Below are 72,089 nucleotides of genomic sequence, written 5' to 3'. Positions count from 1 at the left end.
CATGGTATACTCATCAGAATGCTGAACATGAAATCAAGAAGACTGGTTCAAATGAACGTTTTTTCAAAGCAGTCAGGGTGAAGTGATTTGCCCAGAGTCACACCGTAAATATCAGGTGTCTGAGGCTGAATTTGAACTCGAGTCCTCTTATCTCCAGGACAGGTACTCATTTCATTTCAACAACCTAGCTACCTCCCAGATATTGTTTTTGATACACTAGTTGTGTTATTATGAATGAGTGTTTAACTATTCGGTGGCAGGGCTAGCTCCCTAGAGTCATTGATTATAGACGAGGTGTCATCTATATCAGACAGAAGGAATTCTCACAGAGATGGGGTCATAACTATTTGAAAATAATCATACCTTCACATTTTGTTGTTCTATGCCCTCCTCCCCACCGAGTCTCTCAAACAGCTCCCTTCACAAAAGATAACACAATAGTACATTTCTGATTCCTAATGACAGCTTTTCAGAGCACACTTTTGCCATTTTTACATACTTTTAAACCCTTAAATGACCCAGGAGAGAGAATCAACTTTTACTTTATAAAGCTATGGGAAAAGTTCTCAAAGAAAGGGATGACAATGGGCTTTCCCCAAATTTTCTTTCTTGTAGTTGGAACAGACATTTTTGTAGAGAAGAAAAATGAGCTTTCCCCCATTTTATTTCTTCCTTTAGTTAGAAGAGATACTTTGGCGGAGTGGAAAAGAAAATTGGATTTGTAGTCAGAGCCCTCAGTTAGAAACCCAACTCTCCCACTTATTGCCTATGTGACCTTAGACAAATTTTGTAGTGTCTCTGGGCTAAATTTCCTAAAAATGTAAGAATGAGGATGTTAATTGTTAGACCAAAATAAGCACAACTCCAGGAAATATGCCAGGAACAGAACATTTGTAGATATGACCAAGACCTTTCATTCCATCAATCCATTGTGAGAGCTCAGGAAAAATCATGACAAAATTTTGTTCTCTGAGAAGTTCATCAGTATTATATGTCAATTCCATGACAGCATGCTTGCCCAGGTTCTGGAGAGTGGACGATGCCCTCCAGATTTCCCAGGCACCAATGGAATCAAACAAGGATGTGTCCTTACTCCCATGCTTTTTAGCATGATGTTTTCAGCAATGTTATCAAATGCCTTCACTGAGGATGACCATGACCTGATAGCAAAGTGTTCGACTTGAAAAAGTGTCAAGCCAAGACCAAAGGGAGTATTAGTGGAGGAGCTTCTGTTTGCAGATGATTGCACATCAGTGCAGCCTCTGAAGCTGAGATGCAACAAAGGATGGATCGATTTTCTACTGCTTGTATTCCTTTTAATCTAACAATAAACAACAAGAAAACACAGGTGTTCCATCAGCAAACTTCCCATATGTGGAACCATCGATTACAACAAATGAAGATATCACTGCGGACAAGTTCACTTACTTTGGCAGTGTCCTTTCCAAAAAGGCGCACATTGACAATTGTGCACTGCAAGAGCTCCTTCAGTATTTGGAAATCTCCCAAAAAAAAGTATGGGGGAAAAGACGTATTAGACTGACTACCAAACTGGAGGTCTACAGAACCGTTGTGTTGGCCCATTGCTATATACCTATGAAACTGGACAGTCTACCAGCATCATGCCAGGAAACTGAATCGCTTCCATTTAAATTGTCTTAGAAGACTCTGAAGATCACCTGGCAGGAGAAGATACCAGACTCAGCTCCTTTCTTGAGCTAAACTGCCAAGCATTCCAACATTACTGCAGAAAGTGCAACTACAATGGACTGGACAGGTTAGAATGCCAGACTTATGCTTGCCAAAAAAATAAAACAAAACTATTTTATAGAGAACTCACATAGGGCAAGTGCTCATAAGGGGGGTCAGAAGACACCCTAAATGTCTCATTGAAGAACTTTAGAAATGATTGCACAGAATGGGAGACATTGGCACAGGACCACCAGCATGGTATGCTCTCTTCAGTGAGGGGGCTGCACTCTATTAGGAAGGCAGAATTGAAGCAGCTCAAAGGAAAAAGGAAATTCCTAAGTGTAGAGTCGCCATTCTGGGTGTTCACATGGACTATTTATATCCATTCTGTGGTAGAGCATTCTGAGCTCATATGGGTCTGATCAGCTATAATTGGACACACTGAATTTTGTCTTAAATTTGGGATGTCATTTTGGTTTTCTTCAATGAGATGGACAAGAATCAAATGCTTAATGAAATGATATCAGAAGAGCTAGAAAATTCTCACTTTCCAATTCCAGTCTATCTAACATATCTCACACTTTTCTTGTAAAATTATGTGTGACATCTCCATCAACAAAGAGAAAAGCAGTTAGCATTATTTTGGAATATGTGAAAAAATTATTAATGATTTGTTAGCTATTTTAAAATACTGACATATTAACAAAAACTTGGAACACTCATTGTTAGAATAGGCAGTGACTTTATTATTGCCATATACTGATTTGAATCCACCTTTCATCACCTTTTTATTCTTTTTTTCAGCTTGACAAGTTTTCTTTTCTTTCCCCTCCTCCTGCTGTTTACTTGACAAATATATATGTCTCCTAGAGATATTAGCATGTGTATTGCTAAAAGATGAATTGTCCCAGTTATCAATTATTCTGAAGTTGGAAAAGGTTTGCAAATACCTTGTCAGTGTATGTCATAACCTCCTTATAAAGACAGATCTAAGATCTAGTCTTTATAGCCTATAAAAAATAAAATAGTCTTATGGATTCTGCATAGTTTAAATAATGATAAGTAGTAGCAGTAGTAGCAGTAGCAGCAGCAGCAGCAGTAGTAGCAATAGTAGGAGCAGGAGTAGTTGTAGTAATGATAGTAGTAGTAGTAGTAGTAGTAGTAGTAGTAGTAGTAGAAGCAATAGTAATAGTAATAATAAATGTATTTGTGTGTATATATGTTTATACATACATGTATTTGTGAATGTTTATATCTGTATCATCAGGCATATATCTGAATGATCAGAAGAAGCTGGACTGGATCTTGTCTAAGATGTGTTCTTAGATGTGAAAAAAATATGAATTTTCATATTATTGCTACTGGATCATTTCATTATTGAGTCCATCTCTCTGGTTTCAAAATACCGTATAAGGATATGAGTCTCTGGGTTCAAAAACAGTCTAGGGGATAAGTTAATGAATAGATCAAGTGTTTATTAAATATGATGGGAAAAATACTGCAGATACAAATTTAAAAAGTGAAGCATTCCCTGCTTGTGATTAACTTCCCTTATAATCAAAGAGACTATAAATAAAGAAGTTTGCAGCTGTAAATCAAATAGAATAAAAAAAAAACATGTAGTCCTCGGGGTGCAGTGGCAAAGCAGAAGGTAATGCATCGTCTTTAACTTCATACCCACTAATAAACAATCATATCATTTTCTAATTTTGAAGCATATGACAATGTCAAGGAACTGGGTAGCAAGAAATTTTCACGTAAGTGCTTCAGAGTCCGTGATTGCTGCACTCGGCAAGTTGCAATAATGCCAGACTTCATCTCCACAAGGGCTGCTTCTCATTAGGATGGTTGTGGACACTAGACTAGGTTTACTTTCCCTTAGAATCAGGGTCCAGGGCTGTCTTTATCACATACAAGTTGGTCAAGGTGATAATGGTTATGGTTGGACTTGACTGACATAATCTACCTTGCATTTTTCCCTCAGGATGCCTCATACTTTCAGCTCTCCTTGTTTGTCTGCCTTGTGTGTGGCTGTTGAGTAGCAATTCAGGGGGATGAATGATGGTCCCATCTTCACAAAATTCACTTCTCAGATTATATTTGTAAGGGCTGGACTGAAAGTAAGACTAGTGATCTTAAGGTTTCCCACATCCATATACTTGCACGCATATACATATATATTTATATAAACATAAATACCCACTAAAATATAAATACACATATACCTGTAAACACACACACATACAAATGTATGTATATGCAAATATAATTATAGATGGATGTACAGCCTCAGAAATTTCCAGTTCTAAGCATGTGATTAAGTGATCTTATGTGAGTGTGTGTATGTTTGTCATAGCAACTTCTTAATTTTCTTTATTCATTTCCCCAGGATCCTACAATATCACTTTCAAAATCTAAATGTGATTATGGTCTTGTTCAGAATATGAATTTTATATGTCAGTAGACATATAGTTCTTTTAACATCCATAGATTCCAACCTATGAATAGATTCCAACAGAGAATTTTTGAGTACTCTTTAGCATCCTTAGCAATAGTAGCAACTTAATGTAATTCTCTGGGTCAGTATTTGAACTATGTTAAAGTTTATAAATTGCTTTTACACACACACACACACACACACACACACACACACACACACACAGAGAGAGAGAGAGAGAGAGAGAGAGAGAGAGAGAGAGAGAGAGAGGAGTCAGTTTTATTTGAGGCTCTCAGAAATCAAAAATGGGGGAGTTAGGTCATTTTCCCCTCTTTTACATATAAGGGAATTGAGATTCAGAGAAGTTTATTAAATGACTTGTCAAATGTTACAGAGTCAGAAATCAGGTTTGAATTAAAGTCCAGACACTATCAACTCTGTCATGTTGTCTGTCTAGACTAGCTGACTGATTTATTCTCTTTAATTTGGGGTACCATGTTTTGAAAATTACATTATTGATGCTGGAGAATGTCCAGAATAGGAAAACTCCTACTTCCTGAGTAGCCTTCCCAATCAGATGGAGAATAAAATGAATTAACCTTGGGGGTAGTAACCTCAGCTCTGCATCATTTCAAGTTTACTGGTCCTTGAAGATCTGTAACTTGGGAGCAGCAGAGATTTTCATAACACATACTAAAATATAGTGATTGAAGGCCTAATTTTGCCTGGTCTGATAAAAGTCAGTACTATTGGACTGGTATTAGCTTATATGGATCACTGTGGTGAAACCAAAGTGATGAAAGAGTTTCATGAATGATTAAGGAGCATGAAGACCATTACTACTTAAAGGGTCTGTGAATAGGTTTCAAGAATTCCTTGTTCATGGATGATTAGAAAAAAAATATATTTTTATTTCATTATAATCTCCCCTGTAATCATAAGTCATATTGTTATATGCATTTAAGAAAATTATTGTGGGAAAATGTTCACAGGCTTTGCCAGATTGTCAAAAGACTTTATTTAACAAGCAGAAAAAAAATTAGGCAAGGCTTAGGGCAAAGAACGAGAAGACATTAGCAGTATATACTGTCTCTTCAAACATTTAAAGGAAAATCCCAGGGAAAAGGAATTTTATTCAGTTTGTTCCCCCAAGGGAAAGACTGAATGTTCTATGTGTGCAGTTCAGAGAGGCACATTTACTCTGAATATCAGGAAAAACTTCCTATCAGTTAAAACTGCTCAGAAGTAGTAAAAGTTTTCTTAGGAGATAGGAGATTTGATTTCACTTGTTGTCTATAAGTAAAGGTTGTCTAGTCACATGTCATATATGTCATAAAGAAATTTTTTCTTAAAAAAGACTAAAAAAGCCCCCCCAAACAACTAGATACTCTCTGACATGCCTTCAAGTTCTACCATTCCAAATACTTTTCTGATCCATTTGTTTATTCATCCATCCATCCATCCATCCATCCATCCATCCATCCATCCATCCATCCATTTACTCTTTTAGTCAAAAAAATTATGGGGTTCTGATAAAATTAGAAATAAGTGTAAGATAGAATTTGTTTGAACTTCAGGTTCAGATCTCTTCAATTTGAACAGTCAAGTTATCTATAGCAAGCTTTAATTAGGCAATGACTGTGTGCCAACTTTGGAAGGACTCAAAGAATCTAAGAGATAAAAGTGAGGAGGTAATTCATTTAGAAATGAGGGTCACTTAAGTACAAAGGAGCAACAAGCAGGGCACTTTGGATGAAATATAGCATGTGTGTAGGGCAAAAATGCCCAAGGAGTCTGGAAAAGTCACCTGATAAGCTTAATTTTCAGTTTCTACTTTTGTACAATAAGAGGGTTATACTAAATAATCTAATTTCCCATTTTGTACTGTGGTTCTGTGACTTTTCTGTTACTCTGACAACATCCATAATAGTTCCAAGGAGTATGCTTAGGAAATAAATTGCTTATTTGATTTAATATGTGTGTGTGTGTGTGGTGAGTCTGTGTGTGCATGTTTGTTTTTGTGTGTGTGTGTGTGTGTGTGTGTGTGTGTGTGTGTATGTGTACAATATGGAGTGCCATTTCTATCTCCATTTCCCCCCACACACAAATTCAAATGTCACGATCATTTACCTTGTCTTGGTTTTTGTTCTTCCTAGGGTTCAGTCAGTATGAGATATTGTTACTTTTCACTTAAAAATGTACTTTTTTCTTTTAAAAAAAATTGAGGGTTAACAGAGAAAATATAAAATTGCAGAATTGTAGTCCAACCAAAATGGTTTGTTTCTAATGACACTATTTTATATTGAAAAATAGTGAGGTTCTAATTCTGGTCATGTCTTATTGTTAACTAATGTGTCTTGTTTAAGGGCAAGTTGAAGTGAATGAGCCAGATTGTAGGATGAGGAGAGCGCTGGTGTGGCTTACACAATGGATGGCTTGACAAAGAATAATGAATATGATTGTTAAGAGAGTCTTTTGTAATAATATTCCACCTTTGTTGACTAATGTGAGAAAAAGGAAAGACATAAGTGGGAGAAACCAGGCAGGAAAGTGAAAAGACCAACCACAGGGAAGAATAGTAGACAAACGTCACAGGACTCAAGGCGAGAATAAAATGCAATATCATGTCTACTTTTCAGTAGGAAAAATGAGAAGTGGAATAATTGTGTCCTTCTGCAATTTGATGTTCTTTGTCCTTTGTCTTCAAAGAGGACCGGTGACAGCACAGGGTGATGATTTGTGAGTGAATTGAATCTAAGGGAGGCATATTTGAAAGCTCTAGGACCTATCATAGGACTGCTTTGGACCCTACCAAGAAGAAAAAAAGAGCATTGAAAACCTCCATCTACCTCCGAATTTCCAATCCTGCTGAAATATCGGAACACCTAAAGCCAAGCAATCTAGTCTTATGAGAATAGGGGTGATCTCAAACCCCAAATCAGTTTGTTTTATCTCTATAGCATTGACACATCTTGTGTACTCCCAATACTTAATAGTTTTTGAGACATAAGACTTTTAATAAATACATATTAAGTGATTGATTGAAGATGGTAAACACTTAAAAAAGTCTCACTGAATAGAGTCAGATTGAATTGAGTTGATTCCTTCTTTCCACCAAGTGTGATTACATGGCTATTTTTGCTTGACTCTCATTGTGTTATTTATGCAGTGGGTGGAGGGGAGGGAGCATGGGAGAGTTTCTTATTTTTGTCTCTTATTTTCAATTAATTCTAGGCTTCTAATGGGAAAGGACTATTTTCTTTTTCTGTTTATTGACTCTTCAGTGTCAATGTCTTGTGAGCACTCAAAGATGAACAGATGTTGACAAACTTTCTGAATTAAAATACGCTCGTGCATGCATATGTTTACACTTATAAAACTTTGTAGTCAAGAATCTGTTTTGATTACTCCCATGCTAATTAAAAATTAATATGCCACTTCATTATACAATCTTCTGTTAGTTTTTCAGCTATTTTTCTATTTACATTTATAATTCTATCCTTTGATGGCTCCATGACTCTACCAATTTAGGAATTCCCTCTTGCGTAGAGATTATAGCCTTCTCAACCTACATCATTCTTTTTATGTGTGTGTATCTTTTGATAAAACCTCTGTAGACTAACATCAACATTTAAATTATTGTATGGAAGGAGTCTAAGTATTGTATGATTCTCAGAACCCTCCTCTCCTTTCTTTACTATTTTACCATTCAAAAAAACTCAAATTGACTTCAAAGGACAAAGAGAAAATTTATGTTTTTTGTCAGTTTTATGGATTACTGTGGTCAAAAAAAGAAACAAAAAATCATCACCCAATGGCCAATCTCTTGGTTATTGACAAAAACTGCATGTCCTTTATAGAAAGCCTTAGGCACTTCAGAAAACCCCTTATTGGTGCTGACGCTCCCTGAGATCGATATGCCTCTTTATTGCCAATGTAGTTCTTTTTTTATAGCTAAGCAGGAGAGATGCAGAAAGATTTTTCAATCACTAAAATGGCAGCATTGAAAGAACCCTAAAGAATACTATTTAGGGAAGATGTTTTCTTCCTTTTATTCCATTATATTTTCCCCTCCATCCCATCCTCCTGTCACTTAAAGTAATTCATATATCAACAAAGATTTAATCTTGACTGGGATTCTCTAAGCAGATGGTAAGATGAATGGAAGACATTTAGTGCAGTTCAGCCAGGAGCTTGAGAATTATTTCAAAGCAGCATTATTCTGTTGGTGCTTCCATTATATTTTAAATGATCAGCTGTGATCCCAAAGAGAAGCAGAATGGCTCAATGAACCAGCACCTATGGGATTTGTAGTCAAGAACTGGGTTCAAACCTCAGGTCAGTAATTCTGCATCTCTATAGACAAGTTACTTCCATTCTCTGAGATTATTATTATTACCTTACTTGTAAAACGAAGAAGGTTCTCGAAGTTCCCCTACAGCTCTAAGTCTATGGTGATAGATCCCCTTATCCTTCTGGATCTGTTTTTGCCCCTGTCAAAATAAAGGAATCTTTTAAAGTTCTTCTAGTTCTAGAACAATGATCTCATGCTTCTAAGGCAATACAGTTGTTGCTTTCTAGAAACATCCTGAGAATGGCTTTTGAGTTCGTATTCTAGGCAAGTTTAACAGCATTAGTTGTTCTTATCAACTGACCAAAAGATTTGAGAATTGCTTTAAGACTTATTAACATCTCTTCTATACAGCACAGATGCCATGGTTAGGTGGAAAGAATTTGGGGATGACAGTCAGGAGATCTGAATTCTGAAATCATCTCAGATCCAGTGGCAAAGTGAAAAATTTGCTGATGGTGAAAGCAGGAAAACAACATTCAAAATTATGTCACTTTCTCTGGATCTCCATTTTCTCACCAACAAAATGTGAGGATTTGAATTATGACCTTGGATGTCCTTTCCAGTTCTGAATCTAGGGATCTTCTAAGATCTATGTAATACTATGACCTTGAGCATGCAATTGCATTATTTCCTTTCCTGTAAGGAGGCAATCTAGGACTAAGAGATATCTCAGATCCTTTCAGTTTTATTATTCTTTGACTCAACATTTCAATTTGGTTCCATATAATGCCTTGAAATTAATAAATATATTTTAAAAATGTGATGCCTCAGCATAATTTTAGGAATTAGGAATACATATAAAATAAACAAAGTATCTTCTTTTAATGCAGTTATCAATCTGGAACTACTGCTCAATCAATTGATGTATATTAATTAAGCCCTTACTGAAATCTAATTCACTGTTATGTCATGGCATCACCTTCTTGATGTCATGATCTTCTTTGAGTATGAAGAACACAAAAAACCAACAACTCTGGACTGGACATTGTATTAAGGGCTAGAGATACAAGAAAACACAAAAAGAGTCTCTGACCTTGAGGAAATTATACACACAGGATGGGAATCATAAACATACAAATAGGACCATAGAAAGGAAGTTTCTAGTAACTATGAGAAACTAATCAAGGTCTCCTGTATAAGGTGATTTTGCATGAAACTAAAGCCTTGAGAATTGTCTTGGACATTGGAAGGTTCATTATCCTACCCAGGATCACAAAAACCAACATGTCTCTCACTTATTTCTTACTGATTTCTCACTTAGTTCTTTTACTTCTTAAATCAGCTTCTGTCTATTGTACTACAGCTAATTTCTTATGTAACATATTGGACCAATTGAAACAGAGGTATTGAAAGCCATTGAGAAGTCAAGGTAGAATAGGGAATATATGTGATGTTGACACAATCTTATCATTTATTGCTTTCCACATGAATGGCATCAGCAGACAGAGCAGTGGTATGGGAGAAATGGGATGGTATTTTACATTAGAAATTTGAGTATCAGAGTTGGTTTGTTTGCATGTGATCAGTCTTGCCCCAATACAGTAATGCATTCACTATCTGAGTCAAATTTAAATAGTAACCAAAAACAAACGGGTATTTATACAGACCAGCAATATAAATCAGAATACTTGTATCTTCTAAACTTCTTCCAGGTAACAGGAGAATTAAAAGAATTAATGGAATTCATATTATCCCAGAACTGAAATACTAGGACCTAGAGAGGCATATGATGTTCCCAAGATCATATAGCTTAAAGTTAGTGGTTGAGAGGAATGGGGGAACATAGGTTTCCTAATCAATCAATTACTCTATCAGAAAACCTTTGCTAGTCTCCCATTATGTGCTTGAATCTCTGCTATGCAATACAGAGAAAAAACATAATGCAAAAACAAAACTGTCTCTTCCCTCAGAGTTTATAGATTTTTAGGGGAAACAAGATGGATATAACTCTTGCACTAATGCACTCTTCTGTCAGGTCATCCTGAGGGGAAAAAATCACAAGAAAGACCATTGAACAGAACCTTTAATTCTATAATCTCATCTCATCCAATGAAGTTATAAGAAACATTTTGTGTCTTTAGTCCCTTGAGCTATTTTTTATTGCTATTTTTTTATTGCTATTTTGTATATTAGAGAGACAGAAGGTAGAGATTAGGTTGCTTGTTAAGGATTACAAAACTTATAAGAGTCTGAGGACAGTTTTGAACTTGAGGTTTCTTAACAGGTCCAGTCTGATATCTACCTGAATAACAACTTTTCTGTATAAAACTTTATGTCTCGTTCAGCACCTTGCATGGAGTATGCCGGTCCTGGGAACTTAAACATATATATTTCACTGAATTTACAAAACAAGAGGGTTAAACTACATTCGTTCATTCATTAGTAAAATCTTATGATTCTTATAAAAAGTATAATGCTTGTATTTCTAAATAAAACTATATATACATATATATATATATATATAATACCATCTGTTATAACTTAAGTAAATATAGCTTTCTTCTTACGTTTTAGACTTTAAAAGTTGCCTTTCTTTGACTAGGAATTACATTTTTCCCAAATTCCATAGCAAGTGCAAAAATTGATATTATTTTTCTTACTTTGTCTGCAGAATTTGCATCGTAGGATTGTTTTAGGTGAACCAATTTTGTGAGCAAATTGTTACGTATTACTAATAGTAAACCTTGTTTTTTAGGGTCAAAAATTAACTACTTGAAATGAAATTCTTTAGCAATGAAAGAAATCCCATATAGGGAAGATTCTAATGTAAGTCTAAGGTCATGAGAATTTTGATAATAAATTGGAAAATGGAAAGAAATATTATTATATGATGTTTCCTGAAATGATAAAAATATGAAGGCAGTGGTAGAACTGAAAGACACTTGACTGAATCAAAGTGCCTGAGTAAGAGACTTAGATCTTCTCTTCTCCTTGCTTTGCATATGACCTGACACAAGTCACTTTCTTTGACAAAACTTTATCATCTCTAAATGATGGTTTAGACCTCAATGACCCCAGAAAGTCACTTATCTTGTACTTTTATTCAGAGAATAACTCAAATGGAGTGAAATGGGTTATTTTTAAAAAACAATTTGTAGATTCATTTATGAGTGATTTTTCTTAGCTTTTTCTAGATATAGAGCCATGTCTTTTCTCCTATTCAAATTCTTTCTATCTTTGTAGAACCTATCAGAGGTTGGACACTAGTGTCATAGTCTTTACTTCTATTCTATATAATAAATATTTATTAACCAATATGCACTATATCCAACATCCACTCAAATTTAACTCAGTTTTTCATGAAATCTTGGCAGTGACCTTGAGTTTTTCACCTTGCAAATGCTACTTAGTCTGGTTTCAATTGCATGGATCAAGATACCTTTCCTAAGTCAAGCCCCATCATTTCTAAACTCACTGACATCTTGCTAACTCAAGGCTTGATTGACTCTATCTCCCATAACTTTCTATCCCCTTGACTGGGGGGAGGGGTGAAATATCAAATTCCACCCTATGGCTTCCTTTAGAGAGGACAGAAACTGGACTCAGCTCACTCAACTTTCCATATGCTGTTCTGTTTGGTTTCAGCTTCATGGAACCAAATATCCAGTACCAAGTACCCTTGGTGACTTAGTTCCCATCTTCCATACCTGACTTTCCTGTGTTCTTTCTTGTGATGTCTCTACATTTAGATTGTGAGGTCCCTGATGGCAGGAGTAGTCTTTATTCATTAATTGTATCCCCAGTGCTTAGCATAGGGCCTGCATATAGTAGGTTAATAAATATTTATTATATTGAATTGATGTAAATGCTATGACACTAATGTTCAAACTCTGGTAGGTTCTACTAAGATAGAAAGAATTTGAATTGGAGAAAATAGATATGGATGTATATCTATCACCTGAAACTAAATTCAAGAATCATTCTTTGAGGCCACGTAATAATCTGAAGAATTGCATTTGGCCTGAATAGAGGATCTACTTCCAAGAAACAAAAATCTTGGAGCTTTTGAAGTATTAAAGGTTAGGATCATAGAATGCTAGACTTATAGCTGAAAGGCATCATAGAGATCACTGACCTGTACCTTACTTATTTACTGAAAAGGAAACTGAAGACAAGTTGGCAAGTGGCAAAGCTGGGATTTGAACTCAGATCTTGGGACTCCTAGTTCAAATTACTTTCATTATACCATAAGAGGGCCAGAGAAGTGATTAACTTGAGTCACACAATATCTTCTGACTCTGAAGTCTATCTTTTTCACTTATTCAGTAATATCCAACTCTTCATGACCCCATTTTTTTGGGGGGGGTGTAGAAATTCTGTAGTTATTTGTCATTTCCTTCTTCAGCTCATTTTAGAGAAGAGGAAACTGAGACAAACAGGTAAAGTGACTTGTTCAGGAGTCACATGACTAGGAAGTGTCTGAGGTTGGATTTGAATTCAGGAAGATGAGTTTTCTTGACTCTGGACCTTCCTCTCTATGCACTATGACATCATCAAGCTGTACCCTTTCCACTATATCCAGGTATCAGAAGAATACATGATATTTTTTGTGCTTTATAACCCTGAATAAGAAAAAAAATTTAAATATATTTATGTTTGGATTAAAAATATAATCTGTATGTAACATTAAATTCATTTTCTATAATTTATTAAAAATGTACACAGGTGTGCATATATGTATAAATTCTATACAAGTATATGCTTATATATATATGTATTTATAATATAGATATACCATCATTTATTCTTCTATTCATCTATCATCTGTCTAATTTTTTAAATCTAACTTCTTATCTATGTTTCCCTATTCCTTGATGGTGGGTAATAGAATTAAATAGAAAGAAAACTGAGTAACTTCTACCCTATTGGGGTTCTCATGATTTAATTCAGGATTATTACTTGGTCTGCAAGACAAGCACAAACAGAATGGCTTTAGGGGTGACTCATTATGTGTGTTAGAGGCTGGCTTCATGCCGGCCTGCTGCCCTCCCTGCAGATTTATTCCAGAATATTAGAGGACTGATATCATTACACTGGCTCTGCTACCTGCATGATCAAGAGTAAGTCAATTTAACTTATTAGAACGTCAATTACTTCATCTGTAAAATGAGGGGATTAGGCTGGATGACCTACCAGATAAAAGTACTACAAATGGAATCAGGAAGGCCTGGATTAATATCTTATTTTGGACATTTAATAGTCTTGTGATTGTTGGGCAAGTCACTTTAAACCTAAATACACGTCAGTTTATTTTATCTGTATAATTTAGAAGTTCTTAACTTGGGGTCTGAACTTATTAATTTCTTTACTTTTTTCATACGTAAATGTGTTTCCTTTGTATATAATTGCAAAAACTATATCTATAGGTAGATATATATATATATATATATACATATATATGTGTGCATATATGTATATGTATATACCTATATATTTCAAAGGATTATTCTGAGAACAAATCCATAGATTTCATGAGTCTGCCAAAGGATCAATAATGTTAAAATGTTCAGTACCCCAAGGAGAGGGTTGGGCTAGACATTCCTTCCAGCTCAAAAATGTAGCATGTTATGATCCTAAGTTTCCTAAGATTGAGAATTTTCACTGAATAGCGAAATCAAAGGTCTGCCTCCATTTACACTATCTATGCAACCATAGAGAAGTCCCCTTTGCAGAACAAGCCCTTCTGAGATTTATCTTCTTCACTGAATATGTGTCTTAGAGGCTGGAGAAATGCAAATTAAAATAATTCTGAAGTACCACCAAGGATTTTTGCAAATTCAGACCTTTTAAAATTGTAACAAGCTATAGGAATGAGCTATTGTTATTTTTATAAGTATTTTAATATGTGTTTAAAGTGTTCATTTCATTATTTACATTAATTCTGCTACATTAATTTTGATCTCCACTCCCCCTTCTCCTAGGTAGGCTATCAAAAAGGAAAAAGATACAAAAACTGAAGCCAATATGGATAAAAAGAAAGGAAATAATATGATGCTGAAGTAAAAGCATTTGCCAGGAATTGGGCAAGTGTGTACAGACATTTTACTCTTTCCTTATTGTACCATATGAGACTAATTTGGATCTAAAATGTCATTGGACAATATTATTAACCCACAATTGAGATATGAGAGAATAATCAAAATATGTCATTTGACCAAATCCAGGTTGACTAAGACTGGCAAAAAATACAGGCTCATAATGGTAATTCTTTGAACTCACTGGGGACAATTGGACATGTTTAGTGATTATTTTATACTATTATTTTCATAGGATTTCACACACAATGTAATCTATCATTGTCACTGAGACATCAGAATCAACTTTAGTTTGTCATAGAGGCAATGAGTGAATTACCTTTAGAATCAGCTGTTAGTAAGGCTACAATTGAGGTGAGGTGACTGTCACCTTCTTTGTGGAAAATTTGGAGGGGTGCCAACTATTACTTCTGGAAACAGAATTCCTATTTTCCCTAGGTCTAATCCCAACCCATCTGTATCTTTCCTAGAGGATATTCCTCCACCTAAATTACACTGAATAACGTACAGTCTGAGGTTTCAACCAAGATCACCATAAATTGACGTGCATGTGGTTCTACAAATGATGCTAGATAATAATAAAAGTGGACATGTTTATACATTGATTTAAATTATATAATTAGAGATATTTTCTCATTTTATCAACACATCTACCCTAGGAGATAGGTATGACTATTATGCCCTTTTTATTTCAATATTAGACATATCAGGAAGGATGTAGCAGAACAAAAGCAGGGGAAAATCATGTGAGGGAAAGTAAAAACAATTTTAAATAATTGAGAATAGTATGCTTTGGTCTGTATTCATACTCCATAGTTATTTCTCTGGATAAGGATGGTATTTTCCATCACAAATCTTTTAGAATTTCTTTTGCATTTTACTGCTGAGTAGAGCTAAGTTTATCATAGTTGATCATCACCCAATGTTGCTGTTAATGTGTACAATGTTTTTCAGGTCCTTCTCGCTTCACTCATCATTGATTCAAGCTTTCAGGCTTTTCATGACTTCTTGCAGAAAAATTGTACTCCATTATATTCATTTACCACAATGTGTGTGGCCATTCCTCATTTGATGGACATCCCTTCAATTTCTAATTCTTTTGTCACTAAAAAGAAAGAGCTACTATAAATATTTTTGAATATGTGAGTCATTTCCCCTTTTAATGATCTCTTTGTGATTCAGACCTAGTAATGGTCTTGCTGGATCGAAAGGCATGCATAGTTCTATTGCCCTTTGAGCATAGTTACAAATTGCTCTCTAGAATGGTTGGATCAGTTCACAACTCCACCATCAGTGCATTAGTGTCCCCATTTTCCTACCTTCCCCTCCTACCTTAATCATTTTCCTTTTTTTTCATATTGAACCACCTGATAAGTGTGAGGTGGTATCTCGGAATTATTTTAATTGTAATTAATTTAATTGTATTTCTCTAATATATAATGATTTTGAGCATTTTTTCATATGATTGCAGATAGCTTTAATTTCTTCATAGGAAAATGGTTCATATTCTTTGACTATTTCTCAGCTGGGAAATGACTTGTGTTCTCATAATTTTGGCTCAGTTCTATTTTAGAAATGAGTCTCCTTTATCAGAAACAATAACTATTAAAATTGCTTCTCAGAATTCTAATCTTGTTTGCACTAGTTTTATTTGTATAAATCTTTTTAATTTAATGTAATCAAAATTATTCCTTTTGCATTTTATAATATTCTCTATCTTTTGTTTGGTCATTTCCATTGATCTGATAAATTATTCCTTGTTTTCCTAATTGGCTTTTACAATCACCTTTTATATCTCAATCCTATACCCATTTTAAGCTTATTTTTATAAGCTATGAGATGTTGGTCCCTGCCTAGTTTCTGCTATGCTATTTCCAGTTTTTCTGACAGTTTTTGTCAAATAGTAAGTTCTTATCCCAGAACCAGATTCTTTGGGCTTATCAAACTTTACTGCTGTTTCTTTTGTGCCTAGTCTATTCCACTGTTCCCCTTCTGTTTCTGAGCCTGTATCAGTTCATTTTGGTGACTGTCGTTTTATTGTATAGTTTTAGATATGCTACAATTAGAACACCTTCTTTGGTAATTTTTTTCATGAATTTGTTTGATATTCTTAACCTTTTGTCCCTTTGATGAATTTTATTACTATTTTGTCTAGGTCTAAAAACATATTAGCTCAGAGCAATTAACATTTTCCCAATTATTTACATTTGATTTTATTCTGTGAAAAATGTTTGCAATTGTGGTCATCTAGTTGATAGCATTGTCTTAGTAATTAGACCCGCAAGTATTTCACATTGTCTATAGTTACTTGAAGTGGAATTTCTCTTTCTACCTCTGAGTGCTGGGTTTTGTTGTTGCGATATGGAAATGCTGATGCTTTATGGGTTTCATTTTATATCCTGAAATTTTGCTAAAGTTGTTAATTTTTTGAAGCAGTTTTTTAGATGATCTTCAAGGATGAGAGTTTTGTTTCCTCACTCACTAATTCTTTTCATTACTAAACATAATATTTCTAAAACAATATTGAATAATAGTGCAGATAAAGCGCATCCGTGTTTCATCTCTAATCTTATTGAGAATGGTTCTAGCTTATCCCCATTACCTATAATGCTTGCTTATGGTTTTTGATAGATATGGCTTGTTATTTTAAGGAAACCTCCATTTATTTCTATGTTAAATAATGTTTTGTTATTTAGATTTTATTGAATTAAACAATAAGTCTAAGTGTATTTGGCCCTAATTTACATAGCTAATAAGTGTCTGATGTATGACTTGAATCTAGGTCCTTCTGACTCTGTGGGTGGACTCCTCTAATATATGAGCTAAACAAACAGTAGTAAAGCACATTTTATTTGTTGATAAGTCAGATACCCAGTATAAAGAACTAAGTAATTATGAATCTTTATTATTCTTTTTTTTTTTAGGTTTTTGCAAGGCAAATGGGGTTAAGCGGCTTGCCCAAGGCCACACAGCTAGGTGATTATTAAGTGTCTGAGACCGGATTTGAACCCAGGTATTCCTGACTCCAAGGCTGGTGCTTTATCCACTATACCATCTAGCCGCCTCAGAATCTTTTTTATTCTTAACTGAAAAACCTTTTAGAAGTAAGTGGCATATACATTATAGGCAGTTTGGATAAGTGGTGACTAGTTGATGAGAATGGGAGGATGAGGTTACAATGGGTAAGGTAAAGTTGCCTCTTGGGTTTTGGAGATGGGACAGAGAGAGACCAGAATTGGTAGGATAATGTCTGCCAAGGTCTACTGTAATTCATGTCCTGCAAGTGAATGGTTCAAGGACCATAGGGGCAAAAATGCCCCAACATAACCCCAATTGGTTCAGAGGTGTGTTTTTGTGTGTACATGTGTATGTTTGTGTGTATAGGTGTGTTTGTGTGTTTCTGTGCAAGTATGTATGTGTATGTGTTTGTATGAGGGTGATGGAAAGTGTTGTTCTGTGCAAAAAGCATGTTCTTTGATTAAAACAGCTGAAAGAGCTAGCCCATGACCCCTCCTTAAAGCGACATTCATTTCCTGATATTCCTTTCTTTTCATGATCTCAATAACTTCTTTCCCATGCATCTTTGCCCACCCAAGCCTGACATAGACTGGTCCCATGGAAGGACTGGGATGAATTAAGGACCAGAGTTAGCTGAGAAGGAATGAGGTTTCCTCCCCTCCCACTCCCCACTCCCTAGTCCATGACTATCAACTAATTATCTTTAGGTTAAAAATAGCAAGAACAACTACTGCAGATGGTCCTGTATGCCTAAGAAAGGGCACATCTCAACCACCTGGAGGAGAGTGCCAGAACAGGAATCAGGGAACTCTGGTTTCAGTCTATTTATCATTGCACTAACCTGGGGTCTTGTTCAAGGTGATCTCTTAGGGCCCTTTCAAGCTCTAATTGCATGAGTCTCATGGATTTGGTCTTCATCTCAGTCTCAGTATTAGTGAGAGATGAAAGACCTCTAATAACCCTGGGACCTCACTTTTCTTCTCTGCAAAACTAAAAGAACTGTTTAGAATAATCAATCCATAAATATTTATTAAGCATCTATTAGGATTAGACACTGTGCTAAGTGTGAATTCAGAGAGGCAAAAGATAGTCCCTGCCCTCAAGGAGTGTATAATGTATTGGGAGAGACAATATGAAAGCAAATATGTACCAAATAAAGGCCATAAAAGATTAATAGGCAATATTAACAGAGTGAACTATATAGAATTCAGAGAAGTCCAGGAAGGCTTCCTTTAGGTATGGGTTTAAGGGAAGGCCAGAGTTCCCCTAACTACTTTGGATTAGCACTATGACGTTGCACTAGGAATATCAATTAACATATGATTTCATTGGTATAACTTTAAGAAGATTTTCCTTTCTCAATGAAGACTGAAATCTTTTTCTGCAATTAAGCCTTACAGAGTTGCCCAGACCATTGTTCCAAAGACAGTATGTGGCAACGTTGAGCTCTTCTTCATGTGAAAACCACCTTGCTATTCACACTTATTACTTTTTCAAAACAATTAGATATATCCATTATTCTTAATACTTTGTACTCTTTGTCAGATGAATTTTATCGTATGTTTCAGATCCAGATTAGAGTCTCTCAGAAATGATTCATCAAAGGGATTGTGAATCGTTAGTAGCCCGATGACTTGTATTAATAGGAATTGGGGGAAGATTCTGAACCTCCAATTGTTATTGCATTCCCTCTAATGATTGTACACTGTAATGACTTTGATTATTTTATGTCTGAAAATATTACTTCTGATAGAACTTAGGCTCCTTGAGGACAAGAACTGTTTATTTTTATCTTTGTAGCTCAGTACATAGTATATCCTGGTAAGATATAGGTACAATACTTAAGTCATTAACTTATTCATCTCTGCTAATAGACTAACACAATTGGAATGCTCAAAATGTCAGATTAGTCATTTATCCCCTTTGGTTTAGGACTCTGTTCTAGGTGAAAATCTAAATAGAGCTAGAGATATGAATGGAGCTATCATTAATCATTTAGACTCCAGTTCATTGAAATTTAGAAACCAGACTTTTGTTTTAGTAAAGGGGGTTTGAGGGAATGGAATAGAGAGGAGACAATTAAAGAAAGGAAGATGTTCTAATAGGTAAGTAAATAAAGGGCATAGAACAGAAAGAATGAGTAAAGAGGACATATTTTAGGGGTATAGAATTTCACCTAGAACCCTCTCTGGACTGAACAGACAATAGAAAACCACTTTATTTGGTACAGTGCTGACTTTATTGATGGTAAAGAATGCAGGACTCAATGTTTTTCCCCTCCATTAGTGGGAGGGATTACCTTGGAGTGAGAACTATAGTTGGATGGAAGTACATTTAGCAAGGGAATGCCTAGATTACAAGAACACTTGGGTCTTATCTTGAAGATACACAGCTTCCTTCCATTAATCCCTGGAGGACATATAGACAATGAGATCCAACATTCGGTTACTATAACCAAATTCATTATCATAGCAGGCAATGAGTTTGACAAAATACTCATTAAGGGCAATGCCGGGGGTTTGGGGGAATGGAATAGAGAGGAGACAATTAAAGAAAGGAAGATGTTCTAATAGGTAAGTAAATAAAGGGCATAGAACAGAAAGAATGAGTAAAGAGGACATATTTTAGGGGTATAGAATTTCACCTAGAACCCTCTCTGGACTGAACAGACAATAGAAAACCACTTTATTTGGTACAGTGCTGACTTTATTGATGGTAAAGAATACAGGACTCAATGTTTTTCCCCTCCATTAGTGGGAGGGATTACCTTGGAGTGAGAACTATAGTTGGATGGAAGTACATTTAGCAAGGGAATGCCTAGATTACAAGAACACTTGGGTCTTATCTTGAAGATACACAGCTTCCTTCCATTAATCCCTGGAGGACATATAGACAATGAGATCCAACATTCGGTTACTATAACCAAATTCATTATCATACCAGGCAATGAGTTTGACAAAATACTCATTAAGGGCAATGCCAGCTTCAGCATCAAAAGTGCTGGAGTTTATGTCACCAATGAAATCAGAGGATACAACTTGGTCCTCTGTGTAACCGATGATATTCCTCATCTTGCCCTCAGATGCCTGTTTGATGATCCTCTTGATATCGTCATACCGGGCAGGTTTCTCCAGTCGGCAGGTCAGATCCACAACTGAAACATTGGGAACAGGGACTCGGAAAGCAATTCCAGTGAGTTTGCCGTTAAGTTCGGGGATGACTTTGCCCACTGCCTTGGCAGCCCCCGTGGAAGCAGGAATGATGTTCTGTCCACATCCTCGGCCATCACGCCACACTTTTTTACTAGGGCTGTCTACAGTCTTTTGGGAGGCAGTAGTAGCATGGATTGTAGTCATGAGTCCTTCTACAATGCCAAAGTTGTCATTGATGACCTTGGCTAGAGGGGCCAAACAGTTGGTAGTACAAGAGGCATTACTAACTATAGTTTGGGAAGGATCATAGGTGTCATGGTTTACTCCCATGACAAACATGGGAGCATCATCTGAAGGAGCAGAGATGACGACTCGTTTGCAGCCGCCCTTCAAGTGTCCCCCAGCTTTTTCCAAGGTGGTGAAGACACCAGTAGATTCTATGACATATTCAACATCAGAATTTGACCATTTGATATTAGCAGGTTCCTTTTCCTGGGAGACATTAATAGGCCGTCCATTTATCACCAGCCTGTCATAGTCAGCTCTGACAGAACCCTGAAACTTTCCATGAGTAGAATCATACTTAAACAGATAAACCATGTAGTTTACATCAACAAAAGGATCATTAATGGCCACAATATCTACTTTGCCAGTTTGAAATGCAGCCCTGGTTACAAGACGTCCAATACGGCCAAACCCATTGATTCCAACCCTCACCATTCTGCTTTGGAAATGCTTTTACTGACAGTGAGCTAAGGAGAGAAACAGAGAGATAACAATTTATTTATAAGCAATCTTTAAACATAAAACTGATCCAAGTTTTAAAATAGTAATTAAAATACAACCTATGATATTGCTATGAATTTTATGACCTCGAAAGGAATTCAAAGATTATCTGGTTAGATTATAAAGTCATAGAATGTGATGTGGACAGGAATTTTGATGTCATTTAATCCAACCTCCTATTTTAGAGCCCCCCAAATCAGTAAATATTCCTCTAGGTAAGATTGTCTCCACATTCCAAGGTGATATCTTATAGATAACAAATCCAAAGCCCAATTACCAAAAATTGTTCAGTATTTTAGTGGCAGGGTGAAGTCAGGACTCAGGGCTCTTGATGCTCAGAACAGGGGACTTCTATACTATGCAGCCATTCATTAAATAGTATAGAATGATGATATATTCAATTAAACTCTTTGAAGTCCTTAATGAGTATATACTGTTGTTCTACTCCACTCACATCTTCTCCTAATGCCTCTTGATGTGAATTTAACCCTTGATTTTCCAAAGCATTGATAGATCTTACAAAATTGCAATTGTGAGTTCTGGGCTAAAGATTTTGTGATAGATGGTATATTTCTTATCTGAAGACCATTCTCATCACCAGCAAGAATGATAAAAGTGGTGACATTTATTTATTTTCATTGATTACATATGCTCAAGCCATAATATGGCTAAGAGCTAACTAGGCTAAGAAGAGTACCTACACCAATGAAAGCCTATATTTTTTATTTTTTAATTGATATTTTACTTTTGCAAATACATGTAATGAAAGATTTTTTCCAACATTCATCCATATGTATATGTATATTTTTAAGTTACAGAATTTCCTTCCACCTTCCCTACCCAACCCCCTCCACTCAGTGGCAAACAGTATATATATATATATATATATATATATATATATATATATATATATATATATATGATAAATATATTTACAGATTAGTCATTTTCAGCATGAATAATTAGGATTAAGGGAAAAAGATTTACATAAGAGATACTGTCTATAAAGTGTTCATCAGATTCTGAAGGGATGTTTTGTTGTTTTTGCTTTGTTTTGTTTTTCTTCCTCTGGATGTGAGTAAAATTGTCCATAGCTGATCTAATAGGTTTGTTCTCCCTCTCTGAACTGCTGAGAGGAGTTGTATCCATCAAGGTTGATCAGCTTGCAATATTGTTGTTGATGGGTACATTGTTCCCTTGGTTCTGCTCCCTTCCCTCAGCATTAGATCCTGCAAGTCATTCCATGCTTTTCTACAGTCTGACCATTTATAGTTTCTTATAGTACAATAATATTCCATAGTATTTATGTACCATAACTTATTCAACCACTCCACAGTTGATGGGTATCCTCTCCATTTCCATTTTTTTTGGCACTACATAAAAAGGTTGCTATGAATATTTTGGAACACATTGAACTTTTCCCATTTTTAATGATTTCTTCTGAATATAGGCCTAGAATTGGAATTGCTGGGTCAATAGGAATTGAACTGTTTTGATGCTCTTTGATCATATTTCCATATGACTTTCCAGGAAGGTTGGATCTGTTCACAACTCCACCAGCAATGCGTTGATGTCTCAAGGCTAGGTTTTTGAAACACGATAATATTGGAGAAGTCTGTATGCAAAGCAAATATTTGATAGTCATCAAATGTGGATCTGGACTCTTGCTATTTCCTGTTTCTTACCCCAAGTCTTAAAGGAAGATATTGCCTAGTAGGTATTAAGTATCTTCTGAAACTTCTTTGGGAGAGGGTGAATTATGGCTCTTATCCCTCTGGATCATACCAAGTTTACAGATGACCATTAATAGAACACCTATACTAGAAAGTTGATTAAAGGAAAAAGCTAATATTGGGGTCAAAATACAGGGATGAAAGAGATGAGTGAAACTTTTCTTGATCAATCTGCTTTTGCTCTGAATAAAAATAAATTTTTAGAGAGGAAGAGGGGGGAAATGGTAATATTTTCATGGAGAAGAGGAGGAAATGAATAATTTCCTACATGTTTAAAGGAAGGTCTATAAAAGATTGATTAGTCTTATTCTATTTGGTCTCAGAGAAGAGAATTTGGATTAATGGATTAAAGTTTCATGGAGTCATATTTTAGCTCAATACAATAAAATCTTTCTAACAATTAATGATAGAGGTAGCCAGGTGATGCTGTAGATAAGAGTGTTTGTCCCTGAGTCAGGAAGACTTGAGTTCAAATTTGACCTCAGAAACTTACTAGTTGTGTTGCCATGAGATTTTCCCCCAAGTATCGATTAGAATAGACAGTCAAGGAAGTCTTTTCCAGCTCTGAAATTTTTAATTCTAAAGCTGAAGAAAATTCTTTGATAAAAATTTCTATATTCTAAGATGAGGAGAAATGTATCTGGGCAACTGACATAAAAGACCCCCCAAATATACTGAATGTTTGGTTAGACTACATGTGGCTTAGGATATCTTGGCTCGTTGAGGAAAATAGTATATGGAAGGAACTGGGTGACTCTGTTAAGCCAAGAAAGGACAAGGAAAAAGTGTTCCATGCAGAAAAGAAAATTTAGGTAGTTCTGCTAGCTTTTGGTAAGGTGAACCCTATTGCTCTTAGTAGTTTCCGGACTAATAAAGGACAGTCTAATCTATCAGCATCCTTTAAATTTAATTGTCTTTGAGCAGAGTCCTGGGGCTACCCTGTTCAAGTCTCTCTACTCCCCTTTCTATCCCTTAACTATAGTACTACCTTGACTGAGTTTTGAACATTTTTTTCCACACAAGAAAGGAGAAAATAATAATAATATCATAAATTCATTAACTAATGGGGGATATTAGAGATGATATAAATGTTCCCCAATTTATATACTAAACAATCAATAAACCTTGCTATATTCCAAATCCTTCATTGACCTTAAAGAAGTTTCTACTGTGCCATCCATGTGAAGAAACCAAAGTCCAAAGAGGTTGACTTTCTTAAGTCAACTGGAATTTGTGAAAATGGACCTTAACTCACCCTACTTTGCAAATGTTGCCCTTCCTGATTCCACTTCCAGGGAACAAGATGACCCTCTAAGGAGAAGCTCATCTTTCCATACTAGCCACCATACTGCTAACACTATAGATTGATTGATAACATCTCCCTCAGCTTTCTCATCCCTGTGACTGGAAGATTGGAGGGAAGAGTACCGCACCTTTATACAAGTTAGAAAGTAGACTCAATTCATACCACTTTGTAACTGTTGCTCTGCCTAGTTTCATCTCCATGGAACAAGATACCCCTAGGTCAGGTCACCACCCCCCATTTTCTCCTTTCTTATGTGAGTTATCTGCTCTTCTTGGATTATAAGCTCCTTGAGGATTGTCTTTCTTTGTATTAATTGTATCCCCAACCCACGGAGGAGCCAGGTGGCACTGGGAATCAGGATGATTCATTTTTCTGACTTCAAATCTGGCCTCAGACACTTACTAGTTTTGTGTGACTCTGGTTTTTAAGCCCTTTTCCCTCAGTTTCCTCATCTGTAAAATGAACTGAAGAAGAAAATGGCAAACCATTCCAGTATCTTTATCAAGAAAACCCCAAATGGGATCAAGAAATGTTGGACATTTTTCAGTCTTTAGTGTAGTAAGCAGATAAAGAGCACTTTTTATAAAAGTGTTATTGGATGTAAGAAGTAGAATTTTGAAAGATGGGTTTTGAACTCAGGTAACCTGAGGATTAAGTATATTCCTATTCTTCCTTTTCCCATATCTTGCTTAAAGAAAAACCTAGGTGTGGCCTATGATTAGCATTTTATTTTTCTGTTTACTGACAAATAGGTAGCTAGTTTCTATAGGCCTTGATAAAAATAACTTTTTGTTGCCAGAGATGTGTTATATTTAATCATTAGGAAGCAGAAAGACTCTAAAGTGCAGGGGTGGTGGTGGCAAAGAGAGTGAATTGGAGGCTAGATTGTAGAGTTTGCTGACGCTGATCCTCTCTGAAATCAGAAATGTCTTTGGATCAGCGATTAGAGACAGAAGGGACATAGATGTTACCTTGCTCAGTGGTTCCCAATGTTCTTTGTTCAATCAACCACTTTCATCAACAAATCAATGACAATAATAATGCTAGTTTTTAGCTCAAACTCTTAGGATTATTGTCATGAATCACCAAGGGGTTTGTGAACCAAATAACCTATCAATAATCATTTATTAACCTTCTAATATGTGGGAAGCACCATGGGAAGTTCTTAGCATACAACAAAACACAAAAGACTTTTGGACCTCAAGGAACTTTCTGTCTAATAGGAGAGACAACATGTAGACAAATATATTTAATGCTCTCTATCTACATACATACATACACACATATATGTGCATGTATGAGTATGTGTGTGTTTGTATGTGTGTGTGTATAAGAGCTATTGGAGAAGGTTAGGGTTGTGGCAGTATTGCTCAGTCTAGAATCAAGATTTATTTTCTGAGTTCAAATTGAGTTCAGACACTTTTTAGTTGTGTGAGCTTGGGCAAGTCTACTAATCTTGTTTGCCTCAGTTACTTATCTTTCAAATGAGCAAGAGAAGGAAATAGCTAAACCATCCCAGCGTCTTGGCCAAGAAAACCCCAAATGAGGTCACAAGAGTTGAACATGACTGAAATGAATTGAACAGCAACAGGGAACAGCTTCTAGAAAGATAGAATTTTATTAGTGTCTTCAAAGCAGGGAGATTGGGCATCAGAACTGAGAAGGGAGTGCTTCCTTGGCCATGGAGAGGCACAGCCAGAGACAAAGCCCAGAGCCAAGTGATGGAGTGCTTTGTATGTGGAACAGCAAAAAAAGGTCAATGTCACTGGAGCAAAGAATGTTTCAGGCACTAAGGTGTAGGAAGACAGGAAAGGTGAGGGGGGCATAGATGATGAAGGGTTTTTACCTGTAAATCAGATTATTTTGTATTTGAATCTGGAGACAGTAAGGAGGCACTGGAGTTTATTGAGCAAAGGTGCATAGGTATGAGGCATGATCTGATCTGCATTTGGGGGAAATTACTTTAGTGAATGGAGAATGGGTTACAGAGGAAAGAGCCTTGAGGCCAACAACAATTATTGAACTATTATAGGTGTGAGGTACTAAGGACCTTTGCAGGGTAAGGACAGTGTAAGTGGACATTAGGGGTCTATTTGAGAGATGTTCACAGGTGAATAGACAGGATTCAGAATTTGCTTGGGTATGGAAATTTAAAGATAGTGAGGAGTCCAGGATGACTCCTGGTTGTGACCCTGAAGCATTGGGAGGATGAACTTGGCCTCTATAGTAATAGGAAGGAAGAAAAGGGAGGATATGCAATAAAGATAATGAGATACTCTGAACATATTGAGGATAACATTCTAAAAGGCAATTGGCCAAGTACCACTAAATGACACCCCCTAAATTAATTTTAAAGTTGATGAAACCAAGTCCCAAATTGGTTTAAAGTGACTAAGTATCAGATGTAGAGCAGGAAATCATCCTACCTTGTCCACCTCTTTTTGTTAGGAATGGGAATCTGAGGCCCAGAGATTTTAAGTGAATCAATGAATGTCACATAAAATGGCAATAAGGATTTGAAGCCAGGTTCTTGGACTCCCCCTTTAGGACTTAGTAAGCCAAACTTACTACTTCCAAGAAATATTCTTCTTCTTTTTCCTTTGTTGTTCTTCTTCTGATTCTTTTCTGCCTCTTCTTCCTTTTCCTTTTCTTCTTTATTTGTTAATGAATACTGTTGGTGGGTCTTTATGGACATTTGTTTTCCTCATTTCTTTATATCAAATTTTAGGTTAGGAAGTTTATGGTACAGAATTAGTTCAAACCAATGACAATCCAAGACTTTTAAAAAATAAAAAAGATAAAAGTTTAAGATAATAAATAGTGTTGTCACTATAACAATATTTTCAGGAATGGCTGGGTTAGTGGTGATTGACAGTGAATCTGGGGAAAATGACATTGGGATCAAGAGGGAGAAAGCCCTTAGAGATTTCTATGCTATGGAACATGTGACTCTCTGAGAGAAGTATGACTTCTTTTTAAGGAAGAATTGGGTAAGATAAGAAACGGAAGAATTTGGGGGAAACAAGAAGTAAACATGATGGCACTTCCAGGGGTAAATAGCACAGCGAAAAATGAGACCACATTAGAATAGTTTGCTGTTTTTGTTTCTCTGTATTGGGTGTTTATGGCAAGGGAGGAAGTGTGAGGCAAAGTGGTGCTAAACCAGAGCCCTCAAAATTTTCTGCCCTAGGGCAGAGCCCTATTTTCCCTAATCTAGTTAGGAATTTAGGGAGGAAAATTTAAATTAATAACATAGAGTATGCAGATAAAATAATTTCTCTGTTTCCAACTCTGGCAGTTTGTCCCATTTATCTGAGTCTAGCATTTCAACATCACAACTTTCCCTACCTCCTTTTCTCATAGAAAGCAAAGAACTAACTAGCAAAATCACCTGATAGCTTCAGGCATAAGTGAATGCATTTTAAAACTGCGATTAAACCTCTGTGACAAGTGGTAAGTGCAGAGAAGACACTGCCAGGGAATCCAGATGGGAAAATTAAATGTTTTGAGTAACCAACTCTTAGTCACCTCTTTGCTTTGGTTGATAGAAATAATTCATTCTCCCTGCAAATGGGCTGTGCTTTGGAATCATTGTGGAAGGTATACAAATCCATATTCTGGCTATTATAACTGAGTGGTCAGAGGGAAATGTAAAATGTGCCTTTATAGTACTTGGAAATACCATAGTTGAAAGGTTGTCTATAGTGGGCTGATGTGGAGTCATGGTGGGCAAATGCAAATTCATCCAAAATACATAGGCTATGAAACAACCAAACTGGGTGGGACAAAAATAAAGCATATGTGTTGTTGGAGTCCCTGTTTTTATTTTTTGTTTTTGTTTTTTAGCTGTTCTCATGTCCCCTTGTGACAATATTATTAGTTTTTAAACCTTGGTTCCTTTTCTTTCCTTCTTTTGATTCTCAGGCTTATACCTTAGTTCAGGTGTTCATCATTTGCACCCACTTGTGGCCAAAGCTTCTTCATAGTTTAGTCTCTCACAATTACAATCCATTCTCCATGAAGCTATCAGTGATTATGGTTCTGATCAGATCACTCCTATCCTCAATAAACTTCAGTGGTTTCCAATTGCCACTAGGCAAAACAAACCACACCAACCCTGGTCAAAAACCAACAAATTCCTCTATTAAGCTACTTAAATCTCTTCACAGTCTATGTCCAATCTACTTTTCCAGACTCATTACGTTTCACACATGCACACACTCCTCTCTAGTCAATTTATCTTTTTTACTGTTCCTCAAACATGGTGCTATATCCTCCAACTGACACTGATTCTCTATTCTTGAGATACTCTTCCCTATATCCTGAATTCCACTCTTATCCTTTCTCATCTGAGAATATTTTTTACATTATCTATAAATCCTCCAAAGAGAATCCCAGTGCATTTCTTTGAAAAACAGAAGCCATACTATAATATTAAGAAAAAAAGGTGATTTGCAGAGAACAAGAACATAAAAAGCAAGTTCAGTTAGGAAAGACTTCATAACAAGAGTAAGTCTCAAGGCTGAGCCTTGAAAGAAGATAATAACCTTATAGGAAAAAAATGACTTTTATGGATGAGGTTTTTCTTGTTCTGATATTTTTCAGTTTGTCTTACTCTTCATAGTGATGTCAATCCCTTTCCCTCCTTTCCTAGGGAGTATATACCCATCACCTATTTTCAACAGCAACTAAAATTGCAAAAAGGACCATGACAACCAGGAAGTATTTTTATGCACTTCCCAACCTTGTGACCTTCTAAACACTTTCATTGATTTTACTTTGTCTATAATTTTTCTTCTTTTGAATGGGCACATGTATCTTCTTGTAGAATGTAAGCTCATTGAAGCAAATTTCAATTCATCTAAGTTTTCATTTTCATGTATTGTAATATAAAAGTCCATATCCAATGCTTACTCATTACTTGGTTATGTATTCATATGGTATTAGTACAACATTTTGTAAGAAACTGAGGCTCCTGTAACAAATTCTCAAATATCAATTGATGTTCTTGGGGAGGTGGGGAGGGAAGTGTCTCCTAAACTGAACCTAATTTGGATCTTAACAGGCAATGCCTGAATTGAATCTCATATATACCCTTAAACAGTGTATATATATATACACACACACACACACACACACACACACAAATGAATATAGGCTTATAATTCTGTCCCTTTCCTCCTCACAAGATCATCAGTCTAAATCTTATAGAGATCAATTATGACATGAACGTTTTTGCCTGTACTAGTGCAAAGAATGAAGAATTTACATTGACCATTGTATTTGGGAAATATTCCTCTCTTTTAAGAAGCTTGGAAACAATGAATTTTGAAATGTCATTTTGATATCTCTCATTAAAGCAATATTCTGGCAGATTAGGATTATTTTAAATGTGAGAAAACATTCATCGGGCAGCTACATGCCCCAGTCAAGAGTCAAAAGATTCATCTTCCTGAATTCAAATTTAACCTGAGACACTTACTAGCTATGTGACGCTGAGCCAAATCACTTAAGTACATTTATTTTTCTCTGTTATCTCATCTGTCAAATGAGTTGCAATAGGAAATGGCAAACTACTTCAGAATCTTTGCCAAGAAATCCTAAATGGAGGGGTCACTTCTGCCTGAATCAATGGAACAGAAATAACAGTAAAAAGGCCTCAGCAAGTATTGAGATTTTGCATTAGGAGGCAACTGTTTATTTAGTGGATAGAATACTAATCCGAGAATCAAGAAGCCCTTAGTTCAAATCTAGCCTCAGATGCTTATTAGCTCTGTGACTGAGGAAGTCATCTAACCTGATTTGCTTCAGTTTCTTCATTTTTAAACTGAGTTGGAGAAGGAAACAGCAAACCACTCTGGTTTTCTTTGCCAATAAATCTTTAAATGGGTCATGAAAAGTCAGATATGAGTAAAATGACTGTACAACACCAAATGTGCACTGATTTCTGAGAGTTTCATCAAGATAGCATTCAGAGTATTGTCTTTATTTCTCAATCCCATAGTTTAGGAAAAGAATTCTATTTCTTTGAACAATATTGTCAGGGGACAGTATATCAATATTCCACATATGTTATCTCTTACCTCTACAAAAAAAGGAAAAAAATCAAGGCCACACATAACAAAGGGCACTGATAAACCAAATGTCCATATCTGGGAGAGGATGACTAAGAATAATATAGAGTCTGGAACTGAGATTTCATTGGCAGAAAGAATTCCTGTTTAAAAGAAAAACTCTATCAATGAGATTGGTAACATTTCTTCAAATTAGTATTAGAGGGTTGCCTTAGAAACATCACATACTTTTCATAATGGGAAGGAACCTTGAAGCCACCTTTTCGTGTCTCTTCACAAGGTCAAAAAACATCCCTTTACAATCTGCCTACAGAATTTGTTTCATGTCCTCAAGAGAGGAGGAACTCATTGTATACAGAGACAACCTACTTTACTTATGGAAAGCTCGAATTGTTAGTAAGTTTTCTCTTTCCTAAAGGCCTAAGTTTACCTCTTCACAACTTATATTAGATTTTTCTCCCTTGGAAGATCAAACTAAACGAAGATAGTTTCCTCTTTTCTTATGAGAGTACTTCAAACATTGGAACATGCGTACATTGTCTCATCTAAGACTTTTCTTCTCCAGGTTAAATGTTCCCAATTCCTTCAAGTGATCTTATATGGCAGGGGCAGGGAAAGTCTGGCCCAAGGGCCATGAAATCCTTTGGGCTGGAGCTGCTACAGCAGCCACATGCAGTACTCAAATTTCAATAAATCTAGAAACTTTTTAGGGTTGAATTAATTAAATGTCTGACCAAATATAACAGGCTAGTTTTTAAGCTGTTAATTTTGTATGGTGCACGAATGATGTTCTAAATAGCCAAATAAACCTTAGCATAAAAAAGTCGTCCACCCTTTCTATATGGTCCACTATCTTGAGATGTTCTTTAAACTCAAGATATGACTACTTTTGTCATTCATCACTGAATAATTTTTGGTTTACCAATGTCTTTCCTATGATACACAGAACTCAACACAATACTTCAAATATGGACTGGTAAGGGATAAACCCCAGTGGTATACATTATTCTTTAATCTTTTATATTTACTCTCAATGAATCCTAAATTTACAACAACATTTTTGATTGTCATAAAATGTTGTTGTGTCTGACTCTTCATGATTCTATTTGGGGTTATTTTGGCAGAGACAGTGGAGTAGTTTGCTGTTTATTTCTCCACATCACTTTGCAGATAAGAAAACTTAAAATGACTTGTCCAGATTTAGATATCTAGTAATTGTTTGAGGACAGATTTGAACTTCTGTCTTTTCTGATTATGGGTCTCACCTTCTATCCACTGGGCAATCCAGCTATCTACTATATATTATATAATGTCATGTATTTTAATAGGAGTCTGCTAAAAATTAAAAAAGTAGTTTTTTTTCCTTGTACAACTATTGCTTAGTTATATACTCCCCATCTTGTGCTTGTAATCAGTTTTATATTGATTCCCATTGAATTTAATATAATTTGATTTAGCCCAAAGTTCGTGCTTGACCAGCATTCTTCCAGATCCTGCCATTCATCATCATGTAAGCTGCCATTTCCTTACATCTGTAAATTTCATAACCATTTAATCTAAGATTATAAAAATTTATAGATTTTTTTAAATCCCTCCCAAAAATCTAATTATTTATTTCTTCCAATTAAATCCTGGTTTTCACAATTTAGCTTTTTTCCACTAGCTTGTATTCAATTGAATGTCTTTTTCCTATTTTCTCTTAATTTTTCTATCCTTTTCCAATTGCTTTTCCTCTTATTGATCCCATTTCCATTATTAATAAGTTTCTATTCTGTTCTCTTTTATGTATATCTTAATTTACCATCATTTTTATTGTTACTGCAAAGTGTGTCCCATGAAGAAGGTCAAAGACATTTTTTCTTCTTCTTTTCCTGTACTTTACCTACTTCCAATTAGCCCTCATTTATAAATGAAATTCATAATTTCCCTTTACGTTGAATTGTATATTTTTTTTTACTTTTTCAGATGCCATTTTAATGAGCGTTCTGATTTCATCAAAGTTATGGCATAAATGGCGGGCACATGTTGCCAGGAATACTCAGCAGCTAGCCAATCTGATCCATTTATTAATTGATGGTCTCCAAAACAATGACAATGTGTTTTCACCAATATCATTTTTCTTGTTTTGTATATTAATTATCAAGTATTTTAGAGAGATTAAATCTAATACTCACCCTGAAGCAGTAAGCAACTCTACCAAGGGATTGGTAGGTTGCAATCACTTTTTTTAGGTTACTGGCTTGAACCTCACACAGCTCAATTATGACACAAATGTTTGTTATTCAATAAATGAAGATATCATGAAAACCTTGGTAACAGAAACAAGTTACCCTCTCCCCTCCCTATAAATTGTTTTAAGCATAAAAATTCTTGGCAAAATTGGCCTTAGAGAAATTGTTAGGATGACATTTTCTAGCCAAGGTAAAGGTATGCTATTCAAAATGTGAGGGAAAGCTATTTACTGTGCCTATAAATTCTCAGTCAGTCAGTCAACAAACATTTATTAAATATTTGCTTTTTGTTTAGAGATTGTGCCAAATACTGGAAACACAAAGAAAGACAAAAACATGGTTTGTGCCCTCAAGGTTCTCATGTTTTAATTTGGGGAACAACATTTAAACTTCTACATAAGTATGAGATAGGTCCAATATGAATTTAGGAAGCTTTCAGAAGGATGGTAAGGACTGGGGCAGGACAATATCTCTTGGAGAAGGTAGCTTCTAAGTTGAGAAGAATGTATATTTGATTGTGAATGTAATAGGGAGTGTGCTGTGGTTAAAGGGTAAAGGAATCAGTTCTGTTCTTTAGGAAAATCACTTTTGTCAACTGAGGGGAAAGATGGCTTGATTTGGATGGAAAAAGAAAATGAAGTAGGGAGAGCAATGAAATGAACAGACCAGGTGAGAGGTGATGAGGGTTTGTACTTGGGAAGTGGCTGTATGAGTAAAGAGAAGATGATATATAAGATGTGGATTAAGTAGAAAAGATGAGGCTGGACAGCAGATTCAACATATGATCTGAACATGAGGGAGGACTCAAACTTTGAGCCTGGGTTTGCTGGTCAGTTGATCTGACCCTTCATGACCACATTTGGGCTTTTCTTGGCAGAGTTTATTGGAGTGGTTTGTCATTTCTTCCTCTCCCCTCATTTTACAGCTGAGAAAACTGAGGCAAATAGTGTCAAGCGGCTTGGTTAGGGTCACACAAGTAGCATGGAAGGCCAGATTTGAACTCAGAAGATGAATCTTCCTGACTCCGAGCTGCGCACACTATTCACTGTGTCACCTGACTGGTGGGTAGGCATGGTAACTTTTGATTGTAATATGAAAGTTGGGAAGGGGAAAAGTCAAAGAAAATAATGGAGTTTTTGCATTTTATTATGCTGAGTTTAAGATGCCTATGGGCCATCAAATTCAGCATGTCTACATGCTGATGGTGAATTAAGACTGAGTTCAAGGGGTGGGGGGAGACAGAGAGACAGAAAGAGAGAGCCAGAGAGATCATGAATGAATATATAGATTTGGGAATCACTAGCACAGAAATAAAAATTGGTTGGAAGGTATGTTACTGACTATTAAACCAGACTTAAGAGACATAATTTACTTGCAGGACAAGTGAGATGATATTCCAAATGTATTCTAACCTACAGTTAGAGCCTATCTGGAATAATGTATTGTTTAAATTTAACATTAATATTTAATAACATCATCATCAAAACTATGCTTTCAAAACTATTGATAAAAGCATCATTTCTCAAATATATAGAGAACTGAGTCAAATTTATATGTTATTACCCAAATGTCAGATGGTCAAAGAATATGAACAGGCAGGTTTCCAAGTTCAAATTTGACCTTAGACCTTTTCTAGTTGATTGTCCTAGGCAAGCCACTTAACCCCATTTGCTTCAGCTTCCTAATATGTAAAATGAACTGCACTACAAAATTGCAACTGATATTTTTGAGAAGAAACATCCAAATGGGGTCATGAAGAATCAGATATGATTGAACTATAATTTTTTAATTTCCCCATTTTAGATAAGACTACCAGATTGGTTGAGAAAGATTCCATGTTTGAAATATCTTATTTATGTAATTAATTAGGGATATATATATATATATATATATATATATATATATATATATATATATATATAAACATATATTTGGAGGGAGTGGAAGTAGAAGGAGATATGGGAATGGAGAGCATTTTAGTGGTTGTTCAAAATGGAATTAACATTGTCCCAAAGAACACAATAGAATTCAGGATCAGAGTATGCTTAAGAAAGATTTGACTGAGTGATATCAATGTTGTAGGGTAAGATCCACCATTATGCATCTCCTGAGACCCTGGAGAAGTTTCCACTCTTCCTTGTAAGTTCTTTCCTTTCTCTTTTAAAGAAAATGTTGTTTTTCAACTTTCCCTGTCTTCAGCTCAGATTGATTCAAAATCTCAATTGATGTTAATTAAAGTGCTCTACGACTCCCTAGCTGTGATAATTTAATTCATGAATGTATTTATTTTGTCAAAAAAGGTTAATTTTCCATGCTGTTTTTGATATCATTGATAAAAATAAAAGCAAAATCTCCAGGTTGAAGATGAAATATAAATTATAAAAGGCCAGAGTCCCTCTCACTATAATAATCTATGACTACAATGTTCCTAAGAATAGAATAAACACCAGAGAAGATGGTTTTGCTATATTAGAATTTTCCTTTAGGCAAAGACAGGCAAATACCAAAAAAAAAGTCTTTTTAAAGTGCATAATGATTAAATTGATTTCTAGGTCTGAAAACATCATTGAATTCTGTTTGAATGTGATTTTTGCCTCTTAAGCTATAATATAATCTAAGATTTTTGTAATTTTTCTTTCTTTTAAGAAAATAGTTTGTATCTAAACTTGAAGTAGTTGCTATGGTAATGAGTAAAAGTAAATTTTGCTTCTCACAACACTCAGCTAAAGTATTCATGAGAGGCAGTGGGAGAGGCTTGGAACAACTTAGAAAAGCAGTTGATAAATCTCTTCTGGATAGGGGGAAAATTAGGGGCTAGTGCTACTGTATGACCAAATAACTAGTTTTACTTCTTGGCGAATGGAGAAGTAAGAAAAATTATGAGTTGGGTGCCATATGGTAGACAACATTTTTTATCTTCTTGATTACCAACACGCTATATTAGTGAGACAGCTCATGGCATAAAGAAGACCTGAGTTCAAATCCAGCCTCAGACACTTCCCAGTTTTGTGATCCTGGGTGGGACACTTAACCTCTGAATGCCCTATAAAGTGGATCCACTGGATCCCCTGAAGAAGGAAATTGTAAACTATTCAGGAAACTTTGTATGAAAATCCCAAATTAGGAAGATTTAGATGTGGTTAAAACAACTGAGCAACAATCATATTCATAGTAACTGACATAACAGGAGAAAGAAAAATAAAATTTAAATTTTATTTAAGTGTTAGTTCACTACTAGATTAAAGGACATTTTTGTCTGTTTTGTTTACTTTTTTACAAGGTAACTGGGTTAAGTGACTTGACTAGAGTTGCATAACTAGCTATTTATTAAGTGTCTAAGGTCAAATTTGAACTCAGGTCCTCTTAAATTCAGGGCTGCTTCTCTATCCACTGCGTCACCCTACTTACACTGAAATCTTTGTTTTTCAAGCAAAAACTGAAGAATCACGTAGAGGTTATATGGGAAGATTTTGACTAAAAGTTATATTATGTAATTGATTTGAAAAAGTTATCTCCTCAAATCATGTGGCAAAATCAGGGCTAAATTAATCAGTGATTCAATATGGATTAGTTAAGGAATAATGAATGAGTTTCCAAATTTTAGATGCATACAGAATTGTGTGTGTGTGTGTGTGTGTGTGTGTGTGTGTGTTTGGGGAAGCATGTATTTGCTTTTTTTTTTTTTTTTTTTTTTTTTTAGTTTTTGCAAGGCAATGGGGTTAAGTGGCTTGCCCAAGGCCACACAGTTTACCAAGTGTCTGAGGCGGTATTTGAAGTCAAGTATTCCTGACTCCAGGGCCAGTGCTCTATCCACTGCACCACCTAGCTGCCCCACTATTGCTATTTAATGCAAGTAAATATATCACTACAAAACTATATCTATAGTATATAATAACTATATGCTTGTACACATATATATTAAAGAAATTAATTACAAGCATATGGTTCCTAACTTATTCTTATTATGTATAGTTCAATCACCTCTTTTCAGTTTTTGAAAATTAGTAGAAAAAAAAGAAAATTTGTGCTCTCCTTATCTTATTTTCCATGTCTACAGACAATGACTGTCTAAAAACATGATAATATCAAGAAAGATTTATCAGGGCTATGGTATATCATATCCTAAATTTGGGAGAATCAAAAATAAAAAAGTAATTATCCAATTTTAGACTTTTTCAATGATTTCAGCCATGGCTGATTCTTTGGGACATGATTTCAGGTTAGAGGTAAATATATGCTGTGGTTTGTCGTTCACTTTTGTAACTCATTTAACTGTTGAGGAAACTGAGGCAAATGGAGTTAGTTGACTTTTCCAAGGTCAAACTGTAGGTGTGTGTGGTCAGATTTGCACTCAGTAAGATGAGACTTCCTGACTCCAGACCTGGTTCTCTTTCTGAGTACCACCTACGTATCCTCTATTTTAGTTTTTGATTTACTAAACCTGTAAAATGAAGTAATACAACAAAACTTTTAGAGACCTGTTTATATTAAGCCATTTGGGTAATGAGAAACATGAGGTGTTAATTCATAGGGCACAATATTCTTGCCAGCCAGATGGAGAGATGTTGACTGGATAGTACAATTATGTGCATTTATAATGATTTGAAGATTAGACTCAGATAATAATGATAAAGTTGATTAGAAATATGAATTAATTTGAATGGAATATTGATGGGAAATTCCTCGAGTATATCAGAGCAATGAACCAAACATAGCTTGAGTTCACATAATATGAGTATTATTTGTAGGATGGAAGTATATAGATTAGGGACAGTCTGGTATAGACATGATTGCTGTCTTCATCCATTTGGGGAAACAAAAGTTTTGACTTGTTATCATGGAACTCAGAGGGTAGGACTATGAGCAATTGGAAGAAAATTAAAAAAAACAAATTTGGGCTTTATATCTAATGGAGGTGAGTGGTGTAGGGAGGGAGGAAATCTTCCCAACAAGTAAAACTTATCAGGTGTGGAATGAGATGGTTCAGGAAGCTGTGTGTCTTCTCCCATTGGAGAACTTTCAATGAAAGCTAGATGGCCTATTCTCAAGCAATTGTGGAGGGGGGCCTTTCTGAAGGGCTAGGTTAGACTGGATTGTCTCATATATTCAAGTCGCTCTTCAGATTCTGAAATTATATGATTTTATTCTTCTGTGAAATAGCTAAAGAATTTTCATATTCCCCAGACATTGGTGGGATGAAATGACAGATGATATTATGTGGGTACTCTGAAAATGTCAATATTGCTTTCCAGAATAATTCAATGTGGTGTCTACCTTCCCTCTAGGTTTTGATGATTTTCTCTAGTATTAACTTTAGGTTGTGTCTAGACTATAAAACTGAAATTGCTCTTTTCATAATGCCACACCTTGAATTGTGGCATTTAGAAAGATTCAAAAGACATAATTTCTTGGAAACTTAATCATTTTTATTAATAAGGTCAACATGTTTATTAATAAAATGATGGTTATTTGGACGCCTCTGTTAGACCAAAATTTCATACTGACAATTTATGTCATTGAAGAGTAGATGGACCTGAGGGTGACAAGCAACTCTGATTGGTTAGCAATTAATGAGATAATGAATGATAAAATGAGAGGGCAAGTTATATTATAACAAGGGTCTTGAGGAACATGACTTGGATTATCCAAATCTTGGTCAAAGAAACTTAATAATACTTCTATTACCTGTCTGGCAAAATGAAGAACCAGCATTTTCCCATACTTTTTGGGATAAATATAATGAGCATTAATGTGCCTATTAATCCAAACTTAGAATTTGTTTTATTGCCTTTGATAAGATCTCATCCATCCTGCTTGGGTATGTCTTTTAGATAGATTTCCCATACTTGTATTTTTTCTTGATGAGGAAGCAGAAAAGGGAGAAAAATTCTTTCTGATACATTAATTCTGTTCTGATTCAATATTTACTCATTAATATGAGAAAGAAATAATCATACCTCAAGGAGTAGAATTTAATATTTCAGTACTGCTCCCCCTAAGTGGTCAATTACATGAATGTATTGTATTTAATTTGATTTGTATTTGAGAATTTAGCAATGATCAACAGACACAAACATTTCAATATACTCCCTTCCTCCCCCAAAATAAAAGAATGAAAGAGGCTAGCATATATACGAAAACATGAATTTCTCTTCTGCACTGTTTGAATTATGTTGAAACATTTGATTTCCTTATAAAGTTGAGATGCTAAAGTCAAGAAGACCTTTGGTACTAGCTGTGTGACACTGAGCAAATTATTTAAAGTCTCAGTGTTCTAATGAACTTTCTATGATTAGAAGTTACAGAAAGGAGGCATATTTTAGAATCAAATCCAATGATAGAGCCTACCTCTGTAGCCTTAGAGACTTGGTGATCATTCTCCTTGAAATTCTATTCAATCTTGGGTTATAGTGACATCCTTCTCTCCTACCTATCTGATAATTCCTTTTCTGTCTCCTTTGCAGTATTTTCCTCCAAATCACACCTTAACTGTAGGTATCCTTCTGGGTTCTATCCTGATTCTCTTCTTTCTCTTTCTATAGGACTTGGTGATCTCATGAGCTACCATGTCTTTAATGGCCATCTTTTTTTTCTGATGATTCTCAAATCTACCTTTTCTGCTCAAATCTCTCTGTTGTCTTCCAATCTCATGTCTCCAATTTCCATTCAGAATCTCAAATTGAATTCCTTGATATCTTTAACTCAACAAGTCCAAAATGGAATTCATTATTCCCGCCCCCCCCCCACACACACACAACTCTGTCTTGGTTTTGCACTTTCTTTCTCCCCTATATAAAATATTTTGCCAAGGCCTATAGATTTCTGCAATACCCCTAATTCTATCTTTATAAGAGACCCTCTTCACCTCATACCTGGTTTATTAAAATAGCCTTTTAGTGGGTTCGCCTACCTCAAAATTGTCCCAAAGTCAAGCCACCTTAGATTCAAAGTGATTTACCTAAACACAGGTCTGATTATGTTATGTGACACTCCCTTCCACCTTACTCAATAAACTCTAGGGAATCCCTGTTGCCTCCAGGATCAAATAGAAAATGTCTGCTTGGAATTCAAAACCATGTATAATCTCACCACCTCCTCCTACCTTTCCAATCTTCTTACACTTTTTCCCCAATGCATACTCATTGATCTATTGATACTGACCTTCTGAATGTTCCACAAAACATTTCAAGTCTCAGCTCTGGACATTTTCTCGAGTTGTCTCTCATACTGGAATACTCTCCCTGGACCAATCTGACAACTGACCTATCTGACTTCCTTTAAGCTCAACTAAAATTCTACTTTTTACAGTAATATTTTTCACATTTTTTCTAAATTCTAGTGCCCTTCCCTCTGTCATTTCCTTCCCCCCTGCATTTAGTTTAATTTGTGCATATTTTATGTTATCTCTCCTCATTAGATTGCAAGTTTCATGGGGGGTAGGGACTGTCTAGTCTCCTTATCCCCCCCCCCCCCCACATATCACAGTGGCTTACTAATCCTAGGGTACTTAACAAATCGCCATTGATTATTTTGAAGTTCCCTGGACCAATGAAATTGCAGATCCAGGGCACATCTATTATTCAATGTACTAAATGTAATAGAACTTACATTGTTCCATTTGTGTACCATTCTACATTTTTACTTTTATTTGTACATCCTTTAAAATAGATTTTAAAAAACTTGTCATTGCTTATCTAACATGTCATTAAACTCATCCATTACCTCCTAGCTCCCCAAGTAGAAGTCCTCCCTTGTAACAAAAATATCAATTCCAAGATAATATATTAAGACATTGGTCAAGCTTAAAAAACATACCTTATCTTGTCTGTTGTTTCTATTACCTCACTACCAAATGGAAACAGGAAAGCTTGTCTGGAGCCTTATATTCATTATTGTTTGCTATTTTGAGCAGAATGATGAGGTCTTTCAGAACCCTTTTTCCCCCTATCTTATTCCTCTTCTCTTAATGTAACTCTTTACCCTGCTTATTTTATTTTGCATCAGTTTCTCCAAATTTGTTTTTTAATTGCACAATAAAATTCCATTACTTTCACATAGTACAATTTGTTCAACTGAGACACAATTATAGATTCCTATTTTGTTTGCAATTCTTAAATACTATGAAGAATATTGCTATAAATATGTTTCCACTTATGAATCCTTTTCTTTTTCTCTAAATCTCCTTAGGATATATGCTTAATTGTATTATTGCTGCATCAAAGAGAATATAAATGTTAGTGATTTTTTTGAATAAAATTAAGAAGTTTTCCCAAATGATTGAACCAATTCATAACTCTATCAATAGTGCATAATTATGCTTAATCTTCCACAATTCCTCCAAAATGTATTATTTTCCTTTATTTCCTCATCTTTTTTTCTGGACTGTTAGGTAGCTATGGGAAGAGAATTCTACTTTAATGAAGGATTTCTTCATTAACAGAGACAAAAATGGGGAGGTAACCATGAAGAATAGGGCCAGTTTTGGAATCAGTTTGGAATCAGTTTTCAAATCCTGCCCAATGTGCATGATATTGTCTATGAAACAATATAAGTTACTATTGGTATTTTTAGTACTTCAGAGAACTCTGTAAAGCAAATGAGCTAATAATCTAAATTGGTGGTAAAAGTTTTCAGATAGGAAATTCCTTCCTCTGGAAAAACAAAACCCAGCAGATTGCCACACTGTCCACCTTCGACTTTCCTCTTCCCCCTTTGGAAAAATAATGCTCCTAATTAGATAGTTTACATACATTCTCATAGCAACACTTCTGTGACCTGACAACCCATCTTTTCTTGGCTTAAACTAGCTTATACAGAGGTTAAAAAGCATTTCCTAGATTCATATTTGTATTAAACTCAATTAAGAATAAATACATACCAGAATGATAAACTGAGAACTCATTTAAGGTAGCAATTCTTTGTATCTAAGGCTTCAATCTAGATGCCAATTATTCATATGAACTTTAATAAACAGAACTTATTGGCTTCTTTGCTGCAAAACAAGAGAAAACATGAATGGAAACCAGAGGTCATCTAATGGGGTCTATTTTTAATCTCCTTCTAGAGGCACAACATGTTGCTCAAGATGACGCAGGGAGTAAGAACAGAGTTAGAATTTGAATGATTGACTTTTGTAGCAAGGAAAGAAGGAATGATGTTCACCAGCCTCCCTTCCTAGACTACTTTAATCCTTGTTTTTTGTTTGCTTTTATTTTTTTGACACTGTCTTCTTTGGTTTCTCTTTCTATCTGGCCACACTTTTCCAATCTCTTTTGCTGGGACATCATCTGATGATGCTTGTCCTTCATTCTTGAAGAAGACCATGACATCAGGGTGGTGATGGCATGACAAGAGCTTGAATTGGATGGGGGGGGAAGCATGTGCTGTCACAAATCTCACTTTCTTCTCTGGAGCCATTTGGGTCCAGTGGCCAGATATGAATCAGTATGACTGGAGATGACCCTGGATGGTAGACAATTGTAGTTAAGTGAATTATCCAAATTCACATAGCAAGTATGTGTTTGAGAAAAGATTTGAACACAGGTTCTACTGACTTCAGGGCCAGCACTGTATACATTGTGCCATCCAGTTGCTCATCATCTTTGCCCACTGTGACTCTGTGCTGGGCCCTCTCATCTTCTTTTGATGTGCAAGACCTCTTTCTTTTGGTGACCTAATTTATTATCATGGGATCAGCTATCAATCATATCTGTTCATAGACACTGGACTTGGAGTTATGGAAAGGTATGGGTTATAATCCATCCTCAGACACTCTCTGTATGGCCCTGCTTCTCTCAATCACTGCAGCCAAGGTGCAGACAATCAGAGGGACATGTGCTAATGAGGATGGTGGGGTCCAGACCACCATGTGAAAACACTCTAGGATTTTGCAACCTAGAACATACACGTGAATGTTTCATCAAAGATTACATTGTCATAAATGGAATAATGAAGATTCATTTCCATGTCTTCCATTGTCAAATTTTGTACTGTGCCTTGTCATGCTGCCTCTTTTGGTATGCCATCTTTCTATGGCATCCTACCTCTAGCACCATGGGAAAAGTACAATTACACTCCATTTGAAATTGTCTCTTTGATTAGTCATCAAATATAACTTCTTTTATACCACAAAGTCAAAGGAATTCATTATAGTATGTGGAATGTAGAAGCCTTTGTTTCCTTAAAATCGAGTCTTTATATTCCCTTATGTAACATGACAATTAAAAAAAACTATTTTAAATGAATGGGCTTCTTGTTACTCACTGTGTGAATTAGTATGTGATAGGAGAGAGGCATAGCAAACTTTTCTTTTGTCTTGAACCTTACAGATATATTCATTAGAGGCACAAATACTTAGAGAAACATATTAGAAGTCACACATGCAAAAAAGCAATGAACAATTAAAGAAAACTGATCCATTTGGAGCATCCGATCAGTCTGGAGCTAAGAAAATGTCCTCCAAATACTGTATTCTCCATTAGACTTTCACCTTTTTTGGGGGGAGACCCTACTGCAAACAGTATTAGCCTGTGACTACATGAATCTTCTTCAGCCAATGCCATATTTTTTAAAAGTTCAAGCTATATAAGTGGAAACTTATTATTCAACCAGGAAAATTAGTCTTGATTGTGTTCAAGAATGCCAATTTACGTTAGGAAACATTTTGTGCTTTCAGAATCTAATTAAACATTGCAGAAGTGAATTTGAGTAGGACAATGAACTGGTACAGGGCAGAGAGGAATAGGAAAACTTTAGGCTTCAAAGACCAAAAAATTTTATATGTGACTTGACATAAGGGATGTTAGACAGTTAAATATGGGTGTTCTAATTTCATTTTATGAGTAAAAACCAAGATGGATTACAGAACTAAGGGGTAACCAATGGATAGAAGAGTTTCATCGTGCTGTTAATATTCTTGCCATGCTGAGAAGGAGAGAGATTCTCCAGAAATTTGAATGGAATTTGTATGAAATTTACTATAAGGAACTCATGTTGTATGGAGGCATAGATTTATTATAATCTTTATGTTTGGAAGCAATATCTGTATCAGTGACATCACAGATTATAGATTCAAGAAATCATCTAACAAACATTGAAATACAGGCCACATGGAAAGAAAAAGCTATATTCCACTATATGATAGAATGGAAAGAAACAAATACACTATCTGTGTAACCTTAGGAGAATCAAGCCCTGGTATTCTCAGTTTGTCATTTTTATAATGAGGAAATTGGACTTTCTGGGACACAGGATCATGGGGTATATTTTTCAAAATGACACTGTCTTGTCAAGGAAGTGATAAAAAGATTGTCCTATCATTTTGTTTGTCCCTATGTTACAGAGAATTATCAAGTTGATTAGATTTATGATAATAGTATTGGGATTCCATGTCATTGCACTATATATAGTGCGAACAGAAACAATAAGAGTGAGGTTTGAAATAATCTTACATCATTAAAAACAGCTATTAGGACAGCTAGGTGGCACAGGAGATAGGACACTGATCATGGAGTCAGGAAGACCTGAGTTCAAATCCTGTCTCAGATACTTACTACTTGCCTAGCTGTGTGACCTTGGCCAAGTCACTTAACCACAATGCCTTAAATAAATAAACTTATATAAAACATAGTTATTAGATTCATTTCCTGATATTCACTATATAGCTACTTTCATTCATATATATATATATATATGTATATATATATATACATATATATATATATATGTATATGTATATACACCAAAAGGATTAATCATGCATTAAGGATAATAAACAGATTGGGAAAATCATATATTAGAACTTTTGAAGTATTAAAATAGCAACAAAAACAAGAAAAGAGAAAAGATTCCAACACACTGGGTGGATCCTATACAGTTCATAAAAAAGTTTGAAAGTTATTAGAAGTGTTGTTCCAACACACAACTATAAAAGGCTCAGGCAAAATAGGTCACAGCCCCCACACACCTTCCAATGGTTATTCCCAACATTACTTTCTATTTATTTTGTAAACATTTTGTATAGTAATATATTGCTCCCCCATTAGAATGTAAAATTCTTGAAGAGATTAAATCATCATTTTATCTTTTTAATCTTAATTTCCTTAGAACCTTTCCTGACTTATTTTACACATTAATAAAATTATTGATTGATAACTATCAGAATTTATCATTATCTACTCAATGATCAGAAGTCAGCAAGCATTTCTTAAACATCTACCAGATGGCAGGCTCTACTAGGCACTGGTATATATACATATATATATATATATATTATAAATAATATAATATAAATATAAATAAAGTAATATAAATAAGGGTAAAATTAACAAAAGTGGCAAAACAAGACAATGTAGCAAAAATGTAATAAACAGAAAAAATAACACACTATCCTCTCAAATGATCAAGGTCTAATGGAGAGACAGCATACCAGTTAGGCAAAAATAAGATTTATATAGGAGAAATTGAAGGTACTATAAGGAAGATATTAACTTTAAGGCAAAAAGGAAAGGATTCTTATAGAAGGGAATATTTTAGCTGGAACTGGAGGGAAGCAAAGGAAGTCAAAATTTAGAGTTGAGGAGTGAGAGAATTTCAGGCAATTGGGACAGCTTGTAAAAATATATGGCATCAGATGGTGGAGTATCTTGTTAGAGGAATAGCAAGTTCCTTGGATGGAAGAGTATGTCATTAGAAATAAAATGTAGAAAGACTAGGAAAAATAGGAAACCACAAGGTTATAAAGGACTTTAAGAACATCACAGATATAGGGCCTAAAATCCTTCTTAAAATATGTATATATGTATATGTATATTTATATATGTACACATATACATATATATTAATTAGGACTTTAGTAAATTCTTCTTCCAAGTTGTGCTGGCTTCTTAAAGGCTAATGTCAATAGAGTGTAATTTTTCACTGGTCCAACTAAGTTAGGAAGGATTCATATATAGGCAGTGATAGACTTTTTAATCTCCACTCTCCTTCTGCTCAACTCATGAGACCAATAATTTTTTTCCTTGTTACCCAAATATACACTTTTACTCACTTTCTCAGTCCATATCACTCATCTATAAAAATGCCAGTTGCTATAGCTGTTGACTTTGTTGGTGGTAGGTTTCAGATTCAGAAGTCTTGTGGAAATAATAATGAAAAAGAGGGACAAAAGCAATTAATCCATAAATATTAATCTTCTATTATTTTCCAGTCCCTTACTCTGGAGGTAGTTACTGAGCTCAAGGAACTTACAGAAGTGAGGGAGACAACATGAAAGCTAATATATATATATATATATATATATATATATATATATATATATATATATATATATATATATGGATTGGGGGAAAATGAAAGGATTCTAATTGTGACTTAAGTGAGACTAGGTTGGTCAACATGTATGGGGGATGTTCCATGTATGGGGGACAGCCAGAGAAAATATTCAGAACTGGGAGAAGGATCACCTTATTCATGGAATGACCAGGAGATCAGTGGCCCTGGGCTGAAGAGCATGTGTAAATAGAGTATAAGAAGAATGAAAAGGTAGATGAGGGTCATGTTATGAAGGTCTTTGAATGCCAAACAGTTTGGCCCTTGGAGGCAATAGAGAGATACTGGAATTTTTTGAGTATAGGGAGGGAGGTATTTGACATGATTGGATTTGTACTTTAGGAAAATCATTTTGGTTGCTGAATGGAATATTGACAGGAGTCAAGAGAATCATGAGGCAGGTAAACCTACCTTTCCTCCTAAGAGGGTATTGTAATAGTTCAGATGTGTTGTGATGAAGGTCTGTACCAGATGTATGGAAATGTTAGAGGAGAGAAGAGGAAATATTTGAGAGATGGTACAAAGGTGAGATTGACAACTTTGGCAATAGCTTGTATATGAGGAATAAGAGATGGAGAGGAGGATAACTGCTGGGTTGTAGGTTTGAGGGACTGGGAAGATGGAAGGTATGTGGGAAAGATAGTAAGTTGTGTGGTACATAATTAAATTTAATATGTCTAAAAGGCAAATGGAGACATAAGCCTGAAAGTCAGCATAGAGTTTTTGACTGAATAGATAATTTTGAGAATCATCAGAATATTTGGAAGCTGATATGGTAATTCTATGGCATAGTATAGAGAGATAAGAGGGCAGAGGACAGAACTATACCTATATTAGAGCATATGTTCTGGAAAATGATCCAGCAAAGGAGACAGGGAACAGTGGTCAGATTGGAGAGAGGAGGTCACAAAAACTATGTCAGTAGGGATTGTGGAAAATGAGTGACCTAAAATATCAAATACAGCTTCAGAAAATCAAGGAGAATGATGATTGAGAAAAGTGCACTGGATTTGACAACTAAGAGATCATTACTAACTTTCGAGAGAGAGATTTTGATGGAATGATAAGGGTGAAAACTGGATTGTGAAGACTCTGAAAAGAGCGTAGTACATCTGGACAGAATAGGTGTGTAATTTTCTCTATCTTCATTTAGTAGCTCATGTGAGAAAGCAAAAGTGGCAAATAATGGGAGAAATTCAAGGCTGAGGCAGACACCTATTATAGACATATTTTCATGGAATTTAGCTACACAGGGTAGACTAGATACAGGATGATAGTTAATAGGGAAAGAAGAATCAAAAGCAGAATTTTTAGGTTGGGAGGTATATGGAAATGTTTGTAGGAAGAAGGGAGTGAACCAATAAATTGTGAGATTTGAAAATGAAAGTGATTATTACAGAGGGCCTCCAGAGGTGAGGTGGAATGATATCACTTGAACAAATAGAGGTGTTAGCCTTGGAAAGTAGTAAGACCACTCCATCATGTGAGACTGGTGTGAAGAAGATAGTGGCAGAAGGCATCTGAGTGGTGGGAGATAAGGAAGAAAGAACAGAGGTCACTGCAAATGACCTCATGTTTTAACCAGAAAATATGAAGCAAAGTTTTGAACTGAGAGGCTGGAAACAGGGAGAGCTTTGCCAGGTTTGAGTAGGATAAAAAGTTTGAGAAGAGCTGAGCTGGAGAGTGCGCTAGTGAGTCGATAAGGGAGGCACAGTAGGATTGCCTATCAACATTGAGCGTCCACTTGAGGTTGTGTAATTTGTAGTACTAATAGTCAGAATAGATGTGAGATTTTCTTTATCTTCACTCAGTAGCTCATTTGTGAGAGAAAAAGTGGTAAATAATGGGAGAAATTCAAGGATGAGGATTGACTGGGCATATTCAATGACATGATGAGAATTAGGTATAGATAAGATCAACACCATTCGAATTGAATTGGTTCACCAAGGAATCAAGATGGGGAAAAGAGGAGAAAACACTTAGTGAAAGGGAATTGATCTGGGAGGAAACAGAGGAGTGAACAAAGTCATGGTATGAATGTACAGTAGAATTTCATAAAGGATGGCAGAGGGAGAAGTGAAAAGCCAATAGATTCTGATTTGATAAAGGGATTTGAGAATTCATGAACATAGATGATATATTTGTAGTGATGACAAGATCCAGGTATGATCATCTTTTGGTCTAACTAAGAGAGAGTGGAGCAGGTCATGGGAAGTGAAAAAGGTAGAAAAACTGAGTGATTAAGGTATTATAGGCGAGTCGTCATGTATGTTGATACCCCAAAATGTGAGAGCAGAAGCTGTGTGAGAGCAGGAGCTAGGGAGCAAAGAAAAACTGTGAACCAATTACTAAACTCATTGATGAAGGAAGGGAAATTTGATAGGGTTGTAGATATGAATTAGCATGAAACTCAAAGGAAGAGGGATTACTGAATGATGGAGGTAGGGAGAGCATCTGAAAGTGGCAATGGGGAGCTAGAAATAATTCAACTTTTCTGTCTCAATGAGTCAAGGAGAATGAATGAAAGAGGCTGTCAGGTGAGCTAGGTTTCAGTCACTTAGTAGATAAGAGGAGGGGAAGCTTGTGGACTATGGACCAAGCATTTCTTTGGGTGTTGTTGAAGAGACAGATAATAGCTTGGTTGAAACTTTGGGGTGGGAATGATTGGTTGAAGGCAATGAAAATAAGGAATTGGGAGAGTAGGCAACCAAATTATACCAAAACAAAGTCCAAACTCAAACATAGAGCTCCAGATTGTATTTTGATTTAGAGACTTTGTCTCCAACTTGTTGCTAGACTCTAAAGAAAAAAAAATCAGCATTTCTACTCTTTGATTTCCTCACTCATAACCTAAGGGCTATCGTCCTTCTAGAATAATTGTGAAGGAAGCAATGACTATTCTTCAATTTCCAATTTGGAACCAACCCAAAAACAGAGAACAAAAAGGCCTGTGATTGAGAGAATCCAAAACTTATTACAGCCTTGGACTGAAAAACAGCTCCATTACTTGGAAAGCACCTCAGGCTTAAAGCATGTGCTGCTTTACTGTCTACTTGGGCTACGTGTGGTTTATTCTGTGTTCCATATTTCTGTTTAATATACAAATAACTTCCTGAGACATTCTTATCTGTGCTTAGTGACCCTAAATTTACATAACCACAGTTATCAGTGAACTTGGGGCATGCAAAATTTTCTCCAAAGATTTATAGTGGACATTTAGTGAGGAATTAAAGAACAATGAATCTTTGGTGGAGCACAAGGCTACTTGTTAAAAAAAGAACTGCATTTTATAAAGTGAAAAAGTCAAACCTGAATCTGCATTCCTTTGTTTAATTGCAAAGGATAACAGACATTTTTCCTATTTCTCTTAGGAATTCCTTAAATGAAAAGTTGGAATATTTTCTATTTCAGTAGCCCTTCTATAATGTCATTTTTAATACTCTAAAGCAGATTTTTTTAATGTAACTCCAGTTCTCAAGGTATCTGCTTATCAGAGTGGCTTTCAAAATGATGAGTTAAATACTGGTATTGAAGGGATTGGCAGAAACAAAGCTTTTAACGTTCAGACAGAATGGGAAATTGTGACCCTCACTGCTGTTTGGAATACGTGCTGAGGATTTGGGAGTTCAAACTCTGCATTTGTTAACCTTGTGCAAGAAAAAAAAAAACTTTTTGTTCCTCAATGACTTTATTAATAGATTCATGAGTTAGCTAATGTCTGCATTAATATCTGTTCCTTGCTATGGGTTCTTTGGATGAATGTTGCTATAAGAATCCAAAGTCTAACCTTTCAAAGAAAGAAAGAGATGATTAAAATCACAGAATATATTTTCTTTTTTCTAACTTATATTTTCAAGAAATCAGAGGCTGTTAAATCAAGCATATATCTAACAGAACATAAATAGTGGTCAATCAATATGAGTTTGGATGCCTCTAATGATGGGGAACCTATAACCTCTTTGGGCAACCCATTTCACTTTGGGATAAAACTAATTATTAGAAAGTTGTTTCCTTATGGTTAGATTACAACCCAAATCTCTGCTTTACCCCTGGAACATCCCTTAGACTGGGAGCCTCCTAATCCTGGCATATCTTCATCTACCTCATCCACCCCTTATTCTCGAGTTTCTCCTAAATTCTCTGTTTTTGTAGAGGAATCTAAGCAAAACCACCTTCTTTTTTTCTCTTCACTGTGCTTTTGACTTTTGAGATATAAATACTATATCCCCAAATGGGTACCTTCGTTCTCTTATTGGACCTCTAGGATGTTTGAGGTGTACAGGAAGGACTAGCACCACTAGTGTAAGGGTTTGCTGGTTCCTTTGCAGAACTGCTCATCTGCCTCTGATCTCACCCAATTCTCATCTGAGAATTGTAGCATGAGCAGCGACCACTCCACAATATGCCATCTCAGCCAGGCTGAGGGTAGCCAACAGATCTCAAGTCAGTTGGTGAATTAGGGGATATCTACCCAAACATGTGAAGATTTTCCCTAGTGAAATGGGCCCATGACCACTGTTTGCTTTAAAGGACCATGGACAGAATCAGATTCTGTGACATACTTAGAGCTTGCCAAGAAACCAGTCATCTTGACTTTTGTCCTATCACTATACTTCAATAATTCTGGAAGAGATAGTGAGGCTGACAACTACCTCACTTAAATCCAATTCATATAAAAGTTATAACATAGTCTGCAATGTCATCAGTTCTCTTCAAAAGCAAAGGACAAACAGTAAATATACCTTTATGTGTTTTTGGGGGTTTTTTTTTTTGCAAGGCAAATGGGGTTAAGTGGCTTGCCCAAGGCCACACAGCTAGGTAATTATTAAGTGTCTGAGACCAGATTTGAACCCAGGTACTCCTGACTACAGGGCCGGTGCTTTATTCACTATGCCACCTAGCTGCCCCACCTTTATGTTTTTAAACCTCTGTGTGTGTGTATGTCTGTGTGTGTGTGTGTGTGTGTGTGTGTGTGTGTGTGTGTCCTTCCCTTGTGAGAACGGTGACAGATATACTTTTTATTTATTTACCAATGTCAGTCTCTCTACAACATCCATACCTTGTGCCTAGTCCTTCTTTCTTGGGGTCAGTCTACTCCCTTTTCTATATGGCGTCTCATCTGATACTTGAAAGCAATGATCATGTTCCTCCTTGTGACTCCTATCCGACTGAACAGGTCATGGCAGTCTAATGGCTCTTAATAGAATTCATGGAATCTCAGAATTTGGCAATTGGAAGGAACTTCAGATGTCAAACAGTTATTACCATGCCAATGAGATATCATCTCTACTATAATATACCCGATCAATTTCCATTTGGATTTTAGTTTCCATCTCTACTGAGGGAAGATTCATAATCCATTTTTTTAGGGGTTTTTTTGCAAGACAATGGGGTTAAGTGGCTTGCCCAAGGCCATACAGCTAGGCAATTATTAAGTATCTGAGGCTGGATTTGAACGTAGGTACTCATGACTCTAGGACCAGGGCTCTATCCACTGTACCACCTAGCCTCCCCTCATAATCCTTCTTTAAGAAGTTCATCCCAATTTTGAACAACTGGAATTTTCAAAATCAGTTTATCCCCACTCATTCCCTTAACTCCTAAATTATTCTACCTTCTAAACTCAGAAAGAACAAGTCTAATCCATTACCTGTGGCTCAGTGGTTGGCCAATTATGACTCCACAGCTAACCTGCTGTGTTTGGTCTGATAGGTTTTTTCTATTTTTTTGGTAAAATTCAGGAGTTTACCAAGTATTTACTCTTATACATGAAAACCATTTATAAACTCTTGAATTGGAGCAAAACCAGTAGACAGCTAAAATTTAACAAAGCTCTAATTATGTTATTGTTGACAAGAGCAAGAGATGAGTTGGCTAAGTTATAGTTTGGAGGATTCAGAAATAGTTATAGTTGGCATAGTTATTAAATCTGAGACACAAACTCTGAGAAGAATCTCCCATGATATATGAAGGAGGTAGAGAAGAAAATTATCTCAACAATTCAGTATATTGTACTGAATCTCATTACAAGATATTTAGTTGGGATAGTAGTTTAAAAAATCAATTATATGAATACTGAATTTGTAATAGTTCAGAAGACCCAGCATCAGCTACAGATATACATGGATTCATAGCTTGAGGAATTTTCAAACTTCACTATCCTAACTCTTTACTTTACATATGAGGAAACTACCACTCAGAATGGAAAATGGCTTGCCCACAGACATGAGTGGTAAAAAATCAGGGTTTGAACCCATGTTCTCTGATACTAAATCCTGTCCCATTTCTCTTGTGCTATACTACCTGCTTAGATGTGTGTAGTAGGCTGCTCTTGTTTTCTTTACTTTGAATTATTTATGTGCACTACCCAAGTTTATTCTTCCTATGAAGGCATCTTGGTGTATTGGAAGGAGAGCTCTATTTGGAGTCAAAAGACCTGACTGCTAGAAACCAATTGTGTGACCATTTTGAACCACTTAATCTCTAGGCTGCCTTTTCCTCAATTGAAAATGGGAGAATTTATACCATATGCCTTTCCCTACAAGTCTCTCCCTACTCCAAACCAGTCACCAAAGTGATTTACCGAAGACTTATCACCTTCCTAATCAGACAGTTCCAATGTGTATCTTTCATCTCCAAGATCAAATATAAAACCCTATTTTGGCCTTCAAGACCCTTCATAACAGAATACCTTTCTTCACACAGTTCTGTTTTTTTTTAATATCTCACAACCTCTTCTCCCCCTCCCCCCATTCCCTTCGATCCAGAGACTCCTACCTCCTGACTATTCCACAAGTAAGACCCTCCATCACTTAGCTCCATGTATTTTTCTTATTCTCCCTACTTCATGCCTGAAACCATCTTCTTCCTCTGTTTGCTTCTTGGATCCAATGGCTTCTTTCAGATTCCAACTAAGATCCTACCTTCCACAAGAAATCTTCTCCAAACCCACTTAATTTTTGTGCCTTTCCTCTGTTAATTGTCTACTATATGTGTTTACTAGTTGTCTCCCCCATTGGACAGGGACTATTTTTTGGCTATCTTTGTATTTTTAGTTTTAGCATAATGTCTGATACATAGTAGACATTTAATAAATACTTACTGACTGGAAGATCCTGTCCATATCCAAATTCATGATCCCATGCTTACATCCCTTAGATGCTACATTATGGCCTTGGCTGATGGCTCATAGACTGATGTCTGCCTGTATTATAGAATTGCATGCTTCTAAGTGAATCATTAGATTTTTAAAAAGCAATTAGTGACACAGTGGAAAGCAGGAAGATCTGAGTTCTAATCTGGTGTCAAGCGCTTACTAGATGTGGGACTTTGGGAAAGTCACTTGACCTGTCTCTGCTTCAGTTTTCTCATCAGTGAAAAGGGCTCAAATAATGTAATATTTTTACATCACTTAATACACAGTAGATGCTTAAGAAATTCTTATCCTTTTCAGCTTTCCTTATTTTTAAAAAAAGTTTATACTTAGGGTGCTTGGAAGTATGACCATTTGTCCACCAGTTCCCAAGAGAGTATATTCCAAAGACAACATTTCTATTCAAGATTTTTGGAGATTCTGTGATCCAAGGAGTTAATATATTGTTGAAGTGCAGAGTTCTATCAGTCTTCTTTGCCCAATGAGTGACCAATTTGTAATTAGCTCATGGGCATGGGGTTTCTATTTGCATTTTCTATTTGCTTGCCTATGTAACAAAAACACTTTGGTGGATAAAGGGGACTAGATGGTACTTCATGGAAAAAAAGGCCAAGGGGTTTCAGCTCAATGTAAGTCAATAATGGTGGCATATGGCAGTCAAAGAAAGCTAATATTAATTAGGCAATATTTATGGAGGAGAAGGCTGATGTAGAAAAATATTGACTGAACATTCTTTAGGGAGAACAATAAACATTTTTTTTTTGCTTTTGAAAGCTGGCTCATCCCCCCCCCCCTTCTATCAATCATTTTTGAAATAGTTGCAGCTTTAGAGTGAATTAGAAAAAAAAATCATTTGGCAAAGGACCATCTCTCAGGAAAAAAATTGAGAATTATTATTTTTCAAGTGTTTGGGAACTGAATCACATAAGATGTATGCATGTGTGTGCACATGAAAAGCAAAGCAGTATAGAATACTAAATAGAAAATCTTCATTTATCTTCAAAAATGCAACACATTTGGCTTTAGTTTATGAGAAAACAAAATTGCCACTATTCTCTGAAAACCTGTCCTTTCTTCTAAATCTCCTAATTCTGATGATGAGGCCATTTTCCTTCTGGATAACCAGAACCGAAATGGATGGTTCATCTCCTTGTCTCCTCATTCCTCAAACTGAAGCTAGTATCACTTCCTATTAATCTTTAATCTTTAGTAGTTTCCCGCCCCCCCCCCCCAGATTCTCTGCCTTCCCTCCCTTATACTAACTCCCCTTGGCTAAGGGCCTTCTCTAGTCTTGCCTAGGATTTTATAATGGTTTACTGATCTAAAATATATTTATTCTCATTTTCTACTTCCCATATCTTTTTTTCTCCTTTTTTTTTTTAGTTTTTTATCTATTTATTTAAGTCAATGGGGTTAGGTGACTTGCCCAAGGTCACACAGCTAGGCAATTATTAAGTGTATGAGGTTGGATTTGAACTTAGGTCTTCCTGACTCCAGGGTCAGTGCTCTATCCACGGCGCCACCTAGCTGCCCCTGTACCTTGTTTTCTCATAACAGCTGAGGGATAGGCTCCTATAGAAGACTTCTCTTGGTAGCTTCAACTCATTAGCAAAATATCTTTCTTGAACTTATTTTGCACTTTTTTTGTATTTGAGAGGCAGGATGATATATGTTCCTATAGTCAGTAAGACAGTTTCAAACGGACCCTCTGCCAATACTCTATGTGACCTCAGCAAATACACTGTCTTTGGAAATCTCCTTCCCTGGTGCAACTAAGATAATTGTAAAGAAAATGCCAGTATTCATTGGTAGAGGGAATTTTCTCATCAAGAGTTTCCGACACTAGTGGAAAAACAAGTCTCTGCTTGCTTAGCTGAGAGACAGTGTGGTGGAATAGATAGAGATCTGTATTCAAATCCAGGAAGACAAGAGTTTAATTCTGCTCCTGATACATATGGACAGTGAGACCCTGGAGAAGTCACTTACCCCCTAAGTCTAACCTGCTCTATACAACTGCAACACTGGACTTAGAGTCAAGGAGAACTGCATAAAATTCCAGCTTTAAGCACTTGCTAACTGTTGACCCTCGTCAAAGTTACTAATCATTATCTGACTCAGTTTCTTCATCTGTAAAATGAGAATAAAAATAGTGACTGACTTCTAGGGTATTTGTGAGGAGTAGATGAGATAATGTGGGTGAAGTGCAAATAATAGGCGATTTGTTTCCTTCCTTCCTTCTCTTTCTATATTCCTATTTGTATTTTCTTGCTTAGGTGTATGGTAGAACTGGGAAAAGTACTAGTAAAAACTAGGCCCCTTGTGAGGTGCCCTGGAAGAACGTGAAGATGAGAACAATTGTTTCAATGGTCACAAAGGCTCTTGAAGTGGATGCTGTGGATCACCAAGAAAACAAGTTCTGTATCCCACACCATCCCAGACTTTTGTTCTGCCACCAGACTTCGAGACTCTGGAAGAGCAGGAAGCTCATGACTCTACCACATTTAATAGCATACAGGGATAACCAGACCAGGTTCAAAACTGGATCATTTTCAACTAAACTTAAGGATTTGGCCATCACTGCAGACCACCCCTTCTGTTTTAATTGTTATATTGTTTTCCTTTACTCTCATCTATTCACTCTTAATCTTATTTGGAGAGCCCCTTCATTTGCCTTAGCCTATTCTTGAGACAGGTTGTTTTTCAAAAGGGTTTCACAGGAACTTAAGACATGAAGAAAAAAAAAAGAGTAATAAATGACAACAATAGTCACACTGATTATCTCCAGTTTTTACAATTGTATTATTATGCATGTTTCTTATAGCAATCTGTCTTTAATTGGAATTCTTTAATGTGGAATTGGGTTTTATTTAGATGATAAAACAAGAATAAAAAAGATTTCAATTGAAAAGTTTATCCTATTGAATAAATGTATTTATATATTTATAAATATATATATAAACATACATATCCACATACAACAATTTACACATATGCACATGTATGTATGTATGTATATATATATATATATATATATATAGAAGCAGAATATCTTCAGAAAAATGGAAAATTGAAGAAGATAACTAATCACATAATGACAGATACCAGTCCCAGTGTCCCATGGCATCCTTAAATATCAGGAGAAATTAAGCAAGGGTTCCATTTTGTTGAATGGATCATCTATGGCAAACTTAAAGTAGGGTACATACAAGACTTACAACCTAGAGAGAAGTGCGGCCAGGTCAAAGTCCGTCTATCACTGAAGGGAGATAATCAGTTGATGAAATACCAGATATTCTGGAACATTTGAGTATAATTTGAGCATTATATAGCCTGCAGAGTATAGGCTAACTCATCTCGTTAAAAGTTCTTATTTTATACATGAGGATACTGGGACCTAGAAAGATTAATGAAGATGGGATGAAATACTTAGCTACTTAGAAGAGCAAAGAAAATGATCAGGATCTTCTGCCTCCTAGATCATTCTCTTGGCAGTGTTTCTAGAGAAGGTAATTATTCTTGTTCCTTTTAGTCATACTTTATTAGTTGGTTTATTTGTTATAAAAAAAAGAAAGGGTGGGATTAGATAAGACTAAATCAATGTGTATATAAGACTTTGGCTATGCATATTCATTATAAACATGGAGTAATGGATTAAAGACAGAACTTGGAGTCAGTAAGATTTGGATTGGAAGACTATGTCTGACATCCATGAGTTTGATTATGGGCAAACCACTCAACTTCTCAGACACTGTTCATATGAAAAAGGAAAATTAATGATAGTATCTTTTCCACAGTGCTGTTGTAAGAACCAAAAAAAGAGGTTTGTAAAGTATTTTGGCAATACAAACTTTAAAACTCCAAATGAATGATTACTTTTGTTTTTATTTTTTCTCATTGTGACACAAATATGTTATGTGAACTATCCTCATCTATTTGAAAATGTATGTTCAGATGTTCCTAAAGCACTGATATACCTTATTTTATTTGAAATAAATCATTGCCTAACCTGACAATCTATTTCTTAGACTGTGAGTTCCTTGAAAGAAGGAAGTATAGACTGCCCTTGTGGTCTCTTTGGAGCTTGAGCCAGGGTCTGGTATGTAGTAGTGCTAATTGTTTATGCGGGTGGTGAATTGTGTTCAAATTGGGATGTAGATGGTTAAATCAGAAAGTATCCTCAGATCACAATAGGCTAATGAAGGGCCTTGAGTGCTGGCATATGAAAACTGGATAAAAGGCTAAGATTGTATCATTGAAGAAGGTATGACATAGTCATTGTTGTCTAGCATATTGGAGCAGAATTATATATTATGTCAGAAGATCAATTGGGAGGAGGAGATGTGGGTTCTAGCCACTTGCCCTGAGATTTTGTATTTTAGAATTTTCTAAGAAAGAAAAAAGTGCTCACCTTAGAAGGAGAGCTTAAAACCTAGAAATTAGAGATCATGGAGGGAAGTATCTCCTTTTATAGATGAGAAAACTGGGGAGAGGAATAGATTTTGTCTAAGGCCAAGTGGATATCTAGTGGGAGGGGGAGCGGGAGGGAAAATGATAGAGGCAGAGATAGAGAAATAGAACCAAAGACAGAGTCAGAGACAGAGACAGAGAGAAAGACTGAGATGGATAGAGACAGAGACAGAGAAAGAGAGATACAGACAGAGAGTATTTATTAAGAATTTACAAATGATACACCCTGTATTAAATCTTAGGGGTAAAAACAAAACAAAAACAAAACAAAACAAAACAGAAGGGCATAATCCCTATCCCCACAAACTTACTTTCTAACAGAGAAGACAGAACATAGAGAGGAGATGGGAAAAGGGGGCAGAGTGGGAAGAAGGGGGTCCCAACCTCTTTGGTCTTCAGAGGCTATAGACTTCACCAGCTTTTTATTAGGGCTATTAACATTTCTGGAATATTTCCAATGGACACCAAAAAATTGCATCATACATCAATAAAGAACCTGGCTCTGGATGAGTATTTTGTTTTCCAGTTGATTTAAAAAAAAAACCCCAAATCTCTCTGTTCCCTCCATGTATTATGAGGGAAGTAGGTGCCAGGCCCCTTCATGAGAGGCTGCTGTGCATTAGTAATTTAGCAAGCCTGTTATTTGCTGCAGCCTAAGACAGGTAATTAGGAACATTTCCATGAGTAATTTTGAAATGTGACAACTCACTTGATAATCATCCTTGGTGTTTCTTTGGTCTCTCTGGAAACAGTGAGAAATCCCCTGGAATGATCAATGTTCCCCTTTTCTATAAACAGAAGACATAACTTCATTATCTGTGACTTAGAATTAAAGAATGATCAATCACAGTCCTTCAGAACCTCCACTTTGACTGGGCCCTCAGAGATTGGCTGGTGCGGCCCCTACCTGAAGGGGGATTGCCGTTCTCTCATGTCCACCAGGCTGTCATGAGTGAGGCTTTGACTCCGGGATCTCAGAGGGAGAAGCCAGAACCTCTTGAGGCAGCTTGTTCAACTTTTGACCAGCTCTGATCAACAGGGTATTTCCTCCCCAACCTCCCTGGTTCAGGTAGAAATTTGATTCTTAGTTCTTCCAATCATTGATCTTCATTCTCCCTTCTGGGGCAAAACAGAAAAAATCTCTTCCCTCATCTATAAAATAGTCCATCAAATATTTAAGCATGGTTATCATGTGTTCCCGAGTTGGCTCTTCTTGAGGGTAAATGTCCCACTTACTCAAATTTCATTTAATATGACCTTGAGGCCCTTTGCCATCTCAGTTGACTTTCCCTGAACCTATTTGGGCTTTTTAATGTACTTCCTAAAATGTTACAACAGCAATTGAACATTGTAAGCCAGATGTAGGCCGACAAGGGCATTGTAGCAAACCCTCTTAGTTCTTGAGTCCTGGAAATGTTATGTTTCTAACAGAACCATAGATTGCAATAGCTACTAGAGCATATTCTTGACTTACATGGACATTATTATCTATTGAAAATCTCAATAAAATAAACAAACCCTTAGTCTAGTTATACCTCTTCCATTTTTGACTTGTGAAAAATTTTGGATCCAAGAGTAAGATGACATTTTTGACTATTAAATTTCCTCTGATTAGATTTAGCCCAGTATTATATCCTGGAGGCAATTGTTAAATTCTGACACCAGTGAATTAACTATTGCATATTCTACAAATCATATAAATAAACCATATTTGACCTTAAGTCATAGAAAAATATGTTATATAGCACAAGATCCAGGAGAGATCATTGGAACATTCCACTAGAGACTTCATTTTGAGGTTGAGTGAAGAACACTCAAAGAATTTAAATCTTTAATTTTAGTCCTCACATCTTTCCAATCTATCTCTAACAGTGACATAATGAAACTTTACTAAGAGCTTGAAAAATTGGTGATAAATTTTATCTACATCATATTCCTGAACTATGATTCTGATAATACAATAAAAATGATTGTCATATACTATTGTACATTCCTGGTGATTATTGTCTCCTCTTTCCTTTGCTATAAGTTTATCATCTCTTTAACAATATATTTAGAATTTTATCATAAATCAAATTAAACCACTTTCCTAATTTATTGTTTGATGATTCTTTTCTTTTCTTTTCTCTCCTTCTTCTTCTTCTTTCCTCTCCTCTCCTCCTCCTCCTTCTTCTTCTTCTCCTTTTCTTCTCCTTTATAAACTCTAGTGTAAAGTGAGATGAGAAGAACTTGGGAGATCACTGTGTATAGTAATAGCAATATTCTAATGATGATCAGTGGTGAAAGACCTGGCTACTTCCATTAATACAATGATCTAAGGCAAATCCAATGAACTCATGATGAAAAAGTGCTATCTACCTCCATAAAGAGAACTGATGAACTCTGGGTATTTTAAAGAATAATTTTATCATTATTTTTAATGTTTTTAAATTATATAGCTAATATGAAAATCTATATTGTATGATAAAAGGTGTTGTTTTATTACCTGACCCTTAAGTTGTTATCCAGTATTTCTGATGGGCTCCACAATGACAGTCAAAACAAAACTTCCTATGTATATATAATTTCATATATTATATATATATATGTATATCCATGTAAAGTTATATATAAGGCATAATAATAGAATTTATATTTTATAATACATTGATAAACATTATGTATCCATATGCTTGTATATACACATATATTTAATATTAGTATTCCGTCTATGCCATTCTCTTCTCATTACCCAAGAAGGGAGAAAATAATTATATCATATATATATATATATATGTATTTCTAAAAATGTAATAAAAACACAAACAAAAACAAAATATCTTCAGAATCAATTTAGGACAAACTCTGTTCTCCAGGAACATATAACAGGAGGTCTGCATGATATCTATTTTAAGTTATGTTTTTTTGGTGCCATTTTGCAGTGATATTTTTGTTGAATATGCAAATGAAAACATGCTTTTCATGGCTATAAAAGAATGAAATGGGTGGTTCATAGAGTGTTCCATCATGGGCCTATTCTGATTCTCATGGCTTGAGCTGTCATTCTTTGCAGATGAAGATGACACAGGACAGTAGAAAGTGTCCTGGACCAGGTGTCCAATCATCTGACTTCTTGACCAAGCTATGCTAAGAATTCATTATGGGATCTTGGGCAAGACATCCAACTTCAATTGGTCTCCAGTTACCATACGGGTGTAATGAAGTAGTCGACCACCTCTAGTTTTCCTGCTGCTCTGAGATTTTTATAAGTGCATCATGTGGAAAGAGCAGATGGCTGTGAATTGGTCCCTTTGGCCATTCCATCCTACGTAGATAGCAGCCCTCAGAGCTTGGGCTATATTCATCTCTCACCTGGCCACATGGCTACTTCTGAATTTTCTAAAGAGATGAAGGGAGTCTATTTTTTTTTCTAAAATCACCTTTTAGCACAACTTCTGAGCAAATCACTCCTACCAAGACCCAAGATGAGATTATACTATAGGGGGAAATATAATTTGGCATAAATACCAGAGTTTAGAATTATGAAGACCTGGATTTGTCTCCTACCTTAAACACTTACAAGCGATGTACCTGTCTAAGTCAATCAAATTCTCTGCCACAATAATTTTTTTTTTCAAAATGAGGGAGCTAGTCCTGTTGGTATCAGTTTCTTTCTATTTCTAAATCTGTGATTCTGTGAACTCTCCTCTCCCCTCTGTACTTGAGAATCCTCCATCTCCCTACATAAAACTTAGCTTCCTGCAAAATTCTATTTTTTAAGGGTATTCCCATTATCTCATTCACCTGTTTTTCTAACAGTGCAATTATCTGTGATTCTTCCCTCTTCCACCACCAATTAGCTTCCAAATACTCATGATCATCCCATATCACTTCCCCTTTTGGCATGGCCTTCAATTCACTTTTCCAATTATTACCCCAAATCAGACTGTTAGCAGCTCTCATTTAAATGGTATAATTGCTTTGTGCTATTTATATTTGTTTTAGACTAATCCATTTTTCACATAATTGTCAATAAAATCATCTTAAGGCATGATCTGAGAATATTGTTTCTTTCGTCAAAAACCTATTACTCTCTATTAGCTTCTCAGTTAAAATATAAATATTTGATCCTAACATTAATGACTGCCCACAATTTGTTTCTTACTTACACTTCCAATTTCTTATTTTCCTTCCCTCTCATTCATGAATTCCACATTCCACATCAATTTGAAAATGAGATTTTCTCTCAAAAAAAGCCATCTCACATCTACATACTTTGTCACAATTTGGCCTTCATGACTTGAATGCATTCCTTCGTTTTGAATCCTTATCTTCCTTCAAGAAAATATAAGGCACTGAAGAAAAAAAAAAAGTTCTGGTTTGGATTCAGAGGACCTAGGTTAAATTCTAGGATCTGCTACTTCTTTGATGTTGGTTAAGTAATTTAACTGAGGTCTTCTAGTTCCTCATTTGTAAAATGAGTTTCTGAGACTTGATGGCCTATAAGGTCCTTTTCTGCTCTACATAAATGAATCAAATTTATCCACTTCTTGAATCTCATCCTCCATGAATCTTTTTTCTTATCTACCTAGGTATTGCTTTTCTCTTTTTCCTCACATCACTTATTTTATTTATATGTACACATAGTATGTATTCCTCTCAAGCTCCTTGAATACTGTATCTGTGTTTATATTCTTGGTTTCTATAGTTTTTTTAAATTTTTTTATCTCATCCTATTCTTCATAATCCATGTGGGGTTTTCTTGGCAAAGATACTGGAATAGTTTGTCATTTCTTTCTCCATCTCATTTTATGGATGAGAAAATTGAGGCAGGCTAAAGTGACTTGCTCAGGGTCACACAGCTAGTAAGTATCTGAGATGGGATTTGTTTTCTTGACTTTAGACTTAGCAATCATCCATTGCACCACCGAGCTTTCTCAAATTCTTTTCCATTGCCTTATGCATAGCAAGAATATACTTTATAGCTCGTTTGGTTGTATTTTCAATTCTTGCTTTGGTTTGAATTGAATTTAATCTCAAACCTTCCTAAAACCAAATGGACAAATTGGTCTTAATCAGTTATCTTCAGAAAACAAATATTCTGTTTTTGAACATTGATTCACTTGAGCAATAGGTCAAAGTGTTTGTCTTCTTAGTTAGTCTGAAGGAGAGTTGAGTAGCATTGTGCAGTCCCTGTGGCTCAAAAGGGTCAAGAGTGTTTTTCAAAGACTGATTGCCCCAGGGATCTTTATGTGGGCAGAGATAATCCTTAAATCCCAGGCTGATATGAATATTGAAAAACAAACTGTTGAAAATAATTTCAGAAACAACAACAAAATCTTGCAGCAGGGAGAAATGGATGGGGATCCAGTCTTAAATCTCATCTGTGTACTTGCTTAACAAGATTCTTTTAACCCTTTGTTTCTAGGAAGAAGTACGTCATATCCTAGAGACTAGAACTATAATTCTACTTTGGGATTTAGGCTATTCTATCCATTCAAATAATATGCAAGCACTGTATTAAATGCCTTCCTTGTACTATGAGTGTTTGTGCATAGTGGATAGGTAATAAGTGGGGCTTAGTGGAAAGAGAACTTTCTTAGAAGGCCTGAAGGCAAAGTACAAATCCCACCAAAATAAATATTGGTTTTGGTTTTGTTAACCTAGACAACTTACATCACTTCTTAGTATTCCTGGAAACTCTCTAGAAATAACAGTTTGGGGGGATTTAATTTAATCTCTTAATTTTAAAATTTTAGTTATGTTTTAATAGGGAACTGCCTCACCAAGAGTTCATGATATAATAGAGGAAATACTGTCCAAGAAATATGTTCTTTAACTAATATGTTCCCTCTGCACTGACCATATCAAATAGTTAACCTCTGAAATGAACTGAATCCTATTCTATTGAATGAACTTTGAAGTAGAGATTAGGTCAATAAACTTTTTAGTAAAGTACCTTGTACCTCCAGGCCAAAAACTCCCTAAATCCCTGTCCCTAGAAACAAGACAACATCCTATCAACAAATCAACAATTTCTTGCCCTTGCCTGAAAAGGTTAAGTTTTTGAACTACTGCCTCTCATCTAATATACTTATTCTTTGCTTGAGTCACACCTTTCATTGCTCTCTCTCTCTGCTAAGTTACAGTCCCAATCAAAGTATCCCTAATTACATTAACTTCCTGTTTCTTTTGGGGGGTTGATTTATTTTATATTATTACAATAATCTTATTATAAAAGTAAACATAAACCCCCTTCTCCCCCAATAGTGAGAGAGGGAAAAAACCCTACTTTAGGCTGTGTGCAGATTCCCATGGCTCTGTCTCTGGGGTGAGTTGCCTTCTTTATCATAAATTCACCAGAAAAGTTGCTTCAATATTTTCCCCACAGTTGCTATTACTAGCTGTAGTTCCCTCCATTCTATTCCTCTCCACTCTGTTATTCAATTCTCTATCTCCTTTCATCCTGTCCCTTGTCTAAATGTGTGTTGAATCTGAGTATTCTCTCCAATAATCTTCCCTCCCTTCTATCACCTATTGCCCCATTCCCTCCCTCCCACTGCCTCCTCCCACATTCCCCCTTGTGTCATCCCTTTCTTCTCATTTTTCTCTAGGGTAAGATAGATTTCTATACCCTATTAAGTGTGTATGTTATTTCTTCTCCGAGTCATTTCTGATGAGAATGAAGGCTCACTCATTCCCCCTTGCCTTCCCCCAATTCCCTGCATTGAAAAAGCTTTTTCTTTACTCCTGTGTGAATATCTTAACCCTTTCTTCTTTTGCTTTCTCTTCCTGCCACTACTTTCCTTTATCACTCATTGACTCCATCCTTTTCATTTTATTATACCATTATATTATTCTCCTTCCTGTGTCTTGTCTATATATGTTCCTTTTAACAACTCTTATAAATGAAAAAGTTCATGTGAGTTATGAGTATCTTCTTCCCAAGCTGGAATATCATTAAGTTCCTCATAGTTAGTCCTTCTCTTCCACTCCCTCCATGGTTCACCTGAGTCCTGTATTTGAAGATCAAACTCTTTGTTCATCTCTAGTTGTTTCAAAAGGAAAGTTTGAAAGTCCCCTGTTTCATTGAAAGTCCATCTTTTCCCCTGAGAGAGGATGTTCAGTTTTGCTGGGTAATTGATTCTTGATTATAAACCAAGATCTTTTGCCTTCCAGAATTATCATATTCCAAGCCCTATAAGCCCTTAATGTAGATGCTGCCAGATCCTGTGTAATTCTGACTATAGAGCTATGGTAGTTGAATTGTTTGTTCCTGGCAGCTTTTAGTATTTTCTCTTTGACTTGGGAGTTTTGAATTTAGCTATAATATTCCTGGAAGTTTTTCTTTTGGTATCTCTTTCAGGAGGAGACAGGTAAATTCCCTCAATTTCTATTTTACACTCTGCTTTTAGGATCACAGGGCAATTTTGCAGTGTTATTTCTTGAAAAAATGAAGTCTTGGCTCTTTTCCTGGTCATGACTTTCAGGTAGCCCAATAATGTTAAATTATTTCTCCTGGATCTGTCTTCAAGGTCAGTTGTTTTTTCCCAATGAGATATTTCACGTTTTCTTCTAATTTTTGGCTTTTGGGGAATTGTTTTCTTTCTTCCTGATTTCTTGCAAAGTCGTCAGCTTCCTTTAGTTCCATTCTACATTTAAAGGAGTTATTTTCATCAGAGAGGTTTTCATCACCTTTTCCAACTGGCCAATTCTGCTTTTTAAGGCATTCTTCTCCTCATTTGCCTTTTGTTTTGCTTTTTTTTCCATTTGGCCTAAACTGGTTTTTAACATATTATTTTCTTCAGTATGTTTTCATATTTCTTTCACCAAGCTGCTGACTTGATTTTCATGATTTATCTGCAATGCTCTCATTTCTCCTCCCAATTTTTCTTCCACTTCCCTTAATTGATTTTCCAAGTCTTTGTTGAGCTCATCCATAGCCTGAGCCAATTTTCTATTTCTCTTAGAGGCTTTGGATACAGAAGCTTAGAATTTGTCTTCTTCTGAATCTTCCATGGGACCAAAGTAATTTTCCAAGGACAGATTCTTCATTTTCTTTTGTTTCTTCATTTCATTTCCTTAGCCTATGGAATGATTTACCACACTTCCAAGGGTTTGGGGTTTTTTGGGACACCCCACCAGGACCTTTATCCCTCCAAGGTCTTATACTCTCTTGCCTGCTTTGATATGTAGGTGATCACAGGTGCTCTCCTCTGCCTTGGAACTGTGAGGAGGGTACCTGCTATCTTAGTATGGAAGACCAAATTGTAATCCTGATCTGAGTGTGGGCAAACAGCTGAATCCTGCCCCAGGGAGAGCAGAGAGATTTCTACAGTCTGCCCTGACCCCTTACCATATGTGGACTGCAGGATGGCTTCCCCATTCCCACTACAGGTTCTCACCACAGGGCTGTTCTGAGGCCAGTGCTCCTCACTCTGAACTCATTCTGCTGCAGCAGAGTTCTCTCACTGCCCCATTAAGCTTTTCCTGGTAATCCTTGGGCTACACTGTGGCCACGGATTTTTTCCCAAACCCTGGGTCCTGGTAAAACCCATCTTTCCCATGGAACTTCTAAGTTGTCTTGACCTGGGAAATTGTATCACTCATTCTTTCTGTGGGTTCTGCCCCTCTAAATTTTGACTACACTCATAATTTGATGGCTTTTGGAGTTTTTCGGGCAATGAATTTCTGGGGAATCCTGCCTTCATGCCACCATCTTGGCTCTGTCCCCCAAACTTCATGCTTCTTTAAAAGCTCACTCATCTCTCACTTGAGTTGTTCCTCTTCCCTTGAGAGGCCAAATAGCTCTTTTGGAGATGATTCCCCAGGTAAGCTCTCCTGCTCCTATACCTTTTCATACTTCTTGCTAATTTTCCTTCCTTTAATTTCTGTCAGTCACAGTGATCCTAAATAAATCTTTTTGTCCCCAAATATGTGTGGAGCAGAACTGGTACTTTCATGAATTCTTCACACTCTAACCCAAAATTAGACCACCCTAAAACATTTTCCATAAAACATCTTTAAAACTCTTTTCTAAATTACTTCAATTGGTTCTCTCTCTCCATCAACAATATAAATGAAATTGTAGCTCTAGTTTCTATCCCCACAGATGAGGGGAATATATATCTGGTCAGATAGGAAGTAACATTATATACCAAAACACAGGGCAGAAAGAACACAGAACTGAGTTCTAGTCCCAACACAACAAATTGACTGATATTTGTTGATGATACCTCATCTCTCTAGCTTTCCATATGTGACTCCAGCTACTCTTGCTAATTATAATATTCCATAATATATTATAACATGTAATGTACCAGTATATATACATATATATATATATTATATGCATATGTCAATGGGTATCTACATATGTAAAATAGTTTGTATTTTGATATGCTTAGATGTATAATTATATATGCATACACACATATGTGCTGTCCTAAGTCACTGGGCTTACTTTCTCCTCTAGAGCCACCTGGGTCCAGTGGACAGGTATGAATCAGAATAATTAGAGATGTCCCTGGATGTGAGACAATCTCAGAGAAGTGACTTGCCCAAGGTAATATAACTAGAAAATGTCAAATTCTTGGGCCAGATTTGAACTCAGGTCCTCTTGACTACAGATTTGATGCTCTCTCTACTCCATCACCTGGCTGCTCCAGGTGTTTAAATAAATGTTTGTAGACTGACTTACTATTCTCTAAGATCCCTCACATTTGTGACGTCCTGGGACTGCGATGCCAAGTCACCTCTTTGGGAGGGTTGATTGGTACTCTCTTTAACATTCACTGTTCTTTACCAGGAATCAATCTGAAAAATGTATTTGCCACCTGTGCAATTGATTTACTTTTTTAAATTACACTTGCTGCTTGAACTTTTTATCTTCATAGTTCCTTTTCCTGTCCTTATTTCTCTTCTCAATGCTCCAGTGTTCCTAATAGGGCAGAGGCACATGTAAATGCATTTCACAGTGGGATTAGGAGCCGTGATTAAACTACGAATTCCCTGTACAACATCAGTGATAGGTTTCTTTAAAGGTTGTTTATCTTACTTTCATTTTTCAAAAGCCCTTTATCTGAAATATGGAGTTGGAGGGGGGGTAAGTATAGAAGTTAAAACAATCTCATGTTAATGAAATTTTATTCTTCTTAAATTTAGAGGAGTGATAGATTTTGACATTATGGAGACATGTTGGTAGCTTGTTTTTAAACCAAATGTAACTGAATTAACTTATACATCACCCTGGGTGTCGATGCCAACTCACATAATCACAGTCTGCTGTGCCTTTCCTTGAGACATGTAAACATAGGATGAATCCAGACAGTTGGAGGGTTGATGCAAAAAGGGAGCAGCCACATATGATACTCTTTGATTATGAACTAATCAGTATTTTCTGCCTGTGATTTATGATTCATAGTTAAAATAAAAAATTATGAAGTAATACAAGTCCTACTAGAATACAGAACTCATTGTAACTTAAACTATTTTGGTTCTATTTTAGGTATTCATAATTATATAAGAAGAGATCAGATATCCAACTAGAACATTCTGTATCAAAGGGCCAGGCAGTAATAATCCATCAAATGGGAAAGCATTTAAAGGAGGGAAGAAAAGCAAGTAAATGTCAAGAATACTAAAGAAATGGAAGCATCCTCAGTTCAACTCATATGTGAAGAGGTACAAGCTCTCGAGACATGGAGGCAGATGGGAAGGAAAAATCCCCTGGACAAGCAAAAGGTAAGATGGAAGAGGGGCAGCACTGTTAACTTTGTATGTAAAAGACCTTAGATCAAGCCTGTGAGGTGGCTCATTAGAGCTTTCCTTTCACATTTAAGGAAGTTAATCACACTCCATACCTAGAATACTAGATTTTCAGCTAAACCATACAGACTCCTTAACCTCCTTTACAAAGGAGCATGACTCCCAATTCCCCCCAAAGATCTTCTCACAAGCTAAGGTTCTGTTTTTATATTTTATATTATTTTATATATTATAATATAATATATTAGTAATAAATATTTTATATTTATTATACAATTATATATTGCATATGTATATAAAATTTTATGTTTTATATACATGTATTTATGAATATGTGAACACATAATGCATGCATACATACAGATATAACAGTAGTGGGAATCAGCTGGTTTGCACAGGTTCAACAGAACCGATACCTAATTTTATGTTGAATTTGGTGAACCATTTAATTTATTTGAATACCATCATTGTACAATTACACAAATGTATGTGTACATGTAAACTCATATTTTGTACATATTATGCCCCAACAACACCATACATATAATCACACACATGAAATATATATATATATATATAAAATCACTTAGCTGTGTATAGTTTTAGTTATAATACATCCATATACTTGATGTGAATATATGATCCTATGTAAGCATGCATATATAATATACACACATACATATACCCAAAGCAATTGGACTTAATTATATTATGTATATATGTGTATTAATTAATTATAAGGGTACAGACATGCACACATATGAACATGTGAGAACCTATTGAATATCAAGCAAATAAGCAAGAAAAAATGAATTCCAGTTTTTAAGGTTCTCACAATCTAGTGAGCATGTTGTATTTTTTCACACACCTCTCAATGTTAGGTAAAGTACTCAGGCAAGGAATGAAAAAGAATAGAAGAGGAATAAAGAAAGGAAAAAGAAAGAAAGAAAGAAAGAAAGAAAGAAAGAAAGAAAGAAAAGAAAGAAAGAAAGAAAGAAAGAAAGAAAGAAAGAAAGAAAGAACAGAAGAAAAGGAAGGAAGGAAGGAAGGAAGGAAGGAAGGAAGGAAGGAAGGAAGGAAGGAAGGAAGGAAGGAAGGAAGGAAAGGTAGTATCAAAGTATAATAAATTCTTCAAACTATATTCCTTGTCAAAGGTGGATTTCTTATCTATTGGAAGGAATGGAATGTTTGGAATATTATCTCTCTTTCTCTCTCTCTCTCTGTATATATATATATATATATATATATATATATATATATATATATATATATATATATATATATATATATAAATTTCAAACTCAGGAAGGCAAATGATTTAAAAAGGGAAACTGTTCTATCCTCCTTGTATTTGAATTCAGAAGAGAATGTCCCCTTAGGCAAGAGAGGATTGTATAAGGATGATACTCTAAAAAGATTTTGTGCAACCTAATAAATTAGCCTTCAGAGAGGTTTAGTTTTTTTTGTTTATCTTTGCCCTTATATAAAGATCCCAGTCTCCCTCTTGCTCAGGGTAGTCATCTTATATAGATGGCTTCTACCTATAAGTTTCTTGGTAAATCTAGAACATAATCTCCATGTCTCACCTATATTTCCTGTCATTTTATTTTAATTCTATATTTTTCAGTTTTATAATAGATACTATAGCACACTTATGCAAGGGAATTCCATCAAGGGCATTCATTAACAACTAACTAGTATGGCACTTGAGCATTATTTAAAAAAATATAGGTTTTTCAAGATTGAGAAAGTTATAAGAAAATGTATCCCCAATTAATGAACCATGTCTGTAAAGATCTACAGGTAGACTATGGAATGACTTGGAGAAGGTTGTTAATTGTTTTTTGTAGAATGGAGAGTATGTAAAATAATATGAGGAATAATATATTATAATTCTAGAAAAGTAGATGGAAGACAAATTGTTGAAAGTCTAAAATGCCAGACTGAGAATATATGCTATCATCATCATCATCATCATTAGAATTGGTTGTAGTGGTAGTAGTGGTAGTGGTAGTGGTATTGGTAGTGGTAGTGGTTGTGGTGGTGGTAGTGGTGGTGGTGGTGGTGCTGGTGCTGGTGATGGTGCTGGTGGTGGTGGTGGTGGTGGTGGTGGTGGTGGTGGTGGTGGTGGTGGTGGTGGTGGTGGTGGTGGTGGTGGTGGTAGTGGTGGTGGTACTGGTACTGGTAGTAGCAGATGTGCTGATAGTAATACTTTGATAGAAAGAAAGAACTATTGAAGATTACTGAGTAGGGGCAATCACTTGGTTAGATCTGACTTTCTGGGGAGGCAGCTTCATGGTCTATGGTTTGGAGAAAGGAGAGCCTGGAAGTATACTGTCCTTGATGATTATCAATGTTATATAGGAGGACTGATCTGGGAGTAGATTCATTTAGAAGCCAATTCTCTGAACTGATCCTGTTGAGAGGAGTTATTGACCTGCCCTCCTCTGTACAGATGATTCTTCATACTGCTAAACATTCTATTCACTTCCCAAAGGGGGACATTCAGTAACTGAATCTTGGGTTTCTTATCTGTTATTCCCCCCGCTTTCCCTTAAATAAATCACATGCAAGAACAAAACAACAATATTTGAAATTCAGTCAGTGTAATTGATCATAGTTCATTCATAAAGCTCTGATCACTGCTGACAGGGAGAAAACAAATAAGCAAAAATCTTTCCTTCTGGAAAGATCTTTCCTTCTGTTCCTCTGTGATCTCCCTTCACCCGAAAAAGAAAAACTGAAACCCTTCTGATAATTGGACAAAGCATTGCGTTTCTAATTAGGCCCAAGTTAATGTTGACAGCAGATGAAACCACATGGCAAATAGAGTGACCAAGTGGAGAAATGAGTGAGTTACCTTTTGCTATTAGACTGTAATAATGTTGCATACTGTATAAACAGGCCACCATGACCTTTAAGGCTCTCCAGAATCCAATAAATGTCCACTGCTTTTGGCCCTGGCCTTAGTAGAGAATGTATTTTTTTCTCTTAAAAGAAATAAAAGCACTACGGTCTACCAATATTTTCCTAATTCTTTGTGCCTTTTCAGAAAATTTGAACAGAGTCTTTAGGAATCTTGGGAACTTTGTCAAAATATTAATAACAACATCTCACATTTACATCAGACTTGGAGGCTGAAAAAATTGCTCGTGAAGCTAGTTTTAATGGGACACTGTTTTCCGATTCTTTTATTATAATTTACTTGTTTGTTTTTAATGTGGCTGTTGTCATTTTGTGATTGTTGCTATTTTTTTTTACATCAATCGTGCCTCTAACCTCAAGCCTTCCCTTCTTACAGAAGAAAAACAAACCAACAAGAAAAAGTGAAAGAAAGCCATCAGACAATTGACCCCTATGGTCCCACTTCTCTCCAAAATGAAATAAGTGCATTTCCCCAGTTTTTTCTCTGGGACCAACCTCGGCTTTTATAATTGAAGTTTTCAGAGGCTTTAGCTTAATTTTCTTGTTCCATTCATTTTCGATGTCTATTTTAGATCTGGCAGTGAAGGCAGTGGGTCCAAATCTCTGACATTTAAAATGGGGATGAAAATAATGCCCATGATTCCTATCCCA

General features: G+C 35.8%; 1 protein-coding gene and 1 long non-coding RNA gene across 3 annotated transcripts; one reads left to right on the top strand and one right to left on the bottom strand.

Moving 5' to 3' along the window:
• Nucleotides 1-20,220: 20,220 nt before the first annotated feature.
• LOC141516541 (glyceraldehyde-3-phosphate dehydrogenase-like) lies at nt 20,221-32,834 on the bottom strand. Its single transcript, XM_074227580.1, has 2 exons — nt 32,762-32,834; nt 20,221-21,440 (listed from the first exon to the last, which is right to left on the bottom strand). The coding sequence occupies exon 2, from the start codon at nt 21,406-21,408 to the stop codon at nt 20,407-20,409; it is 1,002 nt and encodes a 333-aa protein (XP_074083681.1). The 5' UTR covers nt 21,409-21,440; nt 32,762-32,834; the 3' UTR covers nt 20,221-20,406.
• Nucleotides 32,835-32,955: 121 nt separating this feature from the next.
• Nucleotides 32,956-68,488, top strand: LOC141516542 (uncharacterized). Of its 2 annotated transcripts, none has more exons than XR_012476728.1 (3): nt 32,956-33,008; nt 59,975-60,153; nt 68,254-68,488. It is a non-coding gene; the product is annotated as an uncharacterized LOC141516542 (long non-coding RNA). The 2 variants fall into 2 exon arrangements; XR_012476730.1 differs by having other exon boundaries at nt 32,962-33,014.
• Nucleotides 68,489-72,089: the final 3,601 nt, after the last annotated feature.

This window comes from Macrotis lagotis, chromosome 3 (assembly GCF_037893015.1).
Source record: "Macrotis lagotis isolate mMagLag1 chromosome 3, bilby.v1.9.chrom.fasta, whole genome shotgun sequence".
Lineage (NCBI taxonomy): Eukaryota > Metazoa > Chordata > Mammalia > Peramelemorphia > Peramelidae > Macrotis > Macrotis lagotis.
The sequence above is the reverse complement of the archived record's forward strand: the minus strand, read 5'-3'. Positions and strand labels throughout refer to the sequence as shown.

Excerpts from the sequence above, each read along its gene's own strand:
- LOC141516541 (XM_074227580.1), bottom strand. The coding sequence starts at position 21,408 with ATGGTGAGGGTTGGAATCAATGGGTTTGGCCGTATTGGACGTCTTGTA.